The sequence below is a fragment of the Hemiscyllium ocellatum genome, chromosome 5 (genome assembly GCF_020745735.1).
Source record: "Hemiscyllium ocellatum isolate sHemOce1 chromosome 5, sHemOce1.pat.X.cur, whole genome shotgun sequence".
NCBI lineage: Eukaryota > Metazoa > Chordata > Chondrichthyes > Orectolobiformes > Hemiscylliidae > Hemiscyllium > Hemiscyllium ocellatum.
In genome coordinates this window covers 41,412,955-41,485,043 of record NC_083405.1, presented here as the reverse complement: position 1 = coordinate 41,485,043, position 72,089 = coordinate 41,412,955, and the positions used below count along the sequence as shown (strand labels likewise).

Here is a 72,089-nt window from a genome sequence, read left to right as displayed (position 1 = left end):
CCTCAGAGTACAACAGGATCTTGACCAGATGGGCCAATGGGCTGAGAAGTGGCAGATGGAGTTTAATTCAGATAAATGCAAGGTGCTGAATTTTGGGAAAGCAAATATTAGCAGGACTTATACACTTAATGGGAAGGTCCTAGGGAGTGTTGTTGAACAAAGAGACCTTGGAGTACATGTTCATAGCTCCTTGAAAGTGGAGTTGCAGGTAGATAGGATAGTGAAGGCATTTGGTATGCTTTCTTTTATTGGTCAGAGTATTGAGTACAGGAGTTGGGAGGTCATATTGCGGCTGTACAGGGCATTGGTTAGGCCACTGTTGGAATATTGTGTGCAATTCTGGTTTCCTTCCTATCGGAAAGATGTTGTGAAACTTGAAAGGGTTCAGAAAAGATTTACAAGGATGTTGCCAGGGTTGGAGGATTTGAGCTATAGGGAGAGGCTGAACAGGCTGGGCTGTTTTCCATGAAGCGTCAGAGGCTGAGGGGTGACCTTACAGAGGTTTACAGAATTATGAGGGACATGGATAGCATAAATAGACAAAGTCTTTTCCCTGGGTTCGGGGAGTCCAGAGCTAGAGGGCATAGGTTTAGGGTGAGAGGGGAAAGATATAAGAGACCTACGGGGCAACTTTTTCACAAAGACGGTGGTAACGTGTATGGAATGAGCTGCCAGAGGAAGTGGTGGAGGCTGGTACAATTGCAACATTAAAAGGCATTTGGATGGGTATATGAATAGGAAGGGGTTGGAGGGATATCAGCTGGGTGCTGGCAGGTGGGACTAGATTGGGTTGGGATATCTGGTCGGCGTGGATGGTTTGGACCGAAGGGTCTGTTTCCATGCTGTACATCTGTGTGACTCTATACTCATTCCAGGCATTAACCGAGCAAACCTCCTCTGAACCATCAATACATTGATATCACTGTTTAAACAAGGAGATCAAAACTACACAGTATTCATCATGTAATCTCAGCACTGCCCAGGGAATTGCAGTCATTATAGTCAAATTTCAGATCACCATCCTGACTTGGAAATAAATTGCTATCCAGTGTCACTGAGTCAAAATCCAGGCACTCCCACAAACACAGTGGGTTCCTACAACAAATGGACAATCGCGATTCAGAAAAGTAGCTCAAGGAAAATTAGGGATGAGCAATCAATGCTTGCCCGGTCAACAATATTTCATCACCTTAATCGATTTTAAAAAGTGCTGCCAGATGTGTTAAATTTCTCCAGCAATTTATTTAGGTTTCAGATCTCCAGAATCTACAGGACTTTGCACTGTGAATTATATTTCTGTTTCTATTTCCTACTCCAAATAACTTATCACAGATTATGAAACCCTTAATTCAATCAAATTTTTGTACCTTTTTCCTCCTCAAATTTCTCCATTTGCAGCTGGTGATTCTACCTAGCTAAGCATTAATGGAGACTGCAAGTTGGCTTTTCAACCATGATTATTCCTGAGATGGGATTATCTTTATGAGGAACGGTTAAAATGTTTAGGCCCTAACTCAATAGGGTAAAGAAAACTGAGAGGCAATTCTAAGGAACTTGACAGGGTGGATACTGAAAGGATATTGTTTTTTGAGGGAGAGACTAGAACTAGGGAACACAGCTTAAAAATAAGAGGTCATCTACTTAATATGGAGATGAGATTTCTTCCCTCTCAGAAGACTGTTAATCTTTGGAACTCTCTTACCCAGACAGTAATGGAGGCAAAGTCATCAAGTATTTGAGAGTTGCATATGAACATACAAAGGAGCAAGAGTGGGCCATTCAGCCCCTTGAGTTCTGCTCTGCCATTTAATCAGATCATGCCTGATCCAATTGTAAATTTGAATTCACATTACCACCGACTCTTTATAACAATTTGTCCCCTTATCAAGCATTTACCTACTTTTGACTTAAAACTATTTAAATACTGTTTTTCTACCACCTTTTCAGGAAGAGAATTCAAAGACACATAATCCACTGAAAAAGGCTTTCTTTCATTATCTTATTTTAAATGGGTGACGCTAATTATTAAAATGATCTCGTAGCTATAGATTCTTTCTCAGAAAAGACATACTCTCTACATTTATCCTGTTAAGACTTCTCAGGATTTTATATGTTTCAATCAAGTCACTTCTTACAAGACCAGCATGTGAAACCTTTCCTCATTGGACATGTCTCATTCAAGGTATTAGTCTTGTACATCTTCTCTTAACTGCTTCCAATGCATATGCATCCTTAAAGAAAGTGACCAATATAATACTCTCAATATTGTCACTTATAACTGATGCAAATGTGTTGCTGGTCAAAGCACAGCAGGCCAGGCAGCATCTCAGGAATAGAGAATTCGACGTTTCGAGCATAAGCCCTTCATCAGGAATAAGAGAGAGAGAGCCAAGCAGGCTGAGATAAAAGGTAGGGAGGAGGGACTAGGGGGAGGGGCGATGGAGGTGGGATAGGTGGAAGGAGGTCAAGGTGAGGGTGATAGGCCGGAGTGGGGTGGGGGCGGAGAGGTCACTTATAAAGCACATACTGCCAATTTTGTATTAAATTATCCCAGCTATTATCTTTCCTAATTCCTGCCCTGAATTCATTTGGGTGTATGTATGTGCATCAGAGTTCCCCACCTCATTTGTCTATACTCTTGTGCATTCTACCAACATACAACATTGCTTAGCAATTTTAGGTATGAACTTGACTAGGATCTTTGATCCAGGATTATTACTCATTGTACATTTCCCTGTTGTAATTGTTTATTTACTTATAATATTGAAGGCTGCAAACACTGTTCGAGCACATAAAGCCATGAGCAGACAGACAAACTTGCTCACTGGTGTCACAAAGAGTAAAAAACAATTATGAACACATATTTCTACATATAATGAGTATTTTAAAAGCACAGTAAACAGCCCAAAGGTGATTGGAATACTCATGTGACTGAACTTAACAATAACCTTTCAAAAATGCCTCAGAAGTCAATGTTAAACAGACAAGCAACATTGAGGTACTCCTGGTGGGTCTGCAAGCTAACTAATGTGGTATAATCTAATACAGATATGGTCACCTTCAAGTGATACACTTTTAGCAGCATCAGCTGCAACTCCTGCTTCACCAAGACCAATGTGCACAAAACGGCCTGTGCAGCTGACTAACTCATCACTAAGAGCAACAACTGAGGTATACCATTCTACCACCTGAAAATGTTACTGAATAATATTTTGGGGAGGAGAACACATACAATACCCAAGGTTTTCAGCTTATTTTTAAAAGTTGATTGCTGATTATCTTTGGAAAAAATAATTCGAACAGATATTTAGAATATTGCCATATGTATTTTTAAAAGAAAAAGGGATGCTATTGATGTATTAATTGTAAAGTGTGACAATCAGTTGAGGAAGGATGAATTAGCTCTATTATTTTCAATCTCCACAGTTGGCTGCAAGAAAGATTTATGTTCTTTTTAGCATAAGGCTATACCTCTCTCTAATTAAAATGTAGTTACCAGTTTCTATCCTGTCAGTAAGGACCTGATTACAAAGGTCTTCCTGAATGATAGAAAGAGCAATTTTACTATCTGCTAATCCAGATTTTAGAAAGTCACAATATTAAGCATTCGCACACATTGCTACAAAGTAAAAAACTTAGTTTCCAGTATAAAAGGAAGATGAATGGCATATGCAATTTTAAATTTTTAGGGTGTCCTTGAGATACAAGATTTTAACCTCTCTATGGTTATTTAATACCAATAACTTGAATTATTAGCATCAATGAATATATATTGTCCTTTGACTTCTCAATGTTGTGATATTTCTTTTAATTGGTATTCATACTTCTTAAGATACCAACAAAGTATTTTCTCCAGCCAATTCTAGTTGCAGTCAAAATCTATCTTCTCTTCTCTGTTGAGTGCAACCCTTTGAAATATAAACTGGTTTGCATTTCCATGTCGATATACAAAGTCTCGAAACAAGTGTTGCATAATTGCAGGTATTGGTTTTCAGCTCCAATATGTGAATTTTCTCATAAAAGTGTAAATCAACATAAACGATCAGGGCTTTTTCATGCCTGGCTGGGTTGATTAGCTTCAGTGCCTATTGGTAAAATGTTCATTTCTGTTCAGATTGTTTTATTTATTCCCTGTTGGCTTCACGTAGCTGTGTTTGAAGGTGATTGCTGTGGTCATTCTAAGTCAGTGTTTTGTTCTTTTGCAAAACTATGAAAATTCCAGGTACTAAAAACAGATAATGGAGTTAATAAATCAATTGTCTAGATTTTATCACCATCAAGGCAAGAGCTACAAACTATTTCCAATTTTAATATATAGCTCAGGGTGCCATATTCACTGTCACACTGTGCTAGATTAATTCAATAGTGGCGCAGGATAACTTAGAAAAGGAACCAAGGCAAAGTGAGTTCAGTCATGTAGTGTCTCAAGAGAGCGAGGTGAGGCTAGATGGCCTCTACTTTAATGCCAGGAGCACTAGAGATAAGACAGAAGAGTTAAGGGCATGGATATACACATGGAACTACAATGTTGTTGCTATCACACAGAGCTGGTTGAGGGAAGAACAAGGCTGGCAATGTAATATTCTGGGATATAGGGTCTGCAGGCAGGTCAAGGGAGGGTGCAAAAGTGGTAGTGGTGCCACAGTATTAGTTCGGGCATCCATTACTGCATTAAGGAGTATCTTGAAAGGATCATCTAATGAGATTTTGTGGTTAGAATTTAGGAATAAAAAGGCAGCGTCACACAGTCAGGAGTGTATTATTGGCCTCCCAAACATCCAGTGATAGGAACAGATTATATATAATCAATTCACTTAACCATGTAAAAAATATACTAGTATGTTAACAGAGGATGTCAACTATGCGAATATTAATTGGGATAATCTTTGTGTAAAATGCTAAGAGGTGGCAGATTTCTTGAAATGTATACAGGAGGGTTTTTTATGTCATTGTGTAAATATTCCTACAAGGGACAGTGCAGTACTGAACCTTATTCTGGGAAATGAAATGCAACAAGTGTTTATGGTGACAATGGAGAGCATTTTAGCGATAGTGTTTGCAACACCCTACATTGTAAGCTTGGTATTGAAAAGAGAAAGGTTTGCAAAAAAAGGGTTTGTCTTGGTGCAAGGCACATTTTGTTAAAATAAGGTGGGATTTGGCCAAAGTAGAGTAGGAATAGCTATTTGAGAGTAAATTTACAACAGAACAATGGGAGGTGTTAAAAAGGGTATCAAGGCAGTATAGGCCCAACATGTTCCCTTCAGTGTGAAATGTAGGAGCAACAAGCCCAGAGAACCATTGATGTAGAGGAATATTCAGGACTGGATAAGAAATAAAAGACCAACTATAAAGTAGCTATCAAGGGAGCAAGGCCCCACAACAGCATAGAAAATGCAGAGGGAATCTCGAGGAGACCAAAAAGGGGGTATGAGAAAATGCTGGCAGGCGAGATTAGGGTGAATCTCAAGAAAGTCTGCAAGCATATTGAGGGGAACAGAACAATCGGGGAAAGAATAGAGCCTATTAGGACCAAGGAACAAAGCCAGAGGACATTGGTAGAGTGTTAAATGAATACTTCACATCTATCTTTATTCAGGAAAAGGAGTATGCTGGTCCAGAATTTGAGAAAGTGGACTGTGAAGTTCTTGAGCTGATTGATATAAGAAACAAAGAGGTTCTGTTAGTGTAGGCAGATTCAAAAGTGGAAAAATCCTCAGGTTTGGATGAGTTGTATAGCTGAAGGTGGCAGAACAGGTTAACACGGTGGTCAAGAAGGCATACAGAATATGTGCCTTTATCACAGAGCCATAGATTATAATAGCAGGGGCATTATGTTGGAGTGATACAGAACTTTAGTTAGGCTACAATTGGACTACTGCATGCAGTTCTGGTCACTACATTATAGGAAGAATGTAATTGCTCGGGAGGGGGTGCAGATTCACCAGGATGTTGCTTGGAATGGAGCATTTCAGCTATGAAGAGAAGCAAGATAAGCTCCTGTTGTTTTCTTTGGAACAGAGAAGATTGAAGCAGGACCTAATAGAGGTGAGAACCATCCTCTGTACCAAATTGAGTTGATAAGCAGGGCAGGAATCACACAGCATGGAACGTCAAACATATTCTTACGGAATCCAGTGGAGGACTTTTCTCCTTTTCGTTCTTGAGGAAACTAATTTTTTGAAAAAAAGTCTCATCTTTCTGAGTCTCATCTAATGATGGTTCCTGTTTCCTGGTAGGTTTTATCTGGCTGGGTAGACATTTTTCCTTCTTGATCAACCTTGGAGGTTAAAAATCTCAACAACAACATTCAATGATGTAACTGGATATACATTTAAAGGGGATTCTGTCACACAGGAGTAGATATCCTCATCATCGCAATTTTTTTTTGAAAAAAGACAGTCAGCTCAGAGGTTAGGAATTTTAAGCACTCATTTTATTTTAACCAGTCATCTGCTTGTTTATATCATTTAGGGGCATTAGGTTGAAGGTGAATGCAGGAGTGACAGTGAAGTTAAATTAAGATAATTATTGAAACAGCAGTCATATTCTAAGAATACTTTCTGATAAGTAGTTGAAGTAAGTAGGAATAAAAGTAGAGGAAAGAAATGACACGAAATTAAGATTACTACAAATAAAAGACCAGCTGGAACACTGACAGCATTTTTCTATTGTGATATATATGCAACTCCATGTAAATGTATTCCTGTTCTGTACTTTTGGTTGTGATTTTTGTGCTTTATATGAGTTGGCACATTCCTACAAGAATGATATAGACCACATAGAAGTATATTAAATGCAGTAAATAAATTAATGTACATGAATTGTTAACCTCTCACAGTATACATTGGTAAGGGCTCTCAAAGATACAGCTCACAGATAACAATGGAAACTGTTTGTTTGTTTGAACTGATGTTTAATAAGTTGAAACACTGAGGGATACAAATCTTGAGAACATGAAATTGAACTTTTTTTAAACTTTTAACATTGAAAACATCAGTTACAGTCAAGTTCAGTGTAAGATAAATCTTCAACTCCAACATTAGAAAACTACCTTAGTTTGCCAAAGCAACATTCCAATTTTCTCCACAACCCCAATGTTGAGATCAGGGAGAGTGAAAGTTTTGGACTGTGCTAACATAAAGCCATTTTTTGCTGTACATACTGGGAAAGGGGTTAAAAAAAAAACCAACGTTAATGGATTTAAAAACTTACCTCTATCAGGAGAGAAAAATTTAATCTCATCCTTTCACTGAGAGATTTTGAATCAAAGCTGTATATCAGAGAATTGCCTTGCTGCATAAATATTAACTGCAATACATAGCCACAAAAACGTGCATTTTAAAAACATGCCCAACAATCACCATTCATATTTTGTAATTGAAATGTACTGACCTATTTTCAATTATGAAAAATGGCAGTTAGCGGAAGATTATGAGCAGTGCTGCTTTTATGCATGAGTGGCTGTCTACTCTCTCTAATCTAGATCCAATTTGCATATCTGTGGAAAAAAAAGCTAATTTAACTCTTCCACTTAGCTCCTTTCCCAAAGGTAATTGTAGCTCACCTACCATTAATCTAAACAGCTAATTCAGCAATGTCTTAGAATCAAAGATACAGCCTTTTGAAAAAAAGAGACTCATTTATTTAGTGAATAAACTTGTTGAACATTGAGGGGTGCAGCTACCATTCTTAAAGAGTGAACAAGAACCAACAAGACAAAAAACCATCACCATGGTACGCATTCTCATTAGGAAGCTTCAACTCTATAACACCGAACAGAAAAGCAAAAAAGGCCAAAATATTTTCTCATAATACTAAACTTTCTAAGATTCCTTGAGTACCAGTATAATTTATCCACCTGTTATTAAATTGAGCAGTGGATTCTCTTGCACATAATGATTTCAGGATTTTTCTATCAAATACTTATAACTGTAGAATTTTCTGTTTGATAATTGACACAATGGCACACAATAATTTTAGTAAGGAGTCAGAATTAGTTTGATTATTTTACATTTTGGCATAACCTTACCAAGTACTACAGAATCTCTACAGAGTGGATAGAGGCCATTTGGCCTGTAGAGTCTGCTCCGACCCTCTGAGAAGCATCCAACCCAGACCCACTGCTGTTTGTCCAATGTAATCTTTGTTACAGTTCTTGCAAGGCATTTTGTAAATGACATTAGTTTTGCTTGTTGTCTGTATAGGGTCTTACAAGTTAATGAGCTGCTGTTTTAGTGTGTTGGTGGTTTGTGGGCTACCATGATGCCAAAGGGTCTGAGTAGTCTGGCAGTCAGTTCCGAGATGTCTTTGATGTAGGGGAGAGTGTCTAGAGATTCTGGGCACGTTTTGTCTGCTTGTTTCGGTTTGTTGCCGAAAAATCGGCAGACTATGTTCATTGGGTATCCATTCTCTTTGAATACACTGTATAGGTGATTTTCCTCTGCTCTTCGTATTTCCACAGGAGATGACATCACCACAGGAAATGGCATCACCAATCCAAGGAAACCTAAACACATAAATGGAAAGCAGGCCATACCACCAGTGCTTCATCTGGAGGCTCACTGATGATGTTACCTAGTGTGGTGACGAAACGTCTGAAAATGAACCATCCAGCTCAGCGAGCAAACCTACTTCCAAAACCTCAACCTGAACTAAACATTTTCTCAAAACCCGCTAACAAATTCTTTGGTCTAATTTGTCCATGTCAACCAGATATCTTAAATTAATCTAGTCCCATTTGCCGGCCTTTGGCCTTTGGGCAGCACGGTGGCACAGTGGTTAGCACTGCTGCCTCACAGCGCCAGGGCCCTGGGTTCAATTCCCGCCTCAGGCGACTGACTGTGTGGAGTTTGCACATTCTCTCCGTGTCTGCGTGGGTTTCCTCCGGGTGCTCCGGTTTCCTCCCACAGTCCAAAGATGTGCGGGTCAGGTGAATTGGCCATGCTAAATTGCCCATAGTGTTAGGTAAGGGGTATATGTAGGGGTATGGGTGGGTTGCGCTTCGGCGGGTCGGTGTGGACTTGTTGGGCCGAAGGGCCTGTTTCCACACTGTAAGTAATCTAATCTAATCAAATCCCTTTAAACCCTTCCTATTCACATTCCCATCCAGATTCCTTTTAAATAATGTACCAGCCTCCACTACATCCTCTGGCAGCTCATTCTGTACACGTTGCCCGTTAGGTCCCTTTTAAATCTTTCCCCTCTCACCTTAAACCTATACCCTTTAGTGCTGGGTTCTGCCACCCAAGACCTTGGCTATTTACTCTATCCACACCCCTCACAATTTTATAAATGTCTATTAAGGAAACCCCTCAGCCTCCGACTCTCCAGGGAAAATAGCCCCAGTCTTATCAGCCCCTTCCTAGAGCTTAAACCCTCCAACGCTACCAACATCCTTGTAAATATTTTCTGAACCCTTTCAAGTTTCACAGCATCCTTCCTGTAGCAGGGAGACCAGGATTAAATGCAGTATTCCAAAAGTGGCTTAACTAATGTCATGTGCAGCCATAACATGACCTTCCAACTCATATCCTCAAAGCACTGACCAATAAAAGCATGCATACCACACAACCTCTTCACTATCCTATCCATCTGCATTTTTACTCAAGGAGCTATAAACCTGCATTCCCACATCTCTTTGTTCAGCAGCACTTCCCAGGACCTTACCTTTAAGTGTATATGTCCTGCCTGAATTGCCTCAAGGTAGCACTTCACATTTATCTAAATAAAACTCCATCTGCCACTCCTCAGCCCATTGGCGCATCTGATCAAGATCCCATTTTACCCGGAGGTAACTTTTTTTGCTGTCCACTACACCTCCAATTTTGGTGTCCTCTGCCAAACATACTAACTATACCTCCTATGTTCACATCCAAATTATTTATATGAATGACAAAAAGCAGAGGACCCAGCACTGATCCTTGTCATACACTGCTGGTAACAGGCCTCCAGTCTGAAAAGCAACCCTCCACTGCCGCTCTCTGCCTCTACCTTTGAGTCAGTTCTGTATCCAAAAAGCTAGTTCTCCCTCTATTCCACTTGAGCTAACCTTGCTAACCAGTCTACCATGAGGAACCTTGTCAAATACCTTATTAAAGTCCGTATAGATCAAGTCCACCACCCTATCATCATCAATCCTCTTTGTTACTTCTTCAAAAAACTCAGTCAAGTTAGTGAGGCACATGCACAAAGCTATGTTGAGAATCCCTAATCAGGTAATTCAAGATGGAGGACGGGAAAAAGTTGCAGCTGTCAGAGCTGTTCCTTTTTTTGAGGTATTTCCAGTGTTGGAGCTGATTTCCGTGAATTATAAGAGCAGTAATTACTGTTTTATAAGCATTCACGTGTAAAGGAACCATGACAGAAATAGAAATTTGGATTGATTAGGAAACAATAATCTGATGTACCATTACTGCAAATCAACAAAATGAATTAATAAATAAAGCTGTTTGACAATATTGTGATGATGCGGTCACTTTAAAAAGGTTATTTTGTCTTTGTTTTTTCCAAAAGGGGTTGTCAAGGCAGAGGTGCCAAACAGTCTCGAGTTTAACAGTTTAATAATGGAAGGGGAGTGCCCAGTTCTTCCAATTCAGGTTTTCTTCTAGTTTGTTTTAGCTGTCGCAGTCACAAGTACTCCTCTGACTTTCTTCTGAAGTCTCTCTTTGGATTTTGTTTCCTGTAAGAATTTGTGTTTGAATTTACTTTTGCCAAGAAACGTGTTTATGGAATGTTACTGGATTGGAACAGTTAATTCGTAATAGTTACTGTATCAGGTCGGTTGCATTTCCCAATAGTTAAGTTATTCTAAATTCTGCTTTCTTTTGCTTGCATTTCAACTGTAGTGTTTGAATAAATTACTTTGCTTAAAGCAGCTGAATCACACCTGGAATATCATAAGATCATAAGACATAGGAGTGGAAGTAAGGCCATTCGGCCCATTGAGTCCACTCCGCCATTCAATCATGGCTGATGGGCATTTCAACTCCACTTGCCCGCTTTCTCCCCATAGCCCTTAATTCCTCGAGACAACAAGAATCTATCAATCTCTGCCTTGAAGACATTTAGCGTCCCAGCCTCCACTGCACTCCGTGGCAATGAATTCTACAGGCCCACCACCCTCTGGCTGAAGAAATGTCGCCGCATTTCTGTTCTGAATTGACCCCCTCTAATTCTAAGGCTATGTCCACGAATCCTAGTCTCCTTGCCTAATGGAAACAATTTCCTAGCGTCCACCTACATCTGCCTTTAAAATAAGGAAAAGTTAGAGTCTGGGCTTGGTCCATAACGATATCGTTTATTTGTCCTTAATTATCCAGGAAAGTTCTGGTTGGCAAGATGTAATGAGTGATGCACTAAGGGATCAGTGTATGAATTTTTACACACTGAATATTCTAAAAGCCAAAACTGTAGAATTCTAAAAGTAAATGCTTTGGTCATTATCAGTAGCTTATGTGCCCCACTGCGGAGGCGCTGTAAAACAAAATGTTCATTCCAAATGCAGATTGAGATGAATGTGGAACCCACCTAAATAATTAAAGGAGGCACATTGTCATTTGGATAGTCACATTTACATTTAGGAGGGGAACTCATTCTATTTGATATTTATTGTAGTACATAATTCTTGGCACTTTAAGGTCTTAAAGCATAGGAGAGGTAACATATAAATGTAATCTGTGTAACAGGATTTAAATTCAGGAGCGTGCAAAAATACATATAGCAAACAATATGGTCTATAGTGGAGGCAAAGTACCAGTCAGTTACAGTATTTTCACTCAAATATATTTGCAAAAGTTCCAATCCTCAAAATTCCCTTCACATTATTGTCTGGCATTGAATGATATTGGTAAAACACAATTCAAAAATTGTGCTTACTGCCCCTCAAAGATATAACAAGTGAGCTGTCATGCACAAACACAACTATGGAGTGGGGCACATATTCCCTCCATAATCCCCTTTTTATACACACTTAACTGGTCCAATTCCTGCATTTGTTACATATTCTATCCTGATCTGTTCATGTGGTTACATAGAATCATATAGCACAGAAAGAGACCCATCACTCTATGCCAAACATAATCCCAAACTGAACTAATCCCATCTGCCTGATTCTGGCCCATATCCCTCCAAATATTTCCTATCCATGTGCTTATCCAAATGTCTTTTAAATATTGTAATCATATCTACATCCATCACTTCCTCAAGAAGTTCATTCCACACATGAATGACCCATCTCCATAGCCATGATTTGCCACACATTCCAGGTATGGTATCTGGAATACTGTTCTGAAATAAATCAGTATTCAATGAAATGATATTTTCAAAAGCATCCTGGGTTTAGCGTTACAATCATTAAAGACTGGGTCAAAACAGCACCCCAGTGGCCCTAGCTAATCTCCAGGAGTGTAAACTGTTTGTATTTTCCTCAACCTCAGTCAAAATTGCATCCCCACCCTTCCACCTGAGCATAGAACAAAACTGCATTCCCCTGACGTTACAATACTGTTCTCGCATACACACACACGCACACACACACAATAGCAAAACATCATTCTCACAGTAGATTATAAAACCATATCTAGCCAATTTCTTCACACATTCTTTAGAAACTTCACCCATCCATCCTCTTTGCATCACAAAATTGCCTCCAGCACCCCACACATGCCTTACAAAAATGACACTATGCATTACAGAGGCATCGAATGAATGCCTGCACTGGTACTTTGGATGAGCTATTCAACTAGTTCCACCATCTGAGCTGAAAATGTGTTGCTGGAAAAGCGCAGCAGGTCAGGCAGCATCCAAGGAGCAGGAGAATCGACGTTTCGGGCATGAGCTCTTCTTCAGGAATCATGCTCGAAATGTCGATTCTCCTGCTCCTTGGATGCTGCCTGACTTGCTGCACTTTTCCAGCAACACATTTTTAGCTCTGATCGCCAGCATCTGCAGTCCTCACTTTCTCTTCCTAGTTCCACCATCTCACTCTTACCCCATTTGCCCTTCAAATATTTATACAATTTATTTCCAAATGTCACTTTTGAATCTATTTTAACAACCTTTTCAGGGAATGGATTCTAAATTACAGTAGCGTGCAGTGTAATAAACAGTTTCCTCATGTTGCCTCGGTTCTTATGCCTCAATATTAAATCATCTTATCTGTGCCCTATGTATACCAGGCATTCTGTTGTTGTTTGGTATACATACTTTTGTTACCCTATTTAAACTATGCATGATTTTGAGTACTCTATTAACTCTTACTCTAATATTTCACTGCTAAGGACATGAACCTTAGTTTCTCAATAGGACAGATTCCTCATTCCTGGTACAATTACAGAAAATCTCTCCGACATGGTATCCAAGGTCTTAACATCCTTTTTAAAACATGGCAACCAGAATTCAATACAATATCTCATTTGAAGTCTAAACACTGTCTATAAAGATTTATTTAGTTAAACTTCCTTACTTTAATATCTGACTTTATTAACGTCACGGATTCCAAATGCTTTTCTAAAAGAAACAGCCATTTCAACCAGCTATTGCAAAGATTTTCTGTTCTTAGCTTTACCAGTGATGATCACTTCCAATGCTATTTAACAAAACTTTAAAATTGCATCTATAAATTTTGCACTGCATCTCTCAATTCTTCCTACCAAAATGCATCATTTCACACTTCTCTGCATTGCAGTCAATCTGCCTTCTATTTGAAATATATTTTTTCAGTAGTCTATTATTACTACCTTCCTATTATATCCACAGTTTAGTATAGTTAGCAAACTTTGAAATTATGCCCCATATGACAAAGTCCATCTGATCAACATTGTTCTTAACATCAACACATTAGACGACATGGTCTTTAGCAAATTTTGTGTTCACCCTGCCACTCTCTCTTTAATCTTACAGATTTACATTTTGGAAACAAACCTATTGTGGTGTTTTTAGAAATATATATACACATGTAAGCACATTCAATTTTATCTAAAATAAAACCAAAATCTTTTTTAAATGTTTGAACTGTAATTAATAGATTCTCCTCAGGATATCACCAACCGAAGATACAGTGAAATAGTATCCAGAGTTTCTGCAATTTCACTTGCCTACTTTACACAACTGCAAGCACCCTGCACCTGCAGTACAAAATTTGCATCCACTCAATATCTGCAATACAAAATCTCCTGCACCTGCATTACAAAACAACATCTATGGTTTCCATTAATCTATGCCAGGATTTAAATGCCTCCTAAAAACTTTAGATATCGACATCAGAACCCTAAATCGAGAGAAATAGAACCCTAAAGCTTTAGATGCAGTCAATGGAAAAACGCCCACCCACCCATAGCATAAAGCACCGCCTTTGTTCCCTTCCGCCCATCCTCCCATGATGTAGGGGGAGGGGAAGGGCAGAACTGGGGCGGGGAACGCGTCAACTCACCGATTGCACCCAGTGCGCATGCGTGTCAGCCCCGCCATGGCAGCTGAAGTCCTCGTCTCCACCAACCGGGCTCTTTATCAGGAGGGGAACTACAATTCCCAGCGTGCTCTGCGCACCGCCCCTGCCATTCCAGCCCCAAGGCCGCAGAGCCAATCAAGCCTGCGGATCGAGCTCGGCACGTCAAGTCTCTGGGTTCGTTGGTGCTGTCGCCGGGTTCGAGGCGCCGCCTCCCAGTTCCATTTCCGTCAATCAAGAGGAACCTGATTATTCCGTCCTACGCAAACAGCCATTCGTGGAAAGAAAGGGCCAGCCCTGCCTTGTTCTGCCTACATTTTGTATTGGCCTTATTTTTTTTCCCCTTCTTAAGCAATGCAGAATGAGTGGTACGTAACCCTCCCTCTATCCCTCCCTCCTTAAAAAAAAACAAGAGGGAAAAAGTCAATTTACCTTGGTGACAAGCTTTCTGCTAATTGATCAGCCTGACACCAAGAATCTACAGTAGTGAGTTGTCTTGAGACAACCCTCTTTTGGGTGTTACTTTGTATCCACTGGGTCGGGTTTCAAACCACGTTTCTGTTTTTTGCTCCCCTCCCTTCCTAGGGAATTGATGGGTTGATTGAGACAACTATGTGAAAGTAACGTACAGTTCACAAAAAAAATGAACTTATTTTGTTACGATTATTTGTATTTTTTTGTTCACAGATCAAAAGGAGGAAAGTATGGCCACCCTAACTGAAGGAGGGAAACCTGGTGAATATTTGCAAATCAAAACATCAGGCTCACAGGTAATGGAAACTAGATTTTCAAATCCAGACTTATATGCGCGTGTAACATTTTATTTTTACGCGTTTAAATGAAAATGCTTGCTCTGCTACAACTGCTGCTGAACTAATGTTGCTAACCACTTGTCTGTGTTGCATTTGTACGTGAAGCCATTTTTCTCCTGCAGATCTGAGCAGCTACTTCCTGATGAAGCAAACTAGAAATGTACGCTTTTAAAATTCGTTGTAACGATCGAAATGCAACTGTTTTGTCGTTAATTGCTCTGTACTTCCTGAGTGAAGCCCCTTTTTTTTGTGCCTAATGTAAATTCACACCCACTCTTTCCTTTCTAAACCCGCCCACTGTGTGTGTGTCTATGTGGGTAGGACACCCAGCCCTCTCCTCTCGCCCTCCTCGCAGCCACTTGCAGCAAGATCGGATCCCCGGGGCCGGCGGAAGGGGCGGCCGTCGCCGCCTCCACCGCGCTCCAGGGCGGTCAGCTGGTGATCGAGCAGAGCTCGGGAGCGGTCCAGCAGCAGCAGCAGCTCGAGTTGGTCACCGCTCAGCTGTCGGGAAATGGCTGGCAGATCATAGCCGCCGGGCCCTCGACGACCAAAGAAGGCGCGGTTCAGCAGCCAGGGGCGTCGGCGGCCGGCGCTGAGGGAGAAGACGGCGGCGGTGGCGGCGACGACAACGACGACGGAGGCGGCGGCGGCAGTAACGGCACCGGCGGACAGGATGTCGCGGCCGGCTCGCCCAACCCCCGCATCCGGCCCGTCGTGTCGGCGGCTGGTCAGTACAACGTGGTGCCGGTGCAGAGCCTCCCGAACGCGGCCATGGTGGTGAGCGCAGGCTCCGGGGTGGCGGCGGCGGCATCCTCCTCCTCCTCCTCCACATCATCCTCCGGCCTGCAGTATCAGGTGATCTCGGCGGCGGGGGCCGAGGGGCAGCAGCAGCAGCAGTCGATCCAGATCGTCTCGGCGGGGAGCCTGCTGGCCCCGGCGAGCCGGGGTTCCCCTCAAGCGGGGTCCCTGGCCAACGCCGTGCCCATCCAGATCCGAGCGGCCGGGACCGGCGGCGTAGGCGGCGGCGGCCTGTCCATCCCCCTGCAGCTCCAGGGCGTTCACATTTCCGGAGCTCAGGCTCAGATGGTCGCCACGCTGCCCATTAATCTGGGAGGCGGCGTGACCCTGGCCGTGCCCATCAACAACATGGCGGCGGCGGCCACCGCCGGAGGAGGATCCATTCAGTTCGTCCAACCTTCCGGGGACGGCGGCCTCTCCAACGGCGGGGCTCAGGCCTTGTCCACGCCCATCTCCGGCGGGGCCTCGGCGGTGAACAACACGCCCGAATCTCCTCCTCCCCCTCCTCCTCCTCCTCCGGCTGCACCGGCCTCCTCCTCCTCCCCGCTGCCAGGCGGAGTTACCGCCGCCGCCGCCCCCCCTTCGTTGCTGCAGACCTCGGACACCGTGTTCAGTGAGCCGGCCGGCTCGGACAACACCGAGGAGGAACAGCAGGCCGCCCCCGAGGGGGAAGGGGACGCCGCTCAGCCCAACGGCCTGCAGAACCTTCCAGAAGGCGGCCAGCCGCTCCAACTGCCGTCTGCCCTCCAGCCGCAGCAGCAGCAGCAGATCGTCCAGGCCCAGATCCCACAGCAGCAGCAGCAGCAGCAGACCGTCACCACCATCCAAGGGCAGGCCCTGCAAGCTGTGCAACCCCAGACCCTTCAGCTGTCCACGCTGCAGAACCCCACTCAGGTCATCATTCGGGCACCGAGCATCACACCGTCTGGGCAGATCAACTGGCAAACCATACAGCTGCAGAACATCCAGAACCTTTCCAATGTACAGATCCAGAACGCTCAACAGCTGACTGTGACCCCAGTGTCTTCAAGTAACTCTGGTGAAACGGCTATTGCCCAAATTACCCCTGTAACTGTCACTGGTGGTACCATTAACTTAAGTGCTGCGCAACTTGCCTCAGTACCTAACCTTCAAACAGTCAACATTGGCAGCTTGAGCTCAGGAGGACTCCAGGTGCAAGGAATACCAGTGGCCATCGCCAATCTAACAGGTATGACTTGTCCTTGTCAAATATGTTATGTTCTAGGTATAAGCATATTTAAGTTACATAACGTTGGCTTGGTTTGTATTTGACATTTTTACCCAAGTAAACTTGCCAAATATGTTGCAGATAATAGTGTTTTTTTAAAAAACAATTTTGGAAGCTTTCTGGCTCGGAGAGGGAATGGGGGAGCAGTGGAGGTTATGTATGGTGTGGGGGAAAATTGTGGTTTCAGAGAAAGTGATCTCCCTAAGTTCCAGATATATACCAATTCAGAAGAGCCTGCCATCCTGATGTGCAATTCAAAATTGAATACAAGAATTAGCTTATTCCTAGACTTCTAAAATTGAGTTTGTGTCTTTGCTCTGAACTTTGAATTTGTAGAAAATCTTTTCTATAATAGGTGTTTTTGCAGGGAGTGTATCAGCCTTCAAAAAAGTAACTTCCAAGTAGCCTGATTTTCTTTTTTGTTATAGTGTTATTCTGTTTGTTCAGATGCATAATTATGTAGTTAATTGCACTTTACCTGGTTAAAAGTAAACTGCCTTCATCAAAATGTGCTGCAAAACACTTTTATTTGGAACTGAGGGAAGCTATGCATTTTTCCTGTTGTCTTAAGTTACAGATTTGGTGTTTTGCAACACAACCTATGCAAAATAATCTTCCTAACATTTACTTTTGAAGTCAAATCTGTGTACATTCGTAACATTTTTGTTCATGTGTTTGGATTGTACTTGAACTGTTTTTTGGGTCATAGGTTACCAAAGTATTTTCATGCTAAACCAAAATATTTAGGATCAAGCTATAAATCCAAAAGTTTTAAGATTCTTTCACCGCCCTGATAATTTGTTCCTTCTATAATCTTTAACTTTTGATATTTTAGTAAGAGAGATATTAACAAAATTGCATTGTAAAAGGTTTTTGAGGATCAAAATCTCCAACTATAAATAATTTATAAGCAAAGCTTCATAATGACTTTGGAAATATTTTTAAAATGTTGTTTATCCTATTTTGTTTTTGAGAGAGCTTAGTGTTTAAACTTTTGATATCTTTTTAAACAAAACTAGTTTGAGTGCTCAAGACCAGAAGGGGTTCTAATGAAATTGTATCAACTTAGAGGATGTTTTCAAAAATATTGTTTTCTGAGAGCTGTATATTCTAAATACAAAAGAGATTAAAATTTTCAACAAATATTACTGAGGATCATGGTTAGATAAGACGTTTTGATAAATTCTGACTTGACTACTATTGCTTCTTGTTCTTGAGCTTGTAGATATTTTTAATGAACATGATCAGACATGTTATGACCCATCTCTGGAGTAATGGGTCTTGAACCCAGGCTTTCTAACCCAGAGATCGGCATAGCACCACTGTTTCACCAGAGTCCCCATCCTGCATCATGTTTTGAATTAGCCCAAAAGTGGTCTTTTGTTAACATAATCAAACTTTAATACCATTTCTTCCTGACTGGTTTGCAAATCGTGAAGAAGCAAGTCCTTAAAGTAGTTTTCAATTCCAAATGATTTTATTTGATGTAGTTAGATTTTAGACAGACAAATCATGATATTTCAGTTGATTTATTGTCAAATGGATTACACTATGAGAACTTCTAAATCTATGTTCTTTAATGATAAATCTTTTTATATACTGTGCGTAAACTGTAATGTTTTGATGTTAGAGATTATGTATTAAGCTTGGAAATGTGAAATTGGTTCAAACTGTGTGAAAAGCTTTTCACCTTTATTAATATGCAAGTGTTTTTAAAGATCAATTAAGCATCTTAAAATATTTTAAATCATTCTTATAAACAAAATTGTCATACTATATAACCTTTTTAGACCAATGTACATTGTAGCATTTCTTTGTTAACTCTAGATTCCATTGAAAGCAACATTAGGGACTGAGATGAAATGAATGCATTTGTTTCAGAGAGCCTTGGAACTAACAAAGTTAGTTGACTGTCCTGAGAGCAGTATGTTTTTAAAAATTTATTTATACTTGTGCTTTTGCAGGTATTTTCAACTTTCCAAATTATTGTAGGCAAGTTTCTCTCTTTTATTGAACCTGATTGTGTAATCAAAGGAAAGTGGTGATTTCCCCTAAAAGCCTGAGTCATTGCAAGGATTGCCCACTGGCACCAGATCATACATGCTGGAAAAATTTGAGGTATTAATAAATTGCATATAATATGACCACCCTGGTGCTACACAATACAGAATTACAAAAGACCATTATGAATATATTGATTACAGGTTCTGTAGAAGGTCGCATACAAATCAAGTACCACTTCTTGTTTTCCCCTCTCCTTTTAGCCCCAATTCTTAATTAATTAAAATCTGAGTTTTTATACTTAAGATATTGTAATTGTCATTACAATAATGATGTATTGAAGATAATAGATGTGCATTGGAAATGCAGGTTTTTGAAATCTTTTTCTATGAATAGCTGTGTTGATTTGACATTACATATAGATAACCTAGCCTTGCTTTAATAATTCACAATACTACTTTATTAGTGTAGCAGTAAGTTCTACTGAGAGAAATGCATAAATGGAATTTATCTGCTTTGATATCACAGGCCTATATCTGAAGCATTGGTGTAGCAGATCCTTATCAGCAAGTTTCAGTTGTCTCTTAATGGCCAGGCATTGATCATCCTTTTGACATTCCTTGGTGTTACCATCACTGAATCTCCCCACTGTCAACATCCTGTGGGTTGCCATTGACCAGATATTCGACTGAACAGCTATGCCATTACAGTAGCTACAAGGGACTGAGAATAGTGCAGTTAGTAGCTCACCACCTGACTCTCCAAAACCTGTCCACCACTATTGACAAGAACAAGTCCGGAGTGTGATGAGATAGTCCCCATCTGCCTGGATCTGTGCAGCTCCAACAACACACACAAAGCTTGACACTATTCAGGCTAAAGCAGCTATTTGGTGCAGCATCTACTCTGTCCATCATTTGCACTGAATAGTATCAGTACCTGAATCAGCATCAGCAACTTGCACTGCACAAGTTCAGCCAAGGCTCCCCAGACAGCACCTTCCAAACCCAGGACTACTTTAATCTAGGGCAAGGGCAACAGATACATGGGAACATCATCATCAATGAAAGTTCTCCAAGCTGCTCATCATGCTGACTTGGAAATGTAACACTGCTGATCAAAAACCTGGAATTCCTTCCTTCATGACGTTGTGGGTCTACCTGCACCATATGGCCTGCAGCAATTCACAAAGGCAGTTCCACCAAGACCTCAAGATCAACTAAAGAAGGGCACTGAATGGTAGGCAGCCACCAATCTCCACGTACCCTAAGTGAACAGAAAAAATTATAAATCTTAAATTCTGACTTTTTTTTTAGATGTCTTAATGCAGTACTTATGAATCTGAGCTAAGAAGCCCTGAGTTTGATCCATGATTAGCACTGAATTGTTGAAATTATTTTTCACCAAACAAGCAGCTAGCATATGATCCATGCTTTGACCCTTGGATATTATCCACACTTGTTTGCTGTCTGCTGATTCCTGCTGGAAAATACAATGCACTAAAGTGTAGGATTTAGCTGAATTATTTTTTTTTACACAGTTGGAAAAATGATATTTGTGTTATCAAATCTGCATCAAGCACTGTACCTTAAGAGTAAGCACCTTCAGAAGTCATTGAGATAAACTTGGAGCATGGAAGTTTACGTTGGAGATCAGAGCACAGTATGATTCATATTTTAATACGCAATCTATAACTCTTGTTTTTGACTAATTTTCTTGAGTATCAAAAAAAAATGAACGTGCACAAAATACAATGAAATTCCTAGTTATCTAGCCTCTGATGCCCCAGTCACAGACATTTTTGTGGTTGCTGATTGAGTCAATTGCCTCCTCTTTTATTTTTAATGCCCTTGACCCCAGTAAAATATGTCATCTCCAGCTGCTTAAATTCAAAGGTGCTGTCCAGGTAGATGACTGGTTTACATATTCATTGTCTGATATGACTCGCCTCAACTAAGATTGTTTTGGAATGTAAAGGGCTCCAAGTACTCTTCCACTGAAGTCCTTTTTTTCACTAGAAGCCTCTTTCACTGTGCATTCCGGCCTTACTGCTAATAAGTACTTCGTCTGAAACTTGGTCCATGAGAGGGACCAATTCAACATCCTCTGCATTCCTTTCCCAGCCTCAAACTTGTCTTTCTCAAGTTTCTTTCTTCGTCCTTTCTGAGCTTACCTTGTCCATGAGTGTCCACTCCTAATTATTTGATACTGTTTCCACTACACGATTTCCTAGCCAACTTTGCTTCTAGTTAACAAATCTAGCTGATTATTTTTAATTCCCTCTCCTTTGGTACTGCTTTCTTACCCTGAAAATCTGGCATTTTCTTCTTTATTTAAAAAAAAAACTTCATATTTGTGATTCACTGTCCTTTTGCTGAGCCTCCTGTCATAGAATTGTAGAATAGTGCAGATAGAGGCCATTTGGCTCATCAAGTCTGTGCCAACCCTGTGAAGAACATCCCACTCAAACTGGACAGACTGTCCTTGGTTGCAAGCATCTCTATAGAACCGTAAAATTATATAGCATAGAAGGAGGCCATTATCTGTTAGCTGTTTCTAGAACATCATATACAGTGGCTTTTCCTGGTCCCAGAACAATTCTCAGAAATTGCGAAAGGTCTTTTCTTCTACACCTTCTAGTTCTCATTTCCACACTACCAATCAGCAGCAGCATCTGAAGATTCATCAGGTTCTATGAATGTGGTAATGATACCTCGCTCTACCTCAGCACCTCTACCCCTTCCCAACTATTCTGTTGTTTCTGATTTATCACATTTATTTTATTTATCACATTTATTTTCCATGGTTCTTTTGCAACAACTATTACTGAGTGGCAATTCATTTGATCGAATATTGGATAAATTGAAACGGTTCTTTAATTCTTGCACAAGCTCTACTCTTTGGCCATAAGTATGACCTTTTCCCTGGTGACTCACCAAAACCATAAAAGATCATTCATTTTATTAACAATTGTTTTTAACCCCTTAATTAACTTTCTTTATTTGATCATCAAGGACATTTTGTTTTCTGTGTAATATTGTCAGCTTCTATTGAAAATTTCACGTATAAATTTGCTTTGTTTAACATGACTATTTCAATGCTGATTTGGTTGGCCTCACACCTTCCATCCTTCCTTCATAAGTTGAATTCCTCTTAAACTCTTCAGCCCAGGTGCAGTAGGACCTGTTCATCTAGCACTACTCAGTTCACTGACCTACATTGGTCCCTGGTTATTCTCAGTCTTGCAATCAAATCCTTCCATGATATCACCCTTTCCTACCTCTAACTGCCACCACTCCTAAACCTTCCACATGCTTGCTTCTGCTTCTTATCTCATGTATGTACCTGATTTAAGTCACTTGACTGGGGATTTTGCCCTTCGCTTTCTAGATTCTGAGCTCTGGAATTCCCTCCCTAAACCATTCTAATCCCTCCAGCATTTTCTGCTCCTCTTAAATACCCTCAAACTTACTTCATTAGCCATTTCCATGCTAAATATTAAATTGTGCTATATTAGTGTACAGCATGAATTGGATATTAAAATGCAAGTTTTAATATTCTATTTTACTGTAACACAAGTGTCCATCACGAGTCAATTTAAAGTATGACTCAAATGTTGAAAACTGGTGGTTAACACTTCCTGATCCTGGGGCAAACTAACTTGAGGATTGCACCATATTAGTCACCTAACTTCTATCTGGGTTGCTTGACAAAGTAAGGCATATTTTATTCCTTCTTAAAAGGAAGTTAAATATTTCAGATTTGTAATATGGGTGGATGATTCTGTTAGTCCATTTTTTCTAGATTAGATTACTTAGTGTGGAAACAGGCTCAACAAGTCCACACCGACCCTCCGAGGAGCAACCCAGCCATACCCATTCCCCTACATTTACCCCTTCACCTAACACTACAGGCAATTTTAGCATGGCCAATTCACCTAACCTGCGCATCTTTGGACTGTGGGAGGAAACCCACGCAGACATGGGGAGAATGTGCAAACTTCACACAGTCAGTCACCTGAGGTGGGAATTGAACCCGGGTCTCTGGTGCTGTGAGGCAGCAGTGCTCATCACCGTGCCGCCAGTGTAACTAATGTTTTTCAGTTTTGTTGATTCTAATTTCTGGGAGAATTTCATTGTTACTTCGTTATGCAAGAATTGCCTCAATAATAATTTCCAGCCCTCAAACTTTAAAGGGCACAAATGACTAAAGATGGATGGAACTTGAGATCTGAAGACTTTGTCCAAAGATCTCACTAAAAGACGATCAAACCCTTAAATGTTTCTTAAAAAACCGAAAGAACTGTGAATGCTGTAAATCACAAACAAACGTGGTAATTTCTGGAAAAACTTAGCAGGTCTAGTAGAATCTGAGGAAGGATCGTTCTACCCCCAAACGTTAACTCTGATTTCTCTCCATAGATACTGCCGGACCTGCTGAGCATTTCCAGCAATTTATGTTTTGGTCCTTAAATGTTTATGTTTAATATTTTGTTTAATATGTTAAATTTATTTGTACTTCATTTTCCTTTGAAAGGTAATTACAATATTTTAGATGTTTTAGTCAACTTTGGAATGAGTTTACTATTTGACAGCTTCTATTATCACTGTTCTGTCTAGGTCAAGACAGACATAATGTATGATGATTTTTACAGCAATCAGAAAACCAACTGCTATAATTGGTACCTTGTGTCCCAGCAGATCCATCAGGCCAAAACCTCATACTTGATTCCATGCGAATATAGAAAGATTTTACTTCAGAAGCTGCAAAAGCTGTAATTTTAATTGTAACTTAATGAAGCTACAATCTTCATTTCTCACAATACTATTTGTCCTCTGCTGTAATCTTGATTTTGTTCCACCTACCCAAATTTGCTCCTTACCCTGTTGTCTAGTTTAAAGCTGCCTCTACTTCCCAAATTTTATGATTTGCTCGTATGCTGGTCCCAGCAATGTTCAAATGCAGACTACCCTGATACTACAGCCCTCGCTTTACATAATACTGATGTCAGTCCCACTTGAACTGGAACCCTCTTCTACATTTCAGCCATGTATTTATTTCACCAATCAGGATTATTACTTTTTGAAGTTCTGATCTTCAACTTAGTGGCTAGTTCCACATACTGGCTAAACAGAAGCTCTTGCTTATCATGCCTGTATCACATTGTTAGCAACATTGACCATAACAACTGATCCTCTCCACTTCACCCTTTTAAGTTTCTGTCCCGTCTTGAGCAGAATCCTGGCATTAAGTAAGCAATTGTAGCCTACAAAGCTCTCACTCGTGGCTGCACAGAAGTCAAAGTGTGGCACTGGAAAAGCACAGTGAGTCAGGTAGCATCAGAGGAGCAGAAGAATCGACGTTTTAGGCAGAATGTTCTCATAGAGGGCTTATGCCCAAAATGTTGACTCAAGTGCTCCTGTGCTGCCTGACCTGCTATGCTGTTCCAGCGCTACACATGTCGACTCTGACTCTCCAGAAACTGCAATCCTTGCTTTCTTCTAGCTGCCCATGTGTTAGTCTTCCCTCACTAAGTATCCCCTACTACCAGTACTCATTTTTACTTCCTTTATGGAAAGGCAACCTGTACCATGGTGTCATGGCTCATTCAGGTTACAGCCTTCTCTCTCTTTCAGACCAGCAGAAAGAATATATTTTTGGGCATTGCCCAGGCTGAGGCTCATGCATGTAGTAACTTTAGTTTATGTGGCATAGCCTGCAAAGTGATATGCCAGAGCAGTGTCCTTCAGGCAGTTGACCACTACTGTTATTCAGAAGAAATTTAAACTTTAGACTGTACTTATCGTGGAGATCCATCATTTTTGAGCAATGTGAGTGACCCAGGCGGATATATCTTGCAAACTACTGAACTCTGTCATTGCCACTTTTGAGTGTCACAGTTTGCTTGACCTCATCATTGTAAAGTCCCCAGCGAGTGCTCAAACCTTGTGTGGTGGGTAGGCATCTGGTGATTCTATTGGCAGTGATCTTTTGCCTAACTCCAGTTACTGAAAGCATTAGACTACAAAGAGACGATAATTACTCTGTTGCCTTTATGATGATTTTAGTCGAGAGCCATTACGACACACCTTTGGTGCAGGTGGAACTGTAATCTGCTTTCTGGTCTAGAAGTAGGGACACTACAGTGGTGCCACAAGTAGTTCTTCCAAAGAGTACTACATCCAAAAGAATATGCAGGCAATCCCTGATAGGCTGCAGTAGGTCAGGAAGCAGTTAATTGATGCAAGCAAATCATTTTGTTGAGTTTCTTCAAAAATTACAGATTTGCCTTGGACAAAACCAAAATTAACTCAGCATCTCCAGAATAAAATTCAATTACATCATAACACAAATGGACATTTTTCTGCAGAATGACACAGTACGTTTTTAGAGTATTCTGATATCGGTTTTACAGCCACAGATTGTGTAGAAGCAAATTCTGTCTAATGTATGATTTGTCAAAGAGAACATCTGCATGACCCTACAAAATCACTTCTTTCAAGGTAGCCAGGAAAAGCGATTGGACAATTTCATCTTTACAAGTATTGTCCAATCTCTAATCACAGGCCCTGCAAGTTAAGAAAATAATGCACTGAAAAGTAAAGGCTTAACCCAGTCAATTCATCCTGCTAAATTCTGATTGAAGCTAAGGTGCGTGTCAAAAACAGCCTCAGGAAAAAGTTGCATAACGAAATGCAAGGTTGATTAGGTACTCGATGAGATGTTAACCTCAACAGCTGAGGTCTTTGCCAAATCGCTGAAGATGGGCTACTTCTTGAGATGCTTTAAGTCAATTTTGTTCACAGTAGTCCAAAAACCAAACTGTCAGTAATAGATTGGTAAATCGATCTTTCACGTGTGCCATATGAGAGAAAATGGATATGGTGAAATTCAGTTTACTTTAAAGTATTATCATCATCTCAGTAACAATCAATGCAAAAATCGTGCTATTTATTATGGTTATATTTTTAAATGGAATATTTTCCATCATGCAGAAATAGCTATCTTGCTGAAGTCTTGTTAATGTCATTCCTATTCTCCCATTACCATGAATACTTCTTTGTGAATGCCAAATTAGAAATTGACTGAGTTAACCACCAATGTCTCATGTTTCAAATTGGAAGTAACAAATGTAATTGTGTTGGGTAACTGGGGTTGACTAATAGATGATCCTTTTCTGAAGTTGTCGGTTAGGATTAATGGAGGTTATGCCTTAGGCTCCTTGAATGACATAGTGGTGTGGGAAATGAGTGGGGGAAAGTTACTGATTTCAAGCCAAACAATTAGCATAGCCAGCAGGAACTAATATCAGTCTTAAAAATAAAAATAGATTTCAAAATACTGCAAACCAAAGAACAAGATGAACACCAAACCCAAACATTAATTCCTCCTTTCTTCCCAAATGCTGTGTGCAAATGTTATGAATTCTCATAACATCTATGGTAGTTGAAGAGCCATGCTCTAGCATGGCAATGTGTGTATTTGTTTATCGAAAATTTAGTTTTGATTATCTCATTCCATGTTTCACCAACGGACATTTCAGAAATTTGTTCATTAACATACACTTTTTAAAATATATATAGCTCCAGAGATGCACTGAATTAACTTGTGGTGTAGAAGTTTTGATTGTGTAGTATTTATTTTAAATTATAGTTGATACATGTTCGAGAAATGCAAGAAAAACTGCCCATGTTGTCCTTCAAAAATCATAATCCATAGGTATAACTTTTGTCTGTAAACTGAACTAAATTTGAGTACAAAATGGCCAAGATGCTGGTTGCTTATCTAATGCAGTTGAGACTATATTATTGAAATGGCCTAGTCTATTATTGCTAGAAAGTTATCAAGAAATTCAGCCAATGTAGTAGTAGTAGTGAGTGGCTTCGCCTGTTCAAATTTTGGAGAGTCTGAGCACGGTAATCTTGGATTGACTGGGCATAATAGCTCCTTCGAATCCTCTCACATCCTCCAGACCAAAGGGGTAGCCGTGGGCACACTTGGGCCCAGCTATGCGTGTCTCTTTAGCTACATAGGACAGTTGATCTTCCGTAATTACACTGGCACCACTCCCCACCTCGTCCTCCGCTGCATTGATGACTGCATTGGCGCCACCTTGTGCTCCCGTGAGGAAGTTGAGCAATTCATCAACTACACCAACACATTCCACCCTGACCTTAAATTTATCTGGACCATCTCTGACACCTCCCTCCCCTTCCTAGACCCCTCCATCTCCATTAATGACGACCGACTTGACACTGACATTTTTTTTACAAACCCACCGACTCCCACAGCTACCTGGATTACACCTCTTCCCACCCTACCTCTTGCAAAAAAATGCCATCCCGTATTCTCCATTCCTCTGCTCCGCTGTATCTGCTCCCAGTTCCACCACAGAACACACCAGATGGCCTCCTTCTTGAGAGACTGCAATTTCCCTTCCCACGTTGTTAAAGATGCCCTCCAATGCATCTCGTCCACATCCTGCACTTCCGCCCTCAGACCCCATCCCTCCAACCGTAACAAGGTACGTAACACCCCTGGTGTTCACCTTCCACCCTACTAACCTTCGCATAAACCAAATCATCCAACATTTCCTTCCCCTCCAAACAGACCCCACCACCAGGGATATATTTCCCTCCCCACCCCTTTCCACCTTCCGCAAAGACTGTTCCCTCCGTGACTCCCGGGTCCGGTCCTCGCACCCCTCCCCCCATCCTGGCATCTTCCCCTGCCACCGCAGGAATTGCAAAACCTGTGCCCACGCCTCCTTCCTCATCTCCATCCGAGGCCCTAAAGGAGCCTTCCTCATCCATCAAAGTTTTACCTGCGCATCCGCCAATATCATTTATTGTATCCGTTGCTCCCGATGCGGTCTCCTCTACATTGGGGAGACTGGATGCCTCCTAGCAGAGCGCTTTAGGGAACATCTCCGGGACACCCGCACCAATCAACCACACCACCCCGTGGCCCAACATTTCAACTTCCCCTCCCACTCTGCCGAGGACATGGAGGTCCTGGACCTCCTTCACCACCGCTCCCTCACCACTAGACGCCCGGAGGAAGAACGCCTCATCTTCCGCATCGGAACACTTCAACCCCAGGGCATCAATGTGGACTTCAACAATTTCCTCATTTTCCCCTTCCCCCACCTCACCCTAGTTCCAAACTTCCAGCTCAGCACTGTCCCCATGACTTGTCTGGACTTGTCCTACCTTCCTATCTTCCTTTTCCACCTATCCACTCCACCCTCCTCCCTCACCGACCTATCACCTTCATCCCCTCCCCCACTCACCTATTGTACTCTGCTACGTTCTCCCCACCCCCACCCTCCTCTCACTTATCTCTCCACCCTTCAGGCTCTCTGCCTGTATTCCTGATGAAGGGCTTTTGCCCGAAACGTCGATTTTACTGCTCCTCAGATGCTACCTGAACTGCTGTGCTCTTCTAGCACCACTAATCCAGAATCTGGTTTCCAACATCTGCAGTCATTGTTTTTACCTGGGCATAATAGTTGTTAGGGTGCTTTGAGTTTGGTATGGTATACAGTGAGTGGTGGTTTGATCAGGTGAAGCTTTTAACTCTCAGCATACTTTGGTTATGACATATGTCACCTTTAGTTCTACAAGATGATGTGGTGGCTAGGGCTCTTTTGAGCTTCCAACAAATTTTGTTTTCTTTTAGTATCTACTGGAACATTAGAAATCCCATAAGTATACTGACCAGTAAAATGCTTTGTTTGATAATATGCAGAACTCATTGGCATATTTGTTAACTAATACATCAAGGAAGGGAAGATCCTTGCTCACTTTTATTGGCAAAGTTGAGTGCAGGATAGAGTTTTTTTTTATTCAAAGGGAATGGTTCTTCCTGTCCAATTATTATTGTCCATCTTAAGACCCTTGATAATGTAGTGAGTTACTGCCTTGAACTGCTACAGTACATTGTGTAGATAGACCCACAATGCAGTTCGAGCAGACATTCCTGGATTTTGACTTTGTGACAATTAGATAAGTGTATTTCTAAGGTCAGATAGTGAGTGGGAACTTGTAGATGATGTTCCTGTGAATTTCCATACCTTTTCCTAGATGGTAGTGGTGATTGGGTTTAGAAGATGTTGTTGTCTAAGGATCAACCTTAGAATTTCTGTAATGCTGTTACTGCGATGATAGGAAGAGTGTGTTTTTGTTTGTAGATATGGTACCAATCCAGTGAGCCGTTTTGCCCTGAATGGTGTCACACTTGTGTTGTTGCACTTATTCTGGCAAATTAGGAATATTCTATAACCCTTCTGACTTGTGCCTTGCATCTTTATCAAGTACATGATATTAATGGGGGAAATTATGTTGTTGAAGTATTCTAATAGTGGCCATGAATGGCCCTTCTCATTTTTTCAATGCTTTCTTAAAGTTTAATTTTCCTTTGTGCAAAATCAAAAAAAAATGATAATCACTGCTGTGGACTTCAGAGTTTGGTGCTTTTCGCTTGCACCGATAGAGTATTGCATGAAAACATGGAGCAGAATCTCAGAGCTCTGAATGGTGTGGCCCTATGGCTCGGATGAATGCGAGAGTCGGGAGAGATGTTCAGTGAGGCCAATCTCAGTTTTGTGATCATCTTGTTTGCCTTGTTCAAGTGGTGTGGCGAGATTTGATTATTATTACTTGCCAAGTGCCGTATTAATAGCCCACCCCATCACAGGTTGTGATCTTAACAGCCTCACCACCCAAACCAGGAAAACCCGACATAGAAACCAGAGCAGGATATTGGAGATTTCATCTCATTGCTGGTTCATGTTAGCAACAGAGCAGGGCACAATGCTCCAGCACAAGCTGCATGTACACTTTCGTTCCACTTTCGGGGGGACATTGCCACCCATCCTGGCATCCTCCAGTGCAGTGGAAGTGTGCCCTGCGAGAGCAGACTGGTCTAGCAGGGCACACTGTCAATCAGCAATGCACAGCTGCATTGGCTACAAGTATGGTGTGGCACAGTGGCTCAATAGTTAGCACTTGCCTCAGTGCCAAGGTTCAGTTCCTCGTCAGGTAACAGTCTGTGTGGCATTTGCACATTCTGTTCACATCTGCATGGGTTTCCTGAGTGCTTCGGTTTCCTCCCGCAATCCAAAGATGTGCAGGTTATGTGAATTGGCCGTGCGAAATTACCCATAGTGTTCAGGGATATGTGGACTAGGTGCATTAATTGGGGTAAATGTAGAGTAATAGGGTTGGGGAATGGCACCATGTTCACAAACATGTATGATTTTTGAATGGTATCAAGTTCTTGTGTTGTTTCAATAACACCCAGGCAAGTGAAGAATATTTAATCATGCCCCTTACTAGTGCCTTGTGGATGATGAATACACTTTGGGGAATCGGGTGGTGTGTAACTTGCCGCAAGATTCCTCTCACTTATGATTGGCTCCTGTAGCCACAATATTCATGGCCAGTCCAGTCCATCTCTTATTCTCAACCCATACCACCAAAGGCAGGCTGTCATTGATATCATCACTGTTTGAAGTACTTTGCGTTGAAAATTGCAATCCATCCTTAATGTTTTCAATTTGCTGTGAAATACTTTGGAACATTGTGAGGATGTAAAAGATGCTATGCAAATATAAATTTTTAATCCACAAATTCTAATTATACAATTGGTGTAAGAGTTAGGTGTGATGATGAATAGGGAGCCTTATCAATAATACATGTTTAATCCAAGGGTTTTTTTTTGTAAAAGGGCTTGCAGTTGACATAATACCTGGAATAAGTATTTAAGTTTGGGGCAATATGCAAGCTGGACACTATGATATCGGTGAAGAATGGGACCACTTTCCAGGTGACCACGTTGTGCAGCAGATAAATGTCTTATGTTCATCTATTTGGATAGTCTTCTATTATTTTAACTGGCATTGATGAAACTAATTATCAAGCATAATTACCTCTGTGGAGGTCTATCAAACAGCAAACAATATCAGCAATAAATCTTTTTGATTTTGTCCAAGTGTTTGGAGGAAGTAACATTAAAAATGGATTGTGAAAACATAGGTACATTGTAATTAAATTCCTTTCTTCTCTCTTTCACCCCCCCCCCCCCAAAAAAAAATAAATTGGCTGAATTCCACATGTAAAGTTGATACCCAAGTTCATAGATTCCAAGATGAAAGCTAGTGTTAGTGTCTGAAGTTGGCAAAAGGGCTAGTGGTGGCAATAATGGAGTGAGAGAGAGGAGTACTGAGTTGTGTATACAGGGAATTGATATTAAATACTGGGTCCACAAGCATTAATGTTGTTAAGGTGTTAGCAAGGGAAAAGGTTGAGTTTCTAGTTGAGCTTTGAATCTCCCTTTAAATAATGTGGTTGTATTTCTCCCATTCTTGTGTGAAGGATACTGTTCTGGAGAATGGCAGTCAATATTAGGAAACCCTAAAACATTTTTGCAATGCCTTGAACAGTTTTACGCAAATTGTTTTGAAATTGTCTCACTGGGAATTGTAATCTTGGCAATATTGTAGAGAGCGACCCAGAAATGAGAGAGTACTAACTGTGAAAAAATTATGATTCATAACTTATTTTGAAATCCTTTCTTTAAAGAAAAGCCGTTGGTTTGAAATCTTGGACTGATTCAGTTTTGGGTGAAATTTTACATTTTTGTGAACTGCAGTTGTGTTCAGGTATTAATTGGTGTTAGTTTATCGCTGTTTACAATTAATTCATCACTTTGGAGTGGGAGGCAATCAACTTGGATTCTCATAAACCAACATATTTTGATCTAAAGTACACTCTCTCTCGTACGTGATGCCTACCACAGTTAACTCGGCTGACATTCGCTATCTACGCCTAGGAAAGAAAAATGGTCCTTTTGAGCCTGGCATTGGTCTATAATTAGCTGTCAGCTTAAAGGCAGGGCTAATACGTTGTTGTGTAAGTGTTGAGTTGGGGGCAGATGTGTAGCATGGACTAGCTGTGACTGTTTGCAATGTGCTGCCCTGCAAATAGCATGATATCTTGATGACTGCTTCTTCTTTGAAATAAAACAAATGATGTGATTGTGTGTGGGAGATATAAACAAACTTGCCACAGAAAGTTTTATTTTTTGCGTATTTGAGTCCAAGCATGCGGATATTAATGCGATAAGTAGTGTAAAAGTAAGAGCTGATGAAAATATTGGGACTCTATCAATGTTCGGCTCATTTTGAATATGCATTATAATAATGTTACTTTACACAATTATGTTTTAAGTTTATTCCCGAATTGTCATTTCTTTTAACCTAACGAGCTCAACATGGTGTTTCATCTCTGACCAATTATGTAAATCTTGTGTTAGGCCTGGTTCCAATATGAGTTGTTAGTTGTCATTGTCCCAAGCTCTTTCAATACATTGTTAAAATGACTGGCAGTTTTTTAGTCAACTACAATTATCGTGATGGGGCATTGTTAAATCATGGTTTGGTGGCTTAAATTATTTAGGGATTTTTTTAATTAGCTGTCTTTTTGGTGTTATGATTACAAGCCTTTTTATAAGGGATTAAGTACTTGGGCAGTTTCAAGTATTGAATGTGTTTTTGTGAACGGAAGTTTTCTTAGTCTAAATAAAAGCTGTAATAGATGCTTGCAAAGTATTTTGTTGGAGTATAGTTTCAAGGTTTGTCCATGGTCTGCGTTAGATGAATTAATGTGGTGCATGTATTATTACTGAATATAAATCTAATATAACTGGTTATAATATTGAAAATTGCTATTTTTAAACTATTACACTTGTCTGTTGGTACAAGGGTAAGTAGAATCTATTTATAACATATCATGTGTAATAGTTTAAAAATAGCAATTTTCAATATTAAAACCATTCAGTTATATTAATTTATATTCAGTAATAACTTTCAAAATTGAATTTGGTGTCTATTTTTAAAAGGAAAGATTTTCAGGGCTGAATGGGGGAAAACAATGGAGTGGAGTTGACTGATTACTTCAAAGGAGCAGTTCAGTGTGACTGGTTGAATTGACTCCTTTTGTCGTGGAAGAATCTTGATTACTAGTTTTTATGGCATCCATGTATTCAATGCATTGAACCTGACCCCATCCCAACTTTCTACACTTCTTCTTTCGATATGTAAATTTGCTAAAACGTAAAACTGACATTTTGAACTTGATCTGTCAATGTTCTGTCTATTTCGCTGCTGTAAACATTTCCAGTTGCAGTTTTCACTTTGACCTCAAATTATGTATGCCATTCTATCAGAAGTGCCATTCTCTAGCTATAAGACCAAAACGTTAATGTTGGGTGAAAGGACATAGTCACCAAACAGAACCATATGGAACACTGCTGCCTACTCCAGCCATGCTGAGAAACTGCTCTTAACTATTGTCTTCTCTATCACTATCACTACTTTTTTAAATCAATTTATCTTTCTAATTCTATACTTCAGTCCTCTCCTGTAATCATTTGTGACTCATTATGGCAAAGGTTTTTGAAATGTCCATATGTAATACATTTAGTGTATAAGCACAATCCTATTCAAGAAATCCACCTTCTGTTTCTTGTTATTAAACTAATATTTAATTATTTGTTATTTAGAAGACTCAACCTTTTCCAGATGATAGAACCTAGCTGGCGAATAATTGTCTGGGCTATTTGGTAGTATACAGCCATTAAATTCAACTGTTTTTGCTATCTAGGTAAATTGACATATTTTAAACCCTGTGCATCAGCTTGTATGTACTTTTAACACCATTTTCTTTTTTTTTGTTCTAGCGTCTTAAATATCCCATAACTGCTATGTGAAGTGGATGTGGAAAATGAAATTAGGTTTTCTCTTCCTTTAATTTCTCTCCTTTCTGGGTGATTACACATAGAGAAAATGTTGATCTGTAACATACATTGTCAGAAAATAATCATTTTGATGACTACTTGTCATTTATGCACATCTGTTATATTGAATGTTATGTTGAAGGGAAAGAGGTTAAAAGAGACTAAGAAAGATGTTGTGAAACTTGAAAGGGTTCAGAAAAGATATACAAGGATGTTGCCAGGGTTTGAGGATTTGAGCTATGGGGAGAGGCTGAACAGGCTGGGGCTGTTTTCCCTGGAGTGTCGGAGGCTGAGAGGTGAACTTCTCGAGGTTTACAAAATTACAAGGGGCATGGATAGGGTAAATAGTCTTTTCCCTGGGGTTGGGGTGTCCAGAACTAGAGGGCATAGGTTTAGGATGAGAGGGGAAAGATATGAGGGACACCTAACGGGCAACCTTTTCACGCAGAGGGTGGTAAGTTATGGAATGAGCTGTCAGAGGATGTGGTGGAGGTTGGTACAATTGCAACATTTAAAAGGCATTTGGATGGGTATATGAATAGGAAGGGTTGGAGGCATATGGGCCATGTGCTGGCAGGTGGGACTAGATTGGGTTGGGATATCTGGTCAGCATGGACAGGTTGGACCGAAGGGTCTGTTTCCATGCTGTGCATCTCAATGACTATGCCTTTGAAAGCAAACTGGAGGAAAAGTACAGAAAGCAAGAGTACAGTGAGGAAGGTCAATTTAGTTGCTTAATCTAGATAGATATTAGTCTACTAATTTACCAAACTTTGTTCAAATGTTTAAGAAACAAACATCTTGCATTTGTATGATGAGCCATTCACCTTGAACAGTGGAGTTATGTTTGTTTGCTGTTCTCTATTTTGTATGTATGCCATCCTAGAGTGAGATGTTCTTTGGAGGGTGGGTGTACACTTGACAGCCGAACGCACTGCTTTCTCACAGTAGTGATTCTGAAGAGAATGGTCTCTTTGATCATACTCTCTCACTGCTGAATTTGAAAATTAAGCTTTCATAACCTGAACTGAGATCTGGCCTACCCACCCAGGTAGCTAAGAAGGTCTGGTATTTCCAAGCTGAAAATCTTATTATTAGGTCAGTTTTAAGTTTTGAGTACATTTTGCATAATGAGAAGTCTTTAAAGTGAACTAATAATAAGTGCAATATTAATTTGTACATGACCATTTTAGAACAGAATGGAACTTCAAAGTGAGAAATTCTGAAAAGTATTTTGACCATATGTGAGAGAAGTTCAGTTGCATAAATTAATGTGAAATCAGCATTAAGTGCACCCAGTTTGATGTTACAGGATCTTGTTAAAGGTAGAACATTTTGGGTATGTCCTCCTTGGGTTTTGTTGCCCTAGTTATCTTCATAGACTTTGTTGTAATATCTGTAACTTGTACCTGATTGTCATTTTGTCAGAAGCACAGTTTAATTAGTTGCTGTTGCCTCCTCTTGTTCGACTCACTAGTGGTTCACCCCTACAACTTCAGATTAAATAGGGCCTGTTGTGGCAGCAATCTACCCGACCACATGTTAGCGCTGATTGACATCACTTGATCATGTGATTTTGTTAGAAATTTTGGTCATCTTTTGAAACTTCAGTGGAAGTTTTGTTTGGTAACTCAGATGGAGGATCCAATCAGTTTCAGATCATGAGAATCTGTAAGGAATGTATTTTTTGATATTTTGTAGCTGATAGTGTGACAGTTTTAAAGCATTTGTGCATAACTTGTTCTTATGAAGGAGATGATATTGTAGAATATCAACTATTACAGTGCAGAAGGCGAATCGCCCATTGTGCCTACATCAGTTCTATTATCTAGTACCAATCTCCCCCCTCTCTCCCCAAAACCCTGCCCACCATGACTATTCATATTGCCATCAATAGTGTCCTTGAATGCCTCAGTTATACTTGCCTCCACCACATTTCCAGGCAATGTATTCATTGTGTGAAAACTTTGCTTCCTTTTTGCGTGTCGGTTTTTAAATCTATGCCCTCTCGTTCTTGTTCCTTTCACAGCTTCATTGCATCTACTCTGTCCAGGCTGTTCATTATTTTGAAAACCTGAATCAGATATCTTGGTCGCCTTCACTGTTTCAGGGAGAACAACCCTGCCTACTACATCCTGTCCTCCTAGCTAATATTTCTCCATATTGGAACCATTCTCGTAAATCACTTATGCACTCTATCCAATGTATGTGCATCTTTTCCTGTAATGTGGCACCTACAACTACACAATACTCTACCTGAGGTCTAACAACTGTCTTAGCGTAATATACATGTACAGCACATACTCTTCGATGCAATGTCTCCATGCCTAATAGATATCCTCACCTAATCTAGTCCCATTTGCCAGCACTTGGCCCATAAACCTCTGAACCCTTCCTATCCACGTAACCTTCTGAATACTTTTTAAATTCAAAGTTTGTGAGAAGATTTGTAGCTCGGGTGCTCGTTGTTGTGGTTGTGTTCGCCGAGCTGGGAATTTGTGTTGCAGACGTTTCGTCCCCTTTCTAGGTGACATCCTCAGTGCTTGGGAGCCTCGTGTGAAGCGCTTCTGTGATCTTTCCTCCAGCATTTGTAGTGGTTTGAATCTGCCGCTTCCGGTTGTCAGTTCCAGCTGTCCGTTGCAGTGGTCGGTATATTGGGTCCAGGTCGATGTGCTTATTGATAGAATCTGTGGATGAGTGCCGTGCCTCTAGGAATTCCCTGGCTGTTCTCTGTTTGGCTTGTCCTATATTAGTAGTTTTTTGTCCCAGTCGAATTCATGTTGCTTGTCATCTGCATGTGTGGCTACTGAGGATAGCTGGTCGTGTCATTTCGTGGCTGGTTGGTTTCATGGATGCGGATCGTTGGCTGTCTTCATGTTTGTCCTATGTAGTGTTTTGTGCAGCCCTTGCATGGGAGTTTGTACACTACGTTGGTTTTGCTCATGACTCATAACAGCACACAAACCAACAGCCACTCTCAAGCAGCAACTCACCAGAACGAAGGACCCGATACCCAGCATGAGCAAAACCAACGTAGTGTACAAAATCCCATGCAAGGACTGCACAAAACACGACATAGGACAAACAGGAAGATAGCTAACAATCCGCATCCATGAACACCAAATAGCCACGAATTGACACGACCAGCTATCCTCAGTAGCCACACACGCAAATGACCAGCAACATGAATTTGACTGGGACAACACTCCTATTTATAGGACAAGCCAAACAGAACAGCCAGGGAATTTGTGTTGCAAACGTTTTGTCCCCTGTCTAGGTGATATCCTCAGTGCTTGGGAGCCTCCTGTGAAACACTTCTGTGATGTTTCCTCCGGCATTTATAGTGATTTGTATCTGCCGCTTCCAAAACGACACGACCAGCTATCCTTAGTAGCCCCACACTCAGATGACAAGCAGCATGAGTTCGACTGGGACAACACCACTATCATAGGACAAGCCAAACAGAGAACAGCCAGGGAATTTCTAGAGGCATGGCACTCATCCACAGATTCTATCAATAAGCACATCAACCTGGATCCAATATACTGACCACTGCAATGGACAGCTGGAGCTGACAACCGAAGGCGGCAGATTCAAACCACTACAAATGCCACAGGAAGGATCACAGAAACGCTTCACAGGAGGCTTCCAAGCACTGAGGATGTCACCTAGACAGGGGACGAAATGTCTGCAACACAAATTCCCAGCTCGGCGAATAGAACCACAACTTTTTTTAAATGTTGTAATTTGTACCAACCTCCCCCTCCACTTTCTCTGGTAGCTTATTCCATACATGCACCACCTTCTGGAAAAAGTTGCCCCTTAGGTCCTCTATATCTTCTCTCTCACTCTAAACCTATGCCCTCTAGTTGTGGACTTCCTTCATCCCAGGGAAAAGACCATGTCTGTTTATCTTATCCGTGCTCCTCATGATTTTATCAACCTCCTATAAGGTCACCCCCTCACCCTCCGATGCTCCAGGGAAAACAACCCCAGCCTATTCAGCCTCCCTGTAGCTTCAATCCTGGCAACATCCTTGTAAATCTTTTTTGAACCCTTTTCAAATTTCACCACATTCTTCCTGTAGGAAGGAGACCAGAATTGCTTGCAATATTCCAAACGTGGCGTAACTGATGTCCTATACAGCTGCAACATGACCTCCCAACTCCTGTATTCAATGCTCTGATCAATAAAGAAAGGTGTACCAAATGCCTTCACTATCCTAACTACCTGCGACTCTACTTTCAAGGATAGAAAGGAATAAGTTGAATAGGGATAGTCAATAATGTTTTGCGAAGGGTAGGTCATGCCTCAAACCCTTATTGAGTTCTTTTCAGAAGGAAGACGAAACGCATGGATGATGGTAAAGAGGCTGATATGATTTATCTGGATTTCAGTAAGGTGTTTTGATAAGGTTCTCCATGGTAGACTATAGCACAAAATACAAAGGCATGGGAATTCAGAGTGATTTTAGTGGTTTGGATCAGAAATTGGCTAACTGAAAGAAGACAGAGGGTGGTGGTTGATGGGAAATATTCATCCTGGAGTTCAAATACTAGTAGGGAACCGCAAGGATGTGTTTTGGGTTCAATGCTATTTGTCACTTTTATAAAATACCTGGATGAGGGCAGAGAAAGGTGGGTTAGTAAACTTGTGGATGACACTAAGGTCGGTACAGTTGTGGATAATGCCGAAGGATGTTGCAGGTTACAGAGGGACATAGATAAGCTGCAGAGCTGGGCTGAGGTGGCAAGTGGAGTTTAATGAGGAAAAGTGAGATGATTCACTTTGGAAGGAATACCAGGAATGCAGAGTACTGGGTTAATGTAAGATTCTTGGTAGTGTAGAGGACCAGAGGGATCTGTGTTCATGTACATAGACCTTTGAAAGTTGCCATCCAGGTTGATAGGATTTTTAAGAAGGCATATGGTGTGTTAGCTTTTATTGTTAGAAGGATTGAGTTTTGGAACCTGAGGTCATGCTGCAGCTGTACAGAACTTCGGTGTGGCTGCACTTGAGGTATTTCATACCGTTCCGGTCACTGCATTATAAGAAGGACCTGAAAGCTTTAGAAAGCATTCGGAGGAGATTCACCAGAATGTTTGATATGTGGGGGAAGGTCTTGCGAGGAAAGGCTGAGGGACTTGATGTTGTTAGCGAGAAGAAAGTTGAGAGGTGACTTAATTGAGGCATATATAATCAGAGGGTTAAATAAGATGGACAGTGAGAGCCTTTTTCCTCTGGCGATGGCTAGCATGAGGGGATATTGCTTTAAACTGAGAGGTGATAGATATAAAATCGATGTCAGAGGTATTTTCTTCACGCAGTGTAGTAAGGGCGTGGAACATCCTGCTTGCAACAGTAGTAGATTCGCCAACTTTAAGAGCATTTTTATTGGTCATTGGATAGGCATATGGATGAGAATGATATAGTGTAAGTTAGATGGGCATCAGATTGGTTTCACGGGTTGGCACAACATAGAGGACCAAAGGGCCTGTACTGCACTGTAACGTTCTGTGATCTATGAACCTGCCCTCCAAAGTGCTTCTGTTCAGCAACATTCGGGACCATATGAGTCCTGCTCTGATTTTCCTTTTTCAAAATGTAGCACCTTACATTTATCTAAATTAAACTCCATCTGCCACTCTTAAACCCATTGGCCCATCTGAACAAGATCCCATTGTATTCTGAGGTAATCTTCTTTGCTATCCACTGCAACTCTAATTTTGCTTGTAGAATTGCAACATTCATCTTAGTGTTCTTCTACTCTGTGCTCTTATTAATAAAGCTAAGAACACCTCTGTCTCTGTTTACTGCTATTTCCTCCTGTTCTGCCACCTTCAATGATCTATACAAAAATATACACCTAGGTCACTCTGCTCCTTCATCCCTTTAGAATTGTGTATCGTACTTTCCATTTTCTTAGCATTCTTTCTCCGAAAGGGCATCACCTCTGACATTCTCTGCATTGAATCTCATCTGCCACTCATCTGTCCACTGCACAAACTTGTCAGTGTCCTTTTTAGAGTTCCATTCCAACCTTCTATCGGTTTGCAGTTGTTCTAAATTTAATGTCATCTGCAAACGTGGATAGTACACCAAGAACCAGATAATTAGTATATAACAGGATAAGCAAAGGTCCCAGTTCTGAACTTGAGGAATTCCACTACAAACCTTCCTCCAGCTAGAAAAGAAATCTCTGGACCATCGACCAAAAAAATCTATAGATCAGAGATGTGCAGGTTAGGTGGATTGGCCATGGGGGATGCAGGGTTACAGGGACAAGTTGGGAAGTGGGTCTGGGTGAGATGCTCTTTGGAGGGTCAGTGTGGAATCAATCAGCTGAATGGCCTACTTCTACACTGTAGGGATTCAATGATTGCTGGATTTCTTATCACTTAGCCAATTTTGTATCCATATCCATGTGACACTTGGCTGTGGGTAACTTTCTTTTGATTAGATTAGATTCCCTACAGTGTGGAAACAGGCCCTTCAGCCCAACAAGAGCATACCGACCCTCTGAAGAGTAACCCACCCAGATCCATTTCCCTCTGACTAATGCATCTGACACTATGGGCAATTGAAAATGGGCAATTAAAAATAGCCAGTTTACCTGACCTGCACAGCTTGGAACTGGGAGGAAACGGGAGCACCCAGAGGAAATCCACGCAGACATGGAAAGATTGTGCAAACTCCACACTGACGATCGCCCGAGGCCAGAATTGAACCTGGGAGCCCTGGTGCTGTGAGGCAGCAGTGCTAACCACTGAACCACCATGCCTCCCCAAATTAAGAAATGGGGGCTTGTCCTGGATTTGAACCCTGGATCTCTCGCAAGTCTGCGCATTAGAAGACCCAAAGCAAGTAACATACCCCTAAACCAACAAGCTACATGCCAACCAACGAGCACTTTCTTTATGTATAGTTATTCTCTGCAATCTCTTACGTACTTCGCATCTGCAACAGTTGTTACTAGGTACGTCATGTCTATAAATACGATGCATTCAGCAATATCTGACTCTGCAAAATGTAGATAATACCTACCAGATATGTTCTTTCTGAACGCATCTAGCAAGTACGTCAATGCTTAATCAATATCTTTTGATGTAAATTAGACATGAATTCCTTTTCATAATTATCCAATATATTGGCACTTTCAGATGAATTATTTGTTGCTTAAGAGATTTCCACACTAATGTCATGTTATTATCTATAGTCTGCTTTAGATTATGCATAAATATGAAACAGTAAAAGAAATACTCCACTTGGGTCCTTGTAGCCACACTCCTCCTTGGCTCTTGTTTTCACAATGTTTTTCCAATCTTCCTTCCTTGTGGTCACCGTCTAAAACTATAGATTTCTGAAGTTTTTATTCTCTTAATCAAGCAACTGTTTGGTTTACAAACCAGTTCCTTCGTCCATAGAACATTACAGTGCAGTACAGGCCCTTTGGCCTTCCATGTTGCCCCAACCTCTGAAATTAATCTGATGCCCACCTAATGGACACTGTTCCATTATTATCCATATGCATGTCCAATGCCCATTTAAATACCCTTAACATCGTCGAGTCTACTATTGTTTCAGGCAGGCCATTGCACGCCTCTCCTACTGAGTACGGAAACTACCCCTGATATCTGTCCTAAATCTGTCACCCCTCCATTTAAAGCTATGTCTCCTCGTGTTAGCCTTCACTATCTAAGGAAATAGGCTCTCGGGGTCCCCCTTCTGATTATCTTATAATCTCCATTAAGTCACCGCTCAACCTTCTTCTCTCCAAAGAAAGCAGCCTCAGTTCCTTCAGCCTTTCCTCAGAAGATCTTCCTTCCATTCCAGGCAACATCCTAGTAAATCTCCTCTGAACCCTTTCCAAACCCTTCCCATAATGCAGTGGCCAGAACTGTATGCAACACTCCAAGTGCAGACTTACCAGTGTCTTGTACAGCTGAAGCATGACCTCGTGGCAGACTTTGATGAAGTTGTCCATGTTGTAATGGAGCAACTAGATCAAATTGAATCATAATGAGGGTAAACAGACTTATTCTTGGGAACTTTAAGGTGACAGAGTGCCTAGGTAATATGGGCGCTTAATCCAAAACGTTTTTTGGTAATGTTTGAGGGAAGATAATTTCTTTGTATTGCAGTATGTCTGTCAGTTGAATCTGCACTTGAATTTAATGGATGAAGTCATGTTAAATTTTGCATCTTGTTAAAGATACAGTCAGGTTACACCCTGTTTCCTGCTCTTGCTGTTAGGGCCCTTCAATACACAAAGTTAAGCAAATAACAATTGGAAAGCTTAAACTGGCATATCTTTTTGAGTGCTAACGGAATATGAAGCAGAAAGACAAAGAGTGGTTCCTTTTGCATCATTGTTGCATATTCTGGTCTCTGCTACTGCAGCTGCATGGCCTCCTTAGGACATTTGAGGAAGCCCAGACAGTCTGGGAAATTAAACGAGTCAAGATCCAGTGTACCTTTTATGCCTAAAAAAAGCAGTCCCAAAAATAAATTCACGAAATAGGTTCCTATTAAAACAGTGCTACCAGTGCAAAAGTTTTGTTGTTAAGTTAATTTTTTAATTTGGGTTTTAACATGTGAACAGCTCACAGGATATTTCAATTTGCGCTTGTTTTAGTTGGCAGTTTCATATCCTGCATTGTAGTTTACTTGATGATATTGGGGAGTTTGCTTAACTACTATATATTTGCAATTGAACTTTTTAATTAAAAGGATAGGTCAAATTTCTCACTGTCTGCTTCTGCGGATCAGTATTTTATTAGGTCTGCAGTGACCTCTTATTTGAGAAAGTTGAGATCTTTTATGGAAAATTGCACTGAGTATACTCTTTTTTTTGAGCTACAGTGCTTATTTTTAACTTCAGTGTACTGCTTCCCTAATCTTTCCTATTGCAGAATGTGGTATGTTTGTGGTGGTATGTGAAAGATTCACCTCCAGGTCAAAGACATAGGTACATTTAAGGTAGGTTTGACACTTTGTTCACCGGCTTGGACTTTCCTATTCAAAACTTAGTTACTTGAAATAATATGTTAGTAGAGTCATGACGTGTTACATCCATTATGTTTGTTTATTAACCCCATTAAATTCTGAAGTGAAAAATTGACTGTTTAGAACATAGAAAAGTACAGCACAGAACAGGCCCTTTGACCCACGATGTTGTGCCGAGATTTAATCCTAATGTAAAATATATATAGTAAGTTAACCTACGTATCCCTCAACTCACTGCTATCTATGTGCTTAAATGTCCCCAATGATTCTGCTTCCATCACCTCAGCTGGCAATGCATTCCATGCATTCACAACTCTGAGTAAAGAACCTATCTCTGACGTCTCCTTTATGCCTTCCTCCCAGTATCTTCAAACTATGATTTCTCGTACCAGTCAATCCTGCCCTGGGGAAAAGTTTCTGGCTATTGACTGACTCTATCTATTCCTCTCATTATTTTGTACACCTCAATCAGGTCTCCTCTCTTCCTCCTTCTCTACAGAGAGAAAGGTCCGAGCTTATTCAACCTTTATTCACAAGGCAAGCCCTCCAGTCCAGGCAGCATCCTGGTAAGCCTTCTTTGCACCCTTTCCAAAGCCTCTATCTTTCCTATAGTAGGGCAATCAGAACTGGACACAATATTCCAAGTATATTTTAGGTGGAGTTGCAGGGCTAGATGGGCTGCTTTTGCAGAGAGGTGGCCCACACACCAGGCCCAAATAGCCTCCTGTGATGTAACTATTCTATTAAATCATCACTGAGTCTATCAGTGTATAGACGCTGCTGTTTCCCCTTTGGCTTATCTGTAGCCTCTTATGTGGCTAACCATATTTACTTCCATCAACATCTCCCTACTGTTGCCAAGTTGAGTGGAACTGAGTTTCCATTCTTTTTGTTCAGTATTGGCCGGGGGGCAGTGGCTTCTCTTTCTTTTCCTGCACTGTTACATCGGTGATCCTCAAGGAAACATCTGTCACTTTTCAACATGTACACTGAATTTTATCTCGCTACAATTGTAAACCACTACAATTCCTGATTTGTCTCATTGCTCACCCAGTGTTTGATCATGGGAAATTTCCCCAACCAAAATACTAGAACTCTGACGCTGTTCTTTATGATCCACCTGCAAGCACTCACTGATTTTCATCTCTGACATTTTTCCAAGGTTGAATCAGTCTTTTGTGAAAATTCTAATGTTGCTTCTGACCACATGCTCATGCCATCAGTAGACCATCAGTATCCGGTCTGTAACATTTCACAACTCAAACCCACCTTGCCTTGTCTAGCACAAACAAAATCCATGCCTTTGTTACCTATAGACTAACTACCACAATACACTCCCAGTGTTTAATCTTCCATCCTCTGTAACGGTGAAGTCAGCCAAAATTCTGTTGCTTGAGTCCTAACTCTTGTCAACCTATCGTTGTGTTTGCTGATGCTGTGTTTATTGACTGCCATTGAGGAATGCCTCCATTTGTCTTTTGAGAAATCTTATCCATGTTTTTTAAAACATTCCATGGCCCAACCCTTACCCTATTTCTGTAAACTTCCCAGCTCTACAACCTGTATTCCCTCTAAGCTTTACAGGTGCACTTCTATATAGCAATCAAAATGTGACTTGTGTGCAGCCTGTTTGTTCCATACGTACATGATTGTGTATAACTCCTAAAGAGGCTACACTCTCTTCTTCAAGTCAGTTTTACAGAGAAAATAAGTTAGACGATGTGTGTTTCTTCAATTCTGGCCTCTTGGTGGCCTTGCCTTCAACTGTCCGGGCTCCTAGCTCAGGAATTTCCCACCTAACCTTTTGTTTCTGTCCCTGCCTCCTTTTAAAATGCTCACTCAAAGCCTGCTCCCAATTTTATTTTGTGTTTTGTTGTTAGTAAAATTTCGCAAACATTATAAAACCCATTTTGTCGAAGTTACTATGTAAGTAAACATATAAATAAATATCTTATTGAATCTGTCAGATTTGTTTATGCTTTAATAAACTCTTGATATGTCACATACATCAGCAATATTTTGAGTTTAGCTAATTGCAATGCACTCAATAGTTATAAATTTGACTTGCTAAGATGACAGTTGCAATGAAGTTACAACGATCTTGGCCCACATCTTTCATTAGCTGCACAGACAGGATTTGCATGGCCAGATCATTTGGAATTCTAATGCAGCTGACATTGCAAGAATTGCAGGGGAATTGGAACTTTCCAATGAAAATGGTGTGTCTGGAAACGTGTAGAAAACACTAGAAAACCCCTGAATTGAGATTTTGGATGGTTCTCGCAGATGTACCTGAATAGGTAGCTTGCAAATGTTAAGGAATTAAATCTTTCTTGACTGCTGGATCACTATAAATCTGACTCTTGATCATAACTAAACCCAAACCCCAACAACCAAGTAGCAAATAGCCACCTGCTGGAGCCAGACCTTCGTTTTTGGCACAAACTTCTCAAACCCTCTCTTCTTCCATGTCTTTGACTTCCTTTATGCCTCCTCTTTATCCCTGCACCTCCTATTCCTTCAGACTTGGATAAGGCTGCCGTCAGCTGAAAGTGGATTTTAAGACTCTTCAAAGAGTTTTTGCAGTTTTGCTCCCCCTCATTCATACATCTTAGAATGGTGTTGCATTTTAATTGTCGCTTCTTCCTTTAAATTTGGCTTGTCCACCATTTTTCTTTTTCTTTCTAGTTTTGTTTAGTTATAGTTCTGAAATATTCCAAGAAAATTTAGTCTAATACCTGTAGTCATTCTGACAGTAGTAACGGTAAAAGAGGAAGATATTATATTGATGTTGGGCACCAGAATCGCATGTTGAGGTCCTCTGATGTGGTTGCCTGCCACATCATAAATCAGATTTTCTCATTCTTTCACAGATCAAATATTTGAAAACCACTATATCTACTTAGGATAGAATTGATTCCCTAACTGCTTTTCTGGTCAAATGGAATTGCCTATCATTGTATATCCGTACATGAAAGTAATATTCCATACCAAGACACAGTCAGGTTGTAACTTAAATTGAGCTTCTTTAATAAGATGGATGAGTTAAGGGCTTAGATTGCCATATAATATTGTTGGCATCATAGAGATGTCAGTTGAAGGAGTGGCTAGACTGGCACCCCTCCATTCCCAGGTGGGGGGGGGGGTGGAGAAAGTACCTCTGAAGCATCTTCGAATGAGACTGTCTGCAGACCTTTGTAAGAAGAATATGGTAGTCACATTGCTGGCAGTGAACATTAAGTAGGAAAGCAGATGGACAACTCATGGAGGTGTGTAGTAATAATAATAATAGGATAATTAAGGGATTTCGACTTTCCCAGCATTAATTGGGATAGTCATAGTCAAAGGGTTTAAAGGAGGCAGATTTCTTGAAATGTGTTCAGGAGAGTTTTTCAGTTTCAACACTTAGGTCCAACACTGCATTGTTTCTTGCATTCAAAAAGAAAACTAGGATGGTAGAAATCTGCAATGCACCGCTGGGGGTGGGTTAGTACATTAGATGGTTAGATTAGATTCCATACAGTGTGAAACAGGCCCTTCGGCTCAAAAGGTCTACACCAACCCTCCAAAGAGTAACCCACCCAGACCCATTTCCCTCTGACTAAAACACCTAAAACTATAGGCAATTCAGAATGGCCAATTCACCTGACCTGCACATCTTTGACTGTGGGAGGAAATCTGAGCACCCGGAGGAAACCCATGCAGACATGGGGAGAATGTGCAAACTCCACACAGACAGTTGCCCGAGGCCGGGATCGAACCTGGGTTCCTGGTGCTGTGAGGCAGCCGTGCTGACCACTGAGCCGTCGTGATGAGCCTTAACATTTTGGAAAAGTACTTTCATGAGCATGTGAAATGTCATAACATTCAAGGCTTTGGACCAAGTGGGAGAAGATGGGACTAGTGTAGGTCGGTGCAGACACAATGGAACAAAGGATGATTTCTGAGTTATTTGACTCTTGTGCAGTGTACTTTGCCACCATGAAACTGGTAACATTACATTTACCATATTGGTAATCTAGACAAAAGTCAGAACTGTACATAATTAAAGCATTGCTCAATATTCAGTTAAACCAGGCTACAACAGATCCTTCATTATTGAGGATTATCACTTTTTGAAAAATATGTCAAAAATAGTGCACTGCCATTTCAATGGTGCAAGTGTAACCAAAACATCCTCTTATTTTCAGTAATAGTAAATCATGCTTGGCATAGCTGCTGTTATATATGGAAGTTTTTTTTGTTAGAAAACTAAACTATTTACTCGAGCTAAAGGTGCTACTGATCAGATTATACTTTATTGTTCAAAGATTCAACTGTATAATGTGGTAAAGGAATCCTAGTGCATAGATATGCTCGAAACAAATTGTTTGTTTCCTCCTTACTGTCTATCCTCCTTCATCTGGAAGTCTGGTAAATTGAGGTACTGTGCATATGTTCTTTAAAAACAAAAAGACTCCAACATCAAGCACATTATCCCTGTGTCTGCGTGAGTTTCCTCCGGGTGCTCCGGTTTCCTCCCACAGTCCAAAAATGTGCAGGTCAGGTGAATCGGCCATGCTAAATTGCCAGTAGTGTTAGATGAAGGGGTAAATGCAGGAGTATGGGTGGGTTGCACTTTGATGGGTCAGTGTGGACTTGTTGGGCCGAAGGGCCTGTTTCCACACTGTAAGTAATCTAATCTAATCTAATCTAATGACCCCAGGAATAGCAGGGCTTGATTTACAGTATCTGGCCCCACTGGGTGCTAAAGTTTGGCAGCTCGTGGTCCTGGGTTCAAAGTGGATTTGATTTAGTTTGTATTGGAAATAAGCAATGAGGATCCTGTGGAAAACAAGGTCTGTACTGCATTTAAGACATGGCATTGGAAACCGCAAAGGATTTCCTGCAGATGAAAGTTCTGTTGCTGGCAGCATTAAAGGAAATTTCAAAATCAAGGCTGATTAATTTGACAGGTAATCTGAAAGCAGTGTTACCTGACAGAGCTGAAAGTGCGAGCTAATTGAGTTTCTAGCACAGCACTTTGGGTTTTGAGGAAATATATAAAGAGAGCCTAGTACTCCAGGCAATGAAATGCTAGAATGAGACTTCCATAGTCCTTGATGACTCAACCTGTGGGAAGTGCACCCAGGTGTGCCCCTGGGAGACCAGTGTTAGGGAACTGGAGCTGGGTGCACTCAGGATCATCTCAGAAATAAGAATTTGAGGGGGTCACATTTAAGACTCAGGCAGAGAGTAGTTGGATGACCACCAGGTAAGGCAAAGGGAGAAGGCAGGGAGTACAGGAATCCCTGTGGCCATTCCCATCGAATAGGTTTATGGTTTTGAATATTGTTGAGTGTTTGTTGGGTGGGGGAGGGGGGGCACGAGGTGAGGAGGAGCAGTGACCATTCGGGGGGGAAACACAGTAGTCAGGTTGATGGCACTGTGGCTCTGGACAGTAGGAAAGGGTAAAGTAAACAGGCCCTTAGTGATTGGAGACTTGATAGGGGGTCAGACAGGAGATTCTGTGGCAGCAAATGGGAATCCAAGATGGTATGTTGCCTCTTGGGTGCCAGGACCCAGGAGGATAGTCAGTATCCAGAAGTCATTGTGCACGTTGGCACAAATGACATAGGTGGAAATAGAGATGAGGCCCTGTGGCATGATTTTGGAGATTTGGAAAAAAATGTTAAACCATGACCTTGTCGGTGGTAATCTTTAGACTATTTCCAGTGCCATGTCCTAATGAGGGTAAGAACAGGAGAATGAGTGCATGGCTAACTAATTGTTGCAGCGGACAGATTCGGATTCTTAGAACATTGGGATCTTTTCTGGGGCAGAAGTGACCTGTTCAAGAGGGAAGGGTTGCACCTGGACTGGAGAGGGAACCAATATCCTCGTGGGTGGATCTTCTAATGCAACAAGGGAGCATTGGCTCAGGTACAGCAGTCAGGATCAAGGAAATCCCTGATGGTATATTGGGGATGCAGGAGTTTATCGAAGAAGGAAATCAAGACCACAAAAAGAGGCAGGGAGACTCCAGAATGGAGAGATTTGTCCTCTATTCCTGATGAAGGGTTTTGGCCTGAAACATCGATTTCCCTCCTCAGATGCTGCCTGACCTGTTGTGCTTTTCCAGCACCACTCTGATCTAAACTCTGGTTTCCAGCATCTGCAGTCCTCACTTTTTGCCTAGTTGATATATCCAAGAGCCCTGCACGAGGCTGGAGAAGAAATTGTGGGGGTCCCTGATTGATATACTTGCATCAGCATTTGCCATGGATAAGGTTCCAGGATACTGAGGTGTGATGAATGTTGTGCTGTTATTCCAGAAGGGCTGCAAAGAAAATTCTGAGAATGAGAGACCAGTAAGTCTAAAATCTGTGATAATTTACTTGAAGATTCTGAGGGAGACAATATACATGGATTTGGAAAGACAGGGTTTGATTTAGGAGTAGTCAGATAACTCTGTGGATGGGAAATCATGTCTTGCAAATTTTAGTTTTTAATGCAGTGACTAGGCAGGTTGATAAGGGCAGAGCTGTAAGTGTAGTCTTTGTGGATTTCAGCAAGGCCTCTGATAAAATTCCATGTGGTAAGCTGCTCTGAAAGGTCAGATCATGTGGAATCAGGTGAGATGGCAAATTGGATACACAGTTGGCTTGATGGTAGGAAGCAGAGGCTAATAGTCGAAAGATGCTTGTCAGACTGGATACCTGTGACTAGTGTTGAGCCTCTGGTTGGTACAGGACTTATTGTTGTTTGTTATCTATATCAATGATTTGGATGAGAATGTACAAGACATGAATCAGTAAGTTTGCAGATGACACTAAAATAGACAATATCGTGGACAGTGAGGAAGGTTATCAGAAATTGCAGCAGGAGCTTGATCAGCTGGGGAAGTGGGCTGAGAAATGGCAAATGGAGTTTAATATTGAGAAGTGTGGGATGTTACATTTTGGAAAGTCAAATCAAGATAGGAGTGTCATGGTGAATTTAGTATGGTGGAACAGAGGGACCTTGGAGTTCAGGTATACAGTTCTATGAAAGTAGAGTCAAAGGCAGTGAAGGTGGCTTTTGGCACACTGGTCTTCAGTCAGGGCATTGAGTGTAGAAGTTGGGAAATTTATGTTGCAGGTGTACAGGACACTGGTGAGGCTGCACTTGGAGTGTTGTGTTCAGTTTTGGTCACCTTGTTTTATGAAGGATGTTATTAAACTGGAGATCCTGCAGAAGAAATTTTGTAAGGATGTTGCCAGGACTCCAGGGAATGAGTTATGGGGAGTGGTTGGACAAGCTAGGACTTTTTTCTTTACAGTGTAGGTGACTGAGGGGGGTGGATCTTGGAACTCTACAAGATCATGAGAGGCATGGATAGGGTGAATGCACTTAGTCTCTTTCCCCAGGGTTGAAGAATAGAAGACTAGAGGGCATCAGGTTAGAGGGAACCTGCAAATGGAATGAGCTGCAAGCAGAAGCGATTTAAAGCAGGTACATTAACATTTAAAAGGCATTTGGATAAATACGTGGATAGCAAAGAGTTGGAAGGATATGGCCCAAGTGCAGGGCAATGAGTTTAGCGTGGATAGTCCATTTAGTCAGTGACCAGTTTGGACCGAAGGGCCTGTCACCGTGCTGTAGGACTACAAAGAAATTTGGGTGATATGCAATTGTAGTTGAAGTAGCTGAAGGGTGAGGAGAGGATGAAGATACATACGGCAGAAAAAAAATCAGGAAAGAGGGATGGATAATATTTTTGAAGTACAAAGGAAAAGGGAAGAGAGAATGTGAATATAAGCTAAAAAGATTGCAGTTGAAACTGAAGGTGTCAGATGCTGATGCAGGCTTTGGTGGTGAGATCCAGTAAGGAAATGCTAGCGGGTGGGACAAGATTAATTTTGGATATCTTGTCAGCACAGAAGAGTTGGTCCGAAGGATCTGTTTCTGTGCTTATAACTACGTGACTCATAGGACCTGGTAGAGACCTTTTAAAATAATTCAGTAAGGTAGAGGTAGAAACTCCTCTCTCACAGGGAAAGGTTCAGAGCAAAGACTGCAGTTGCAAATAGATCTGGAGCATTGACGGCAGAAACGAAAGTGTTTATTCACACAAATGTGAAAATCTGGGGCTATTATCCCAAAAAGACCTGACTGCTGAATGAAGTGAAATAGTTGATACTAATATTGGTAGCTCCTTGTGAAGTAATAGTATTGGTATGTCAGACAAAGAGATAAATGAATTGGGGTCATGTTGTCATGGATCTTTGTTTTTCTATTTTAAGAAAAAGACTCTAGGTATTGAATGACTGCCCCTGTCTTCTGGGTATTCATTTCTATAAATTTAAAGAATATATTCATTGTAAGTCTGTTCTTGAGATTTGGATAATATCTAAGACAGTGTGTCAGTTTGCACAATTTAACAAGGAATAAGTAGAAAAGGAGCTGTTCGAGGTTAACTAGGATGTTTTAACCACTTTCTTTTATGTACAGATCAAGTATGAAGAATAAGTTTACATGTAATACTGTCCCATAGGTCAACAGCAGACCCAGGATGGTGGCGATACAAAATGGCATCTGAAAGTACAGCCTGCAACTGTAACTCCTGTTACAGTGGCTGTTGGCAACATTGCCAATGCTACACTGGGCACAGTTAGCCCCAACAGCATCACACAAGTACAGCTCCAACCAGCTAGTGACCAGGATGTTCAGCCTGGAAAAAGACTAAGGAGAGTTGCATGCTCATGCCCTAACTGTAGAGATGGAGAAGGGAGGTGAGTGATGAAATGAGAATTCTATCTTTTTTTACCTTTTTATTAATTCCTTAATAAATCTTTTAGAAATTCACTCATTAAGTTGTTTGTATATCGTGAGTGTTCTGTTAAATATAGCACCAAACGCTCATTTTGGCATAAAGTGATCATTTGGCATAGTTTTTAAATGCTATGTCTTCAATTCTCTTTAAAACTCAACTTAAAAACTGCCATAAGTTTACTTTCTGTTTTATATGGTCCTTGTCATTAGCACTGCAACCACTTTATCTCCCCTAAAGAAAAAGCTGAAGTATGCATACTCTGTACAGATACATCAGGTTACGATCAGATCAGACATAACTTTATTAAATTGGTGAAGCAAACTGGCGCTTGTATTTGTAAATGATTGTAAATATTAATCTTGATTAAATGTAAGACATTTAAGAATCATCCATTCTAAACCCATTGCTCTGCACTTGGGCCACATCCTTCCAAATCTTTTCTATGCACCTATTTGTCCAAATGCCTTTTAAATGTTAATGTACCCCCCACCAAACATTAGACCAACATTAAAGACTCATCGCTCAGAATCTGAAACATTTCAGAGTAGCGAACATAATTAACTTGGCTTCTGCCAAACTTTTGAAGTTAGAAATATGAACTGGTGAGATCATGAAAGAGTATAAACAAAGCTTGTTATTTTTTCAATATATGGGGTTGGAGGAAAATGTAAAACAGTGAGGGCGAAGGTCAGGTACTAGATGTTCAAGTTTAAGATGAGCAGCTAGTGGGATACAAGTTTTAGAAAGTGTAAGGTGAGCATGTTCCATCACTGCAGAGCTGCAGTCAACACATTAAATAAAGTACTGAACTCTATAATCAAGCATCCGGTTCAAGTCAGAGAAATTCTGCACAAACTGACCAGAACATGTTCATTCAGCACAGAACAGACCCTTTGGTCCAACATGTCCATGCCAACCAGACATCTAAATCTGACCAAGTCCCATTTGCCAGCATCTGGCCCCTATCCCTCAACACTTCCTAATTCATACACCCTTTTAAATGTTGTAATTATACCCACCGCCACCACTTTCTCTGGTACCACTGAAGCATGAGACCTTGCTAAATGTCACAATTATTGTTCTTCAACATTCTAATAAATAGCTATTTATCTTGTGTGTTTAACAATATACTGAGGATAATTATTAAAAATTGACAATGCAGTCTAGTAGCAACATGCTAAAAGCTGAGGAGATAACTTGCATTCTTGCTGGGGAGACCAAAGTTCAAATCCATTCTGGACTGATTCCTGTAGGGGGCAGATTTTGCCACGTATTGTGTAAATATGCCATTGGTTGAAGCATGCCTTTGAATAGGTTCTTGCACTGCTCCAGATTAAAGCCAAAAGTGCCACCCATACATCAGTATTTGAAATGAAGTTGAGAGAATATTTTGGGTGGATTTGCATCGACCTATCACCTTCATCCCCTCCCCCACTCACTCATTGTACTCTATGCTCCTTTCTGCCCCCCCCCCCCCCCCCCCCCCAGCTTATCTCTCCACGCTTCAGGCTCACTGCCTTTATTCCTGATGAAGGGCTTTTGCCCGAAACGTCGATTTCGCTGCTCCTTGGATGCTGCCTGAACTGCTGTGCTCTTCCAGCACCACTAATCCAGAATCTCAACATATCTGTTCAATGATCTTTCCTGCTTTACTACCTCAATTGTGTAGGTGTAAAGAAGATCCACTTTCAGGAAATGATATAAATCCAAATAAAAATTGAAAATGATTACATTTGATGCATTTGTAAATAGTTATGATTCTGCTGATGTTTTTCAGGTTCTTTAATTTTAGAGTTCATCAATTTCTTCTTGCAATCCCATGTTCTACGAACATTCTCTTTGAATATATTCAGTGGATACTTGGAAACAGTTGATTAATTAAATAGCCGGTCCATTAAAAATCCACATTGAGCAATTTGATTTATCACCTGTTGTTATTATAGAATCCCTACAGTGTGGAAGTAGGCACTCTGAAGAGCATCCCATCCAGGCACAGCCCCCCTACCACATCCTTGTAATCCTGCATTTCCCATTGCTAACTCACCTGCATTTCCCATGGTTAACTCACCTAGCCTGCACATCCCTGGACCCTGAGAAATTTAACATGGTCAATCCACCTAACCTGCGTATTTTGTACTGTGGGAGGAAACCTGAGCAGACGTGGAGATTGAGAGGCTGGAGTCTAACCCAGGTCCCTGGTGCTGCGAGGAAGCAGTGCTAATCACTGAGCCACTGTAATGGTTACTACTTTATTATGGTTTGTTACCACTAACCTGAAATGGGTGGAAATTTTGCTCTGTCAAGGCACAGCAAGCACAAGGCTCGTTATTCAGTGTTTCTGGGTCCCAGCTGTACTAGCTGTAGTTCCCAGTGTCTCCTACTGAATACATGACACACATTTGCTGGAACAACTGAACAGTTAGGAGTGCTATAGAAATCTTTATTCCATCCATTTTGAATCACTGTTGCTTCTAACACTTCAGCAATCTATTGAGAAAGAAACTATTTATACTTGGGTACTGCATTATTTTCACAAAGGATGACTAGCTTACAAAAAATATTGGTATGCTTTAATTTTTTTTGGAATCTTCCAATTCTGATTTGTTTAAATAGGAGTTCATCTGAACCAGGGAAGAAGAAACAGCACATTTGCCACATGGAGGGTTGTGGAAAAGTTTATGGGAAAACTTCTCACTTACGGGCACATCTTCGCTGGCACACTGGTGAGAGACCGTTTGTGTGCAACTGGCTGTTCTGTGGCAAACGTTTCACCCGGAGTGATGAATTACAGAGGCATAGAAGAACTCATACAGGTTAGTAGAACAGACATGTCTCAGTGCAAAAGGTTCTTCTGGTCCAGGTTCGTTTGGCACAGGCTCTTCAAAAGAGCACTATTATACAATGTCAATCTTCTCCTTTTTGTCTCAAACTCTTGCACTTCCAATCAATCATCCCCAATGCTTTCTTGAATGCATCAGTTGAAAGACCACACTCTAGGCAGTGCATTCCACACCTAGCTATTTGCTTTGTGAAAAGATTTTCTCCCCTCATTTGCTGCTTTTGCAAATAATTTCAAGTCTGCATGCTCTTGTTCTGTATCCATTTAAAAATGGGAACAATTTCTCTGTCCGGTCCACTGGCAATTTTGAAAACCTCTATCTGATCTCCTCTTAGTTTTTTTTTTAGCTCCACTGAGAACGAGCCTAACCTTTTAAATCAATGTTCATAACTGAAATCTTTCATCCATGATACCATTCTTGTAAATTGCTTCTGTGTTCTCTCCAGTTTGTTCACATCCTTTTTATTAAGTAGTATCCAGAACTGTGTGTAATATTCCAGCTGAGGTCTGACAAGTACCTTGTCCAAGTTCAACACCATCTCTTTGAAAATAATTAATTAAAAGACTTTTCCTATTCATGTTCAAGACCTGGGTGTTCATCAGTGAATATTGCTACCAATAATCTGTTTTCAACATTCAACCCTGTGCTTCCTCCTTCTTTGGCTAATTCATTCTGTGGAATAGTAGCTTGAAGTTGTTATTAACCTGGTTTTCATTGATATCATCTCATAATCGCCTAGCAGAAGATTAAAGAGCAAAGATCTTTGTTACAGCACAAATGAAATAACACATATACCAGGGAGCCACTGAAAGCTCATGAACATCCCAGCTCAAACTTTGTTGTGAAAGTTCTGGGGTTAATTTGTTTTTAAACAGTAATTATTTTCGCTACTTTACTCAAACTCAAAGCTAAATCAGATACAGCACTCCAATGCATAATATGCAGCAACCCCCTTGATCTCACATTTTAATCCTATTGCATTCTATGAATTCCTGTGGATTTCATTCAGAAGCATCAATATATATCTAAACTCCTTCAGTAATTTGGGGTGTTTTCTGTTGTGATAAATTTTTTATTCACTACACAGCAATACCTAAAGTAACTACTTGTATCTGAAGTTACTTGAAAGCTTCCTGAAACTATTTTACATGCTGCTTACATCTGATCTGGTCATTCATGTTTGAAAATATAAGCATGTATATAGATATGTGTAGATCAGAGGAACATTGTCATCAAACAAAACCATTAGAAAAGCTTCAGTTGTTATCCAATGACAATGGTAAAAAATCATAGTTTAAAGAAATGTTGGATACTGATAGCACTTTCAACTTTACAAAATCATCTTGAATGCCAGCATGAAAGCTCTTGATGTTTGGTTTTCACTAACAAAATGATCAATCAGTTTGGTATTCATGAGTTAAATTGAAAGGTGTAAATTTTATTGTAAAAAGTATTTTAATCTCTAGTAATATTGTATTTTTAATCAACGTATCTGTATTTTTGAGGATGTTTGACTAGTTAGTGTCAATTTTCCAAATGTATGCTGTCAATATGTCAGTAGATTCACCAAATGTGGTTCAGTGAGCATTTAAGGTTCATGCATTGAATTTAAACTTTTATTCTTCTTCGCTTTAGTTTAAGGTAATACATCAAGCCATATAAGAAGTCAACTGGCCAAGGGCAAATCGGGCCACAGGTAGCAAGATTTGAAATAAACGCTAGTTTCCCAAGGTTAGAATGTGAGACACTAGTCAGGAGTACATTGTAGTTGTCCAGAGGAAATGAGGTATGGGTGAGGACTTCAGTACGTGAAGTGATTAGGCAGATGCAGTTGGGTGAGGTCACAAAGATGGAAATAAGATATTTCAGCCTTGGCATAAACTTGAAATTGGGAGTTCATCTTGGGTTCAACTGTGACATCAAGGTTGTGAACTGACTGACTATAAAATATTAAGTTTCTATTGTGAAATTAAATAGGTGGTTTAGATTTTAGAACGTTTTTGTACTGCCCTTTTTTTAACCATTCTGACAAAATTGGTAAAGTATTCAACCAAAAATCAACAATAGCTCCAGTAGTGCCTCTCTCTGTTCAGAATCTGATGTCATTGAAGACTTAACAAACAATCAAACGTATTTAGTTTACTGAGAACCTGTGGGATCTAATATGTGCTTGACTATTGCTCTTGAGACAATATATCACATTCTCCTGTCTTAAACTGCTTGAATATGTCTAGCTACTGAAGGCTAGCTTTAAAGGAATTATCTATTTAAGAATTATATCTTTGTATAAAACAGTTTTTAATTCCAGGCTATTTTACAAGGGCATCAGAAATTTAAGTGGTGGTGGTCTCTGCTTTATCACGTTGTAATAGTTCAAAATTTTCAAAGCCTGTTTTAATCATATGCTATTGCTGGTACTCGGATGTTGATAAATGTATTTAAATTGACTTTAAAGTACTTGTTTTAAAAGTGTCACCTGAAACATCCTCTCTGTTAATGTTAAACACCTTGTGCTTTGAAGTGAGTAGTTGGTATCCATTAACATTGATCCTTGTCCCCAAAAAGAATAACTTTTTTCCATATTATAACATTGACAAAAGCATACACTCTCAAGGATTTCCTTACAATTGGAACAAATGTAAAATTGATAAGAGGCTACCCTCACAAGATATTCCATACTTTTATCACTAATCTCAACAGTTTTCCCAGTTTATATCGATCTACAGTTCTGCTAACAATGATTCTATAATTGTCCACATCCCGAAACTCTTTTTTTCAAAAATGGCATTTAATGCAAGCAATGTTACCAGAAGTGAACACATCAATGTCTTAGCAAAGACAAAATACCCTTTATCCACAATGAGCCATACGCTCCATAATGCTGTGGCACTACCATTGTGCCAAATGGAATAGATTGAAAGCAAATTTAGCCACTCCAGATGGGGCATTTGTGAATGGCTGTGAATTAGAAGCAGTAGAATTGTATTCCACTACAGTCTGTAACCGCAAAGCCTAGTACATATCTCATTTCCAATCAAGCCATAAAACCAAAAAGGAATGTAGCAAAGTTGTGTAGGAGGACTGGGCATACCTAAGACTGAGGTGCCTACAATGTAAGGCTATATGCATGCTAAATCATGAATGTACTCCAAAATGCACACAACTAAGTGATCCCACAGCACCCAATCAGATCAATTCTGCAATTTCACCTCATCATTCATGAATGAGCAATTAAATAACAAACCAGAAAAGAAGCCTTAGTTGCGGCAGAGTACGTGAATGCAAAAAAAAAACTGAAGCTAAAGCATTTGCAATGATCATCAGCTAGAAGTGCTCAGAGAACTATCCATTGCCGCCTCGTGTAGAACAACACTGCATACAAGATGTAAGGTGAGATTGACTGCCCTTGATATCAAGGAAGCATTTGTGGCTAAATGTAACAGTAGAGGGCCCTAATAGCATTGAGTCGATTGGAATCTACATAGAGTAGGTTTGTTACTGACCGCTGTTTGGAGACAGATTTGCCATAAAGGATCATTGTGGTTGCAGCAGGCCAATCGTCTCAACCCCAGCACATCACTGCAGATATTACTCGGGGAAAAGAAGTTGACTAATGTAGGATATTTTCCATCATGTCAGGAGTGGGGGGTGTTCAGTTCCTTGTGCAACTCCTCATAATGAAAGTCTGTACCCGCATAGAGCAAGATCTGAACAACGTCTGAGATTAGGCTGATAAGATGGCAAAATATATTTGGACCCCACAAGTGCCAGGCAACAAGCATCTCCGACATCAAGAATCCTGATCATCTCCCTGCTGACCTTCAGTTGTATTACTATCAATGAATTCTCCAACTGTCACCAGCCTTAGGGACTACCGTTGTCCAGCAACATGAGTACTGTGACTGAAAGGGCAGATGAAGGTCTGGGAATTCTGTGACAAGTAACTCAAATCCTGATTTTCCCAAAGCCTTGCCAATATCTAAAAGATACAAGTCAGGTATTTGATGCAATACTGTCTTCTTGTTTAACTCTGACAACATACAGGAAAAATCAGCTCACTTGATTGGCACCACATCCAGCATTTTAAACATTCATTCTCTCTACCATTGTCTATAGTACAAGATGCTTTGCAGTAACCTGCCAAAAAATCATTAATGTTTCCCAACCCTGCAATCTCTACCATCTAGAAGGTACAGAGACAGCAGGCATATGAGAACAAGATCACTCCAGGTTCTCTGAAGTTCACACACTGTTCTGAGATAGAAATGCATCACAATTTCTACATTGTCACTAGGTCAGAATCCTGAAACAGCCTTCCTCATAGGAACTTACATTTATCGAGACCCCATAGTACAGTTGTTCAAGAAGGCTTCTCAAAAGATGAGCAATAAAAACTTTGCTGAGCATGTTCACTCGCATCCCATAAACAAATTTAAAATAAAACCAGTGACTTCAGGAGAGCATCCATTATTTGGTGGAACAGATAAATGTTCTGTGAACACCAGAGAGAATTCGGGAAGCAATCTATTTTGGAGAAGCATTCTTGTGATCCAAATGAGAAAAGCTTTTTAAAAAAATTAGACATGGATGAAGGAAAAGAGTATCTTAAAATTTTGACTGAAATGTTTCCCTAATTATTCCTCAATTGACACAAATTGTGGCCATAGTTTTAGCTGAAACTGACAGAAACCACTAGCATTTGTGGTGAAATGTAGAAATAGAGAAGTAACTTAGTGACCCTGCTACCCCTCAACAGATGGGCTGTGAAAGTGCCTGCACGTGGGAATTTGAAATCACTGAAGTGATGGGAGGTTCCTCTTTTGCACTGAGATATTAATTTTTAAACTCTGAAAATGTTTTCTTCCTGTAAAGAGGAAGAATGTTTGTCTGGGTGTTTAGCTATGTGCTTCATCATAACTGCTTCAAAAAGAACACTTCTGACTTTGGAAAATTAAATATTTTATGTAATGTCAAATGACTCCACAATAGTGGTGTTTGCTTTTTAATATCTTTTGAAGCTTGTTTGATGTTTCAACTTGTATTTGAACCTCACGTGTGCCAAATTTTATTTCACTCCTTGTAAAATTTGTAAAAAGTAAAGTATAATTAGTGCACACTACTTTTTATGTTTGTGAGAATTCTTCAGTTCAGAGCTTCCCTGATTGATGACATCGATATTGTTAGATACTCAAAGATCCCTTAATTTTTGTGCCTGATTCAAATTGATGCCTGGAAAAATGACACCTGTGCCAGAAGTTGAGTCAATCTTTCTCAGTCAAGGTTTATTTCCACATATAAAACAATCTGTCTTGTCCCTCGGACTGGATTTTGAAAACTGTCTGAATCTCGATTGGAGGCAGGTGGGCAAGAGGTTGGCATTCGCAGCCTCCATGCCGGTCTGCTGCTGTGGTCCAAACCATGCTTGAATGAGAATGACTTGGGATTGAATCATTGACCGACCAGGAATGCTACCAATTGAGGTTCGTTATTGTTGAGGTCCTGATTCTTCAGCTGAAATCTTTGTGGGCAGCCCACGTTTTGCTGGAACTTCTGCACATCATTAGCAAAGCTTTGAAAATAACTGCATCTGCTATGTTGTCCCTCTAGGATTCTGACGAAGCAGTTGGAGAGTTTTAAGAGCCAAAGCTAGATTTGTCCGTGCTTGTCCCTCATAGTCTCCATCTCAGATCGCCAGCTGCTTTTTCTGCCAGAGTAGTGTTTTAAAGTGACAAAATATGAAATACCACTTTTCAACTTCCATCATTGCCATTGCCAACTGAAACAAGGTGAAGGACCCTCCAACCACAAGGGATGAACTCAGATTTCTCCAGTTTCCTTATTTCCCCCCACCACCACCTTGTCTCAGTCCCAACCCTCGAACTCAGCACCACCTTCCTAACCTGCAATCTTCTTCCTGACCTCTCCGCACCCCACCCCCACTCCAGCCTATCACCCTCACCTTAACCTCCTTCCACCTATTTCTTTTCCAACGCCCCTCCCCCAGTCCCTCCTCCCTACCTTTATCCTAACCTGTTTGGCACACTTTCCTCATTCCTGAAGAAGGGCTCATGCCCGAAACGTCAATTCTCCTGCTCCTTGGATACTGCCTGACCTGCTGCGCTTTCCCAGCAACACATTTTCAGCTCTGATCTCCAGCATCTGCAGACCTCGCTTTCTCCAAGTTGAGCCAAGCTCACGAAACCAATGTAGAGAGGTGTAAAGAAAACTTTGTTTCCTATTTTTAATGTTAATGTTTCTCACAATATAACAAAAGTTGCCTGCATAGTATAGAGCTTGAGAAAATGCTGATCCATACATGAGAATGGGCAAATGAGCTGTATTTCAGGCGAACAGCTTTGGGCAGAGCTGAGAACGATTTGTTACATAATTGGAAGACATTAATTCATTCTGTCTTTCTATCTGTCTTGTGCTCTCACTGTTTCTCTTTTCATACCCTACCCCCAGCAGCACCCAAAGATATAGCTAATTGGAGAAAAATCTATTCTTTGTCAATTAGAGAATATTTACAGATTTTTGCCATTGTTGAGATTACAAGACACCCATGAACCAGCTGTAATCTCAGTTTGCACCTAATATCTCTAGAACGAAAGGGTTCTTTTGAACTGCTAGTCTTTTTTTTTGTACTAGATGTACTTCACTTTTAAACTTTACACCTAAATTTGTGTGTTTGATGTTGCAGTTTATTTTTTCTTTGGATTATTGGTTAAGTAAACCTAGTATTTCATTCCTTTTAATTTTGATATAGTGGAATATGTTTTAATTAGAAATTACTAAAATAGATATAAAAATTTGTGTTCAACCGAGGGCATATTAAAAGGCATGATTCTGCCTGACGTGCTTTCCCAACAACGCACTCTTGACTCTGATTTCTAGCATCTGCAGTCCTTACTCTCTCCATATGGAAAGGCAGCCAGTTTACCTTTTCTCATTTCCTTGGAGTGCAGATTCATAGCTCCTTGAAAGTGGAGTCGCAGGTAGATAGGATAGTGAAGAAGACATTTGGTACGCTTTCCTTTATTGGTCAGAGTATTGAGTACCGGAGTTGGGAGGTCACGTTGTGGCTGTAGAGGACATTGGTTAGGCCACTGTTGGAATATTGCATGCAATTCTGGTCTCCTTCCTATCGGAAAGATGTTGTGAAACTTGAAAGGGTTCAGAAAAGATTTACAAGGATTTTGCCAGGGTTGGAGGATTTGAGCTACAGGGAGAGGCTGAACAGGCTAGGGCTGTTTTCCCTGGAGCGTCGGAGGTTGAGGGGTGACCTTTGTAGAGGTTTACAAAATTGAGGGGCATGGATAGGATAAATAGATAAAGTCCTTTCCCTGGGGTTGGGGAATCCAGAACTAGAGGGCATAGGTTTAGGGTGAGATGGAAAAGATATAAAAGAGATCTAAGGGGCAACTTTTTCACGCAGAGGGTGGGTAATGTGTATGAAATGAACTGCCAGAGGATGTGGTGGAGGCTGGTACAATTGCAACATTTTGAGGCATTTGGATGGGTATATGAGTAGGAAGGGTTTGGAGGGATATGGGCCAGGTGCTGGCAGGTGGGACTAGATTGTCCATGCCGACCAGATATCCCAACCCAGATTGGACTGTACATCTCTGACTCTATAATAGTGGAGCATGTCCCATCAGGCTTCTAACAGGGGAATAACAGGCTAGCCCACTTCCTGGAATTTAGTTGAAAACTTTGAAAATGCCCATTGGTTCACCTAAGTCATATTCATTCTTCATTCCCGAACCCTGATTGAAATTCCACTTCTTCTGTTCTGAACTGCTGTGATTTAGATATGAGTCTTGATATGTTGTTTCAGTTTTCTGTTATTTACAAGCATTCCTGAAAGATCATTTCACCTAATTTGAGTTGTTTTTGCTCATGGGGAACATTTTGTAGACAAGGACTTCTACTACTCACCTCAAAAGAATATGTGGAAGTTAAACATAATATAGGCATGGTATTCCTCTGTATTTAAGTCCGTTTTGGAGTAAACAGTATTACTGTTGGAAGCTATCATGAAAATTGTCATTAGGAGTTGCACTAGTTGGTTGACGAAAATGAGTTATAACACAAGATAGACTATCCTATCCTAGACATTTAGTTTAGGGGAACAAAACAATAACTTTTACCATAACCGTCTGCTATTCTTCAACTTTCGAATATTTCAGTGAGCAAGTTAGTCAGTAAATGTTTTATCCAGTGAACTATGAAGTTCATTTTTAGGAACTGGTCTCCAGATCAGCTAAGTTCTAATCATTGTGAATAGCACAGACTCGACAATTCAAATAGTATTGTTTGTATTAATTAATGGTGTATTTTTAGGCTTGATTTTACTACCAACTTTCTCTGTGCATTTAAAAAAACTATCCTAACTTGTATTGCTATTTTGTGTTGCTCACTTGGAAGCTACAAAACTCAGTGTTAGCTTTCTTGAAAGGACCAGCTGTTGTTGACAAGATCTTATTTCTAGCCTTGATGAAACCCCATTAATGTTGAAAAATTCTCTACAGGTTGCATTGATCTGAACTGCATAGATTTTGGTTTGGATCTTGCATATATGTTGTACAGAATAAAACTACTGAGTAAGTATCCTAAAAATTGAAAGATTCCTGTTTTAAAGTAAAGGATATTGGTTAGATGATTGAGGATAATTTGTCGATAATAAAAATGAAGCTTGTGTAGTTTGTTTGTCAAATGAAATGGTGTTGAGAATTCTCCAGGTAATTTACTATGGGCTATATTCTAGGATTTCAACTTTTCCCTGTGGAATGACAAATTCTGTAGCAAGCATTTAGACAAAACTAGGGGTGTATCACAGCTGGGGCAGCAGGTAATTAGTTTGACTGCACCTGGGTTGCAGTGGAATGACAGCAGGTTGCTCATTCTGACAGCAAACCAGTGACCCCTACTGGAAGTCTGTAAGTAGGAATCTAGTGATAATATTGAGCTGAGCTGCGTCAGCTTTTAGTCACAGGACTCCAAGACTTGAAAATGAAAATAAAAACTGACTCTGCATTGTCACACTTAAGGAGTGTTGCACTATTGGAGGCACAATCTTTTGGATGAGTTTAATTTTGAATGGGTGTCAAATCAGTTAGAGAAAGAGAGGAAAAAGGAGACAAAAGGGCAAAGTGATTTTCTACAGTTAACTTTTTTATATAGAAACTCCAGCAGATGAAGCCTACAGGAATTGGGTTTCACATTGTAATAGTCAACTTCCATTGCTAGAGGTATTAATTGGCAGTAATTATCATCTCAAAAGGTAGGATTACTACTTATGATGATATTTCACTTCCTATAGAGTTTTGTTAGTATGCTAACCAGCTTCCGAAGTTGTACCCTCTCTCAGCTTGAGTTTATTGGACCGTGTTGATCGATATTGGCTCCTAGTTAAACAGCTTAATTTTGACCTTCTTGCCCTTGTTTACAGGTTACTCCATCACATAACCTGACCCTGTGTCTCCCATCTCCTATAGCCATACTGCATAACTTTTTCCAATTTATTTGGACTGTTACAGTTCTGGCCTTTTGAGCATTATGCATTTTTATTTCTCCACCATCGGCGGTTCTAATATCTGCGATTCTTTGCACCTATTCATCCATTAAACTTTTGCCTCTCTTTTAAAAAAAAAAGGTGTTATGTCAAACCACCACTGAAACTGAGCAGCTGACCTGGTGTCCTATTTTGTTTGGTAGTGCTTTTGTGAAGTGTCTTGATATGTTTTATCACTTTTAATGATATGATTAGTTTGTTGATCACCATGTATTAACAAACTTTACAGCATTCAGTACATTTCAGTGGTGACTTGCACAGTAAGTTTGGAGAATCTAATAGTGGAGTGGTGCAACTCGGACAGCAACTTTTGGATTTGAGTTTAACCATGCATCTGGTGCCTGAAGTTAAGATTTGTGAACCAATAATGGTGACTACGGAAAGCGCCTCTGTTACTTCTGTAAGAAAATCTGAACCAACGCATCCCAATACCAATTAAGATATTCGAGATTCATAAATGAGGGAATATTCTGCATTTAACCTGAAAGTTGAGAGATTGTATTTTTAATGTGAACGTGGAGCACTACTTCTGATCCAGATTAGCAGCAGTATTATTTTTGTTCTAGTTTAGACTGTTAATTTGCCTTTCTACAATAATGAATCGGGGCATCTGAGTTGCATTCTGATCTAGTTGTGTTGATATACATTTGTAACTTTTTGATTGTGTACAATATTTGCTTGAATCAACCTGGTGAATGGATCATCATGCCTGTGGCATTTTGCCCAGAATGCTTTACATCTGAAATGAAGTGTAGTAAATTATTAATCTGTTTTCAGAACGCGGTATTCTAAATGCAGTCCTATTTTAATTGGCTGGCATTAGCTGACGGTTGGACTTGATAATGCTATAGTAACTATGTTAAATGTGTCTCCAAATAGTGAAGCGTTGTCCGATAGCAGCAGAATTCGTTTGTCTTAGGATTTGATCTTTAAATTAGAGTTTTGTTTTCTGGTAATCAGACATGTATAAACCCAAGTATAAACCAAAACGTTAATTAGAATAGTTGAATTGGTGAAAGGTTTCACATACAAATTATATAACTTTTCAGTGGGTTGGCAGAGAATCAAACAATTGCAATTATTTTAATCAACCAGTTTGGACATGTTTTTAAACACCTGTGGTGCAGGTGAAACTTGAACCCAGATCTGCTGTCCTAGCGACAGGGTCATTACTGCTCACCGCAAGGGATTTACAAAGATTTCATTGTAAATCTGTGGTTTTAGCACTCACACTAATTTCCACCCTTTCCCTGTCTATGAGGCAACCTCCCCACCAAGAGTTAAAATCTCAGTTCCTCTTTCAACTAAACCATTCAGACATATTATGACACATCTCTGGGACAGGTAGAACAATTTTTGGTGTAACAATTAATTGCTTTTAGAATTGACTTTATTGAAATGGTTGAACTTCTATGTACATTAACTAAAGGTGATTCAGTTAAATACAGCACTTTTCATTGAATCCTGTTTCCAATTCCATTTTGACTATTGTACATGGTCAAAAGCTATATCTGAGCAACTAAATAAAATATACATAGTAATATTTTCTTTGTACAGGTGAGTGAGGCAAACATTAAACATGAATGGATGATTTTTTTAACTGCTTGAAATAGAATTAATTTTTGGCACAACCCAAATTAAGTGCAAGTTCATCTTGTGAACTAAATATTTTGATTTTATCTAGAAAGATGGTAGTGATCAAAGGGATTTGGGAATTCATTGGTGCTGAATTACAACTAAATATTATTTTTCGTTTGCTCCAAGCCTGCAAGGGACTTCCTTTAGTCATTTATTTTTGTAACGTAAGGTTGGGAATGCTATGTTCAGAGTTGATGTGAAAGGAATGCAGTGTAAAAGTTGGGAATTTGTTGAGTCTCAAATTGAAATTTTATTTAACATTTTGAAATTAATTTTAGTTTGCAGTTTCTCTCTATCTTATTTAGTAGTTGACAGTTGTTTGTCAGCTGTAAGTAATTGCTTGGATAGCTGTTAATTACTTTGAGCACAAAATTGAATCGGCAATTGAAACTCATCTGCCCCAAGTATGACTGTCATTGTTTGTAGGATTGTAAATCAGATATTGAGAGAATCAAGAGGAGATTTAGTATCTCGATTATTTTGCTCTGCCTCAGTTGCACTGCATGGAGAGGTACAAATCCAGAATGGGCCAGTTGGACAATTAATGTAGAGAAAGCTACTTGTGAGGATAAAGGCAAAGACTATTGGAAAGATAGCAGAATGCAGACTATAGTATCTGGAAGTAGGAGACTGAAGAGAAATATGTTAATGTGATAGTTACAGGGCATTGTTTCTTTCCTATGTTTTATTCTCTGAATGTGGGAAGAAAAAAATGTTGGAGAAGTGGACAGTGTGGAAGAGTGTTAGAGGTTGCAGGGGGACTTGGATAAACTGCAGAATTGAGCTGAGGTGACAAATGGAGTTCAATGCAGCTAAATGTGAGGGGATGCACTTTGGGAAGAATAACAGGAAGGCAGAGCACTGGGTCGATGGAAAGATTCTTGGTAGTGTGGATGTGCAAAGGTATATTGGAGTCCATGTGCATAGACCCCTGAAAGTTGCCACCCAGGTAGATAGTGCTGTTAAGAAGGCATACGGTGTGTTAGGTTTCATTCGTAGAGGGATTAAGTTGCGGAACTGCAATATCAGGCTGCAACTACAAAATGCTGGTGAGGCCACACTTGGAATATTGTGTGCAGTTCTGGTCCCCATATTTCGGGAAGGATGTGGAAGCATTGGAAAAGGTACAGAGGAGATTTACCAGTATGTTGCCTGGTCTGGAGGGGAGTCTTATGAGGAAAGGCTGAGAGACTTGAACCTGTTCTCATTGGCGAGAAGAAGGCTAAGGGGGGGATTTGATAGAGGCATACAAGATGATCAGAGGATTAGATAGGGTAGACAGTGAAAGTCTTTTTCCTAGGATGATTACTTCAGCATGTATGAGGGGGCATAACTACGAATTGAGGGGTGATAGATTTAAGACAGATGTCAGAGGCAGGTTCTTTATGCAGAGAGTGATAAGGGCATGCAATGCACTACCTGCTAAGGTAGTCAACTCAGCCACATTAGCGAGATTTAAACAATCCTTAGATAAGCACATGGATGATTTTGGGGTAGTGTAGGGGGACGAGCTGAGAATAGTTCACAGGTCGGCGCAACATCGAGGGCCGAAGGGCCTGTCTGCGCTGATTTGTTCTATGTTCTAAAGCTAACAACTTACATTTAGTTTTTAGTTTATTTCCTTTGGAATAGTAGCCAGTCATCGAAACATTTTTTTCCCCTAAAAGCAAAAGTTAGAATCCCTTGTTCCTCAGGAAATTTAGCATCAGAAACATCGCCACAGCTGCTGAGGGTTTCTAACACTTATTCTTTTTAAAGTCTTTCCGCACACCTGACGAGAGAAATCCTGAAATGAGAGAGTGGCTTATTTCTGTCCAGTCTAATTTTCTAATAAACCACCTGGAAAGACTGGAGAAATGAGTTTGAATAAACTTCCTTTTTTACTTTATATATAGTAGGCAGACCTGAGACTATGTGGGCTTGTTTGATGGTATTTGTATTTATTTAAAACCTTTGCAGTTGACATGATGTGACTGGGAGTATTGGATTCACGTTGCCTCTACTCCATAGGATCAAGATTAAACCATTCGGCCCTTTGAACCTACTCTGCAATAAGGTTATGGTTGCTCTGATTGTGGTCCCAATCCCACTTTCCTGAATGGTCCACCCGGAATGCTTTTTGATATAAATTTGTCGTGGAAAGTTGTCAGCACTGTAAAATGTCTACCAAGATGCCTCCCTTTTTTTTTAAAAGAAAAAAATTTCTTGGTAATGTATCACAACCCAATGGAAATAATCATGGACTTATACGAGTTGCAGGATATAATCCCAAAAATTCCAGATCACAGTGTAAAAACAAAAATAATTTATTTTGCATCAGTCAGTAGAAACTTGAGGCCTTGCTTATAAATAATGGAGAATCGGAATCCACCCATTTGACAAGGTGCAACTGCTTTGTACTGTATAAAATGGAGTTGATGGTTAACAGTTTTAAATCTTTAAAAGTGAAAACCAAGAACCCAAGAATTGAAACATTAACAAACCTGTATGGTTGAAATATGAATACTTGTATTCTCTCAGGTACATGACCTGCCAAACAAGACTTGTGTGTATTTTTTTTAAGAGACACATTATTCAGATGTTTTTCTATTTATCTTGCTTTCAGGTGAAAAGAAGTTCTCCTGCCCAGAGTGCTCGAAGCGGTTTATGCGGAGTGATCATCTTTCAAAGCATGTCAAAACCCACCAGAACAAGAAAGGTGCTGCTGTTGTCCAAAGTGTTGGGAACGCCTCACCAGACATGGAGGCATCTGTGGCAGAAGTTCTCGTGTCTCCCAGAATAGTCGCTATAACAACTGCCCCCCAGGATTCCAGTCCAACAATGCCAGCCATGGCAAATAGCATAGATGAATATTGATATCTTTAACATGCAGCAGTCTAGATACAGCACTTATCGATTTATTTCAAAGAAGTAGGAAACAATATTAAGAATCTAGAAGGGCGTTGGTTTGGTGGAAACAACAATTAGATTGCAATTCATAACCTGTTACATGGATTTGAATTTAACATTTTAACTGAATTAAGTAGCAATATGCACAATCGCTGTTTAGCACCTGTCGTTTATTAAATTTGAGTATTGAATTTAACAATCTGTAAAAGTTTACCATTGTTTATTAAAATGCCATTATTAAGATAATCCATCTTGGAAACAAAATTGTTTGTTTGTCACTATCCAAAATAAGTCTGTCAATTATGCTTTTTGTTTTTAATTGTGCAATCTTAAATAACAGACTTCTATTAATTATAGAGAGCTCTTTGCAGAGAATTCCATTTAAAAAAGTGAAGATCTCCACTAAGCTTGCTTTATCATCGTCTTGGCCAGGTCATTTCTAATGGTCGCAATTTAGTAACCATGCTGATTATTCAAAAATCACTGATTTTTTTTTCTTTTCAAAATAAAAATCAGTTTTTCAACTCCATCTCCTCAGTGGATGACAATCGAAATTTTAAAAATAATTGTATACTAGAACCATTTGCTTTAACAGGTAACCAAATTACAATGAATATATGTGAAATAAGTGGAACCAGTACATTGGTAAGTGACTGCAATAATGTGGAGAGGCTTAAAGTGATTCTATTTTGATTAAACCTCTCTGTAAGGAGGAAGATTTTATTCCAAGTTTTATTCACATGTGGAATAGATCTCAACTTGTAGTTAACATTTAATTGTGATGAGCGTTTTTGTAGAAATCTGATGTCTGCAGCTGTTTAGTTATTGGAATAGCTTTCTAGGATCCTAATTGTTGAAAGCTGTCAGTTAAGGGGAATGTTTGGTTACAGGGTGGCAATTACAACTCCCTTGGATGTCTAAAAAGAAAACTACTTCTATTTTTCTTTTCTTGTGTAAAATACTTGTTTTACAAATGTTTTCAATTAAACTTCTGCATGTTTTTTATTCCTATACTGACTTTTTTCATTGTTTAGGCATAAACTTGTTGTTTGTTTCTTAAAACATTTTCATGGACCAGTTAAATGTTGCTAGCCCAGTGAGAGAGTTTTTGTCCAACCTTTACATATTGGCTTTTATGTGTCTATATGTCTTTTTTTTTGCTCCTTAGCTCAATCTTTTAGGAATCATAAATAATATAAAGAATCTCATTTTCATAAAGCTATCCTTGCTAGAGCTGTCTCCTGGAGGTAGACTAGGCACTGATTTGATCTAGTGTCTAAGGAAATCTCCTCTTGAAGACTGTTTCAGTGCTCATTCCTTTTTGTACAAATATGTTTATACCACCGAGTTATTCGTGTATTTTGTTGGTCTTAATCCTTGGTACAGCTATATAAAATTATGACATATGTATAGTTCTATAAATGGTCAATGTTGCCATTAGTAAGACTTGCAGTTCCCCACCACCCCCCCACCCCACCCCAACCCCCCTGTGAGTTGCTGTCTTGTTGCAAGTGGACATGGCTGTAGAAAATTACAGTTCTGAAATTTGCATCTTGATTATTATTTATCACAAGTATTATTTACTTGCATATTGTGTGCGAGGCCAGAAATGAATGGGATGTATTTGTAGGTGCAAGTAAATTTGTCCTTTTGGGAAGCAGTAAAATATAAAATTATATATATATAGATTTTCATCAATATAGTCATTAACTACGGTATTGTGATTATAGTTTGTTTCTGGCCTTGCAAATTACTTTTACTTTAACTTATGTCTGATTCCATTTGTGGTTATAATCATGCATGTAATGATTAAAAAGAAATAATTGCCCATCAAACTAAATTCTAAGTAACTTACAGATGTTTAAGAGTAAAAAGTACACAATGTGTGTAAAAATATTAAGAGGGAATATTGTTGATGGTAGTGTTTAGGGAAAAATAAATTTTGGTTTTGAATATCAGACTTTCTACAACAAAATTATTAACCTGAATATTTTGTTACAATAATTCACTTGTAAATCTTTTTTTAAAATGTGTTTTCCTGGCATCATAAACTTTTAATAATGGATTCTGCCAGAATGGCCTTAAAGGCACAATTTGTTCACGTTTTTATAATGCAAATTTGTATAAAAGAGTGCATTTTGTGGTGAAAGTGTTTTTTTCACCTGCAGCAGAAAACTGAACTTGTCCATTAAAATATCCTTTAAGTTGAGATGATTGTGCTTGTTGTTTTATTAATTAAGTATTCTACATCATGGTTTTCTTATAGGTTGGGAAATTTAGTAAAAAAAAACTTGATATTTTCTTACCATTTTGTTTATCATGAAAAAGTAAATTACTTTCAAATGACAAACAAAACAAAACTGTTTTGCTTACCTCAGCAGTAAGGCCTGCAATATAAAATGTAATCTAGGGTAACTCTAACTATTGAAATGAAATAATAGAATAGAAATAATTCAAAATATATTCTATACATGTCCAGCATGTTCATGATACAGTAACTGTTAGAAGTTGCTAAAATTCCTTTTCTCGGTTAGTATGACGTTTTTGAAGTTAGTTTTGAGTAATGTTACCTTTTTTGTTCTGCAATTACCACCACCTCTATTTGATTGTGACTTAATGCTGCAACATCAGGGGTGGGTTAAATATGTTCTCTAATCCCCACTGATACTTTGTGTGACTGGATGCAATGAAGACAATAATGCCGTCAGATTTCTCCTTCCACTAGCACCCTGTTCTGACCATTCCATCATTCTGCTCAATGCAGACTGACCATTTTTGAACTTGAATCAGAGTACTTCTCCATAATATTGCTTCTGATCATGATACCTTTTTTACTTTGCTTCTCATTTATGTAGTGTGGTTGAGTTTTATTTTTGCTCATCCTCGTCAAGTGCAACTTCTCTTTAAAGTAATTTGTAGGCATAACCAGATTCGCAATACTTCGTAGCATGGTAAAAATTTTACATTTTCTTGTTTAAAATTGCCTGTAGACATTGCAATGTTCAGGTGTAGCAACTGTATCCCCATTATTAAAATTTAGATCTAACTTGAGATTTGAGTGAGTTGTCATTTATAAATTCTGAAGACATTTACATAGAATATACAGCACGCAAACAGTCATTCTTGTTTTAGATTTCTTCAACAAATTTCTCCATATATATGTTGCCCAACCCATGCAATGTTTTTAAGACTGCAATCCTTCCTGAAGGACGAAAAGACCCTAACTTGGCAATATTTTTCAAT

At 40.0% G+C, this 72,089-nt stretch overlaps 1 protein-coding gene across 2 annotated transcripts; it reads left to right on the top strand.

Moving 5' to 3' along the window:
- Nucleotides 1-14,717: 14,717 nt before the first annotated feature.
- sp4 (sp4 transcription factor) lies at nucleotides 14,718-71,055 on the top strand. 2 transcript variants are annotated; one of them, XM_060824705.1, is made up of 6 exons: nucleotides 14,718-14,814; nucleotides 15,134-15,216; nucleotides 15,580-17,266; nucleotides 51,627-51,864; nucleotides 54,519-54,718; nucleotides 68,563-71,055. In XM_060824705.1, the coding sequence occupies exons 1-6, from the start codon at nucleotides 14,808-14,810 to the stop codon at nucleotides 68,811-68,813; spliced, it is 2,466 nt and encodes an 821-aa protein (XP_060680688.1). In that variant the 5' UTR covers nucleotides 14,718-14,807; the 3' UTR covers nucleotides 68,814-71,055. The 2 variants fall into 2 exon arrangements, with proteins under 2 accessions (XP_060680688.1, XP_060680689.1); XM_060824706.1 differs by lacking the exon at nucleotides 14,718-14,814 and adding an exon at nucleotides 14,915-14,932.
- The last annotated feature ends 1,034 nt before the right edge of the window (nucleotides 71,056-72,089 follow it).

What these genes read in the sequence shown, in the direction of transcription:
- sp4 (XM_060824705.1), top strand. An exon ending in TGTAGAGATGGAGAAGGGAG is followed by an intron (nt 51,865 to 54,518) that starts GTGAGTGATGAA and finishes TTGTTTAAATAG; the next exon opens with GAGTTCATCTGAACCAGGGA. An exon ending in GCATAGAAGAACTCATACAG is followed by an intron (nt 54,719 to 68,562) that starts GTTAGTAGAACA and finishes TCTTGCTTTCAG; the next exon opens with GTGAAAAGAAGTTCTCCTGC.